The sequence below is a fragment of the Rhineura floridana genome, chromosome 2, assembly GCF_030035675.1.
Source record: "Rhineura floridana isolate rRhiFlo1 chromosome 2, rRhiFlo1.hap2, whole genome shotgun sequence".
NCBI lineage: Eukaryota > Metazoa > Chordata > Lepidosauria > Squamata > Rhineuridae > Rhineura > Rhineura floridana.
The window spans coordinates 101,906,002-101,978,090 of record NC_084481.1 but is presented as its reverse complement, the minus strand read 5'-3'; the positions used below and the strand labels follow the sequence as shown (position 1 = coordinate 101,978,090).

Sequence of the window (72,089 nt, the reverse complement as noted above, 5' to 3'; positions counted from 1 at the left end):
CTATGGGCATATGCAAGATAATTAACTCTAATAATTAGTAATAAGAGCAAGAATTTGAGCTGTGCGTATGATATTGTAATTCAAAGGTGTAATTTTAATTTTGCTAGTTGTTTATGTCACTACTATTGCCATTACATTCAGTGATATATGGGAATTACGATTTACGAGTAACATTAGTACAAAAAACATTACTAAGGATTCTGTATGGTCTGATACGGGAGGAGGTCCATGGGGGTGACACCATGAGTTACCGCACCAGGTGACACCAACCCTAGTGACACCACTGCCAGGATTCTCTTGGGGAAGCCATGACTGTCTCATATGAAATAAAAGTCTGGTGTGGGTGTGGCCACCTGATTAGGCAAGCCAAGCAGCTGCGAGTCTGGCTTTTAGAACACAGACAGTTGGTTCTTACTGAGCATGCCTCACATTACCATTGAGTTCAATGCAAAATTTCTTAAATTAATTAAAAATCAGCCAGGCTGATTTTAACTTTTAAACTGCAGAAGATGGTCAGAATATGGGACAAGGTCAGTAATAGGATTACAGGTACTCTGTGAACATGGCTGATTTTTAATTAATTTCAATAGATTAGGAGAACTCTGACAGAAAAAAGTCCAGAAGGGGTCTGGTTTCTCTCTCTCTCTCTCTCTCTTTACATTTTGAACTCTCAGTTCTCTCTGACTCTTTTGTGTATCACCATGAACGTTTAGAGGGTTGTTAAGCAAGCATTTCTGAGTTCACGACTATAAGTTTTGTAAGGTTTTGTTTTGAGATGATCTTATGGGAAAGATCAGAATGGCATGGGTTTTTTCCTCAATTTAACATTGCAGAATGTGAAAAATCCACGCTGGCTATAGTATACAGCCATTCTCATGGCTGTATAAAAACAAAGGCAACCTTCAATGAAAAAAATAAAATTGGGTGGGCAGGGGCCTTGGCGGGTACTAAGGGGGCTTTGAGAGTGCCATGGTACCCCTGAGCACCACAATGGAGACCCCAGACATATAGGATTGCAGCCTAAATGCTGAAGATGTATTTATCACACAAGAACCTTAATGTCAGACAAGTAAGGAGTATCTGTGAGCTAAGTAAAGAGCTGGAGGTTTTAATTGGTTTCTCCAACAGCTGACAGAGTGTAAAATCTTATGTAATGCTTGCCATCTATTACTTTTTTAATCCATCTTTAACTCTCATAATGGCTGAACAACTGGCATCCCTGCAGAAGAACAAAAACTTTAGAGGAATCCTACTAAGAAATGTAATATCTGAACAAAATGATTCTTTGCGTTATTTCCAAAAAGTTTCCTGAAGCATCCATATGTCAATAGACATTCTGGGTCAACACTCTCTTCCACCATTCATTGACTGACTGGGAGAGAATGGGGAAATAATGGGAAGACATAGGGTTGCTTGTCTGCATGAGGAATCTCTGGCAACAGCAAAAGAGGTGCAGTTGCTGGAACATCTGCAGAGCAAACATCTTGCCACTCACCAGTGCTCTGCATTTTGCTATTGCCCTTTCTGAAAGGAGAGGAGAGCTGTCAGAATAACACGCCTGACCTTGGGCTGGGGAGGCTATCTATGTTTGTTTTTGATTTTTTGATTTTATTTATCTGCTGGAGGGTGGGTGAGGATTTGTTTTTTGCTGTGGCAGACAAGACAAGACTTATGGAGACCCTTTCATGGTAAGCGGTATTCAGAGGTGGTTTTACCATTGCCTTCCTCTGAGGCTGAGAGGCAGTAACTGGCCCAGAGTCACCCAGTGAGCTTCATGGCTGAGTGGGGATTCGAACCCTAGTCTCCCAGGTCATAATCCAACACCTTAACCACTACACTGCACTGGCTCTCAACATTTATATAACCCCAGGCTAAAAACCAAACACCAAATTTGCTTATAGTTACTCGGAAAAGACAGAGAACATGATGCTGCTCAGAAAAAAAGGAAACACTATTTTTTAAAATCATTGCAGAGAATAGTTTCCTGGGTGTTCCTGGGATCCCATTTCAGAGACAAGCAAAGGCATGCTTATTCCACCAGGCATTTGGGAATTACTTGGGAGATTTTCAATGGCTGCTTTTATGGAGTTTTAAATTATTCTATACCCCTTCAATTGGATTTATTTTATATATATATGTACATATATGTTAGAGTCAGGATTGGAAGAGAAATTTGATATTTTCTTTACATTTTAATGAGTTTGTCTAATTTGCACTTCTCAGAAATGAATGCATGAGTGAAAATAACATTTAAAATGTATTATATGACAATGCACTTTAATAAGAATCTAATTTGCACTTCTCAAACCAATATACAAACTGAAATACAGCCATTCTTCGTAATTTGCACGTCTCCAAATTTTGTGAGCAGTTATATAACCAAACAATATATACAATATATATATATATATTAGGGTGAAACATGCATAAAAATGAATACATGAGTGAAAATCACATACAAAAGTGCATTATAAGATGAATAATAGAATCATAGAATAATAGAGTTGGAAGGGGCCTACAAGGCCATCAAGTCCAACCCCCTGCTCAATGCAGGAATCCAAATCAAAGCATTCCCGACAGATGGCTGTCCAGCTGCCTCTTGAATGCCTCCAGTGTAAGAGAGAAATTGCTTGCAAAAATGCGTATCTTAGTCAAAACTGCCTACAAAAATGTGTTTATTAGGAGAAATTTGCACTAAAATGCTGGAGAATTTTCATGAAGTTTTTTTTATAAAAAGGCAAAAATCACTGCAAGAATGTGAAGAAATGAATTTAAGACGGGAGAGAAAAGTACAGAACCAAAATTGATAAGATTCATCCATCCCTAGTTAGGTGTAATGTAAGTTGTGTGGTTAATGTGCATAACAACAGGCCATTGTTCACATTGACCACGCCTCATAAAGAATGTGCACGTAATCTGTCTATGAAGAAGGAATTGAGTACATTTCCTGGTCAATATAGGCTGTGGGCCAAAAGCAGCCCATGGGATGCACATTGCACACTCCTGAATTAGAGATAGAAAAAATGAAAAAAGGCATGTTTCTTGGAGACTATGCATACCGATTGGAGAATGTGCATATTGCTTGGACAATGTACAAAGTGCAGTCAAGATACTGCACATTCCCCAAGGCCTGTTGAAAGTACGGATATGGACCAGGGGGCTGGAAGGGACAGAAGTGGAAAATTTCTCCTAATAAACATACAAAAGTCCATTGCACCAGCACAGTTGCAGCAATGGATATGATCCTATATATCTTGACAGCGCCGGTGCTAAAGGGCAGCCAGGTCGGGCCCTGGCCGAGGGCCCCTGGGCCATAGTGGCCCCTGAAGGGCCCCTCGATAGGGTGGGGGAGGAGGAGTACTCCCCTTCTGTGATCTGCAGTAGAGTACTGCTGCAAAAGACAGGAGAGACAGGTAGGTGGGGCGCTCGCATGTGTGTGTGTGCACACACATGCGCCAGGCCCAAGGCAAGCTGGTGCCCAAGGGCCCCGGCATGCCTGGCACCAGCCCTGTATCTTAGAAGAATGAAAGCATCCCACACGTCTCAATACTATTTGCTAATGCGCTGCTGGTAGGCTGTGCAAAGTCTGTTTCACCATCTCAGTAAAAAAAGACCCACAATAAAGGCTTTGAGCTACAAGTTCTTACAAACCAAAAGAACAAATCAAATCTTGTTTCTCTGTATATCAATCAACATGGCACCTTGCATGTAAAAAGAGTAGTTGAAGAACACTTCAGTTGGGTAAGCAAGATACTACGTGGAACTAATCCATGATAATGTTGTCAAAGTGATTATGTGCCAGGTTGTCGAAATCATAAATCACCTGCTAGTATTTCACAATACGGATTGCTCAAAAGCTCTTCCATACAAAAGCCCATGTCATAATACACCAGTTGTCTAAGATTACACAGCAGGCTTTGTTTGCTTTCATGTGAATTCTTTTGTCATGTATATATATACATACACATACATACACACACACACACACACACACACAAAGATAATGTTTGATTGGCATTTTAACCCAAGGGGAAAGAGCCATTGTTAAACTGCATGTGCTAATTATTTCAAATTTATGATAAATTAAAATTGCCCAACACTGAGTAGTAATCTTTTGAGAACTACAGAGCTATTGAGACAAGGCAGAAAATACATATCCAATTTGGTCAATAACAAGGGGATGTGAGATGTGGGTGAACAATATTTAGACTGTCAAGTTGAGTAAAGTGAACACCTGTTCCATATTACCTTGAAATAAAATCTGGTGGGGATTTCTAAGCTCTGTGAAACATTGGAGACAATACAGTACTGGAGCAAGATATACTCTCCTGATCTGATGAGATCAGTGGGGATAGGAGAAAATTCTACTTTCGGCAAACTCAAGCATGGATTCTGCTGCAGTTTGCACATTCATCAGGTATGAGGACCAGATGCCTTTTATTTTATTTATTTATTTTATTTTATTCGATTTCTATACCGCCCACAGCCAAAAGGCTCTCAGGGCGGTGCACAACAGAGCATAAAATACAATAGAATCACAAGAAACAGTAAAAGCATACATATTAAACAATTAAACAACCTGGTATACAATAAGAGCTAAAAATAGATTAAAATAATAGATTAAAATGCCTGGGAGAATAAAAAGGTTTTAACCTGGCGCCGAAAGGATAGAAGTGTAGGCGCCAGGCACACCTCATCGGGGAGACTGTTCCATAATTCGGGGGCAGCCACTGAAAAGGCCCTAGATCTTGTAACGACCCTCCGAGCTTCTCTGTGGGTCAGAACTCGGAGGAGGGCCTTTGATGTTGAACGTAGTGACCGGGTAGGTTCATATCGGGAGAGGCGTTCCGCTAGGTATTGTGGTCCCGCGCCTTTCATACACATGCCAGCAGCTTTCACTGATAATCTTTTTTTTTTTAAAGTTGGTGAACTTTATGATTTTGTTTTGAACTCTGATGTCTGAAACAAAACATGTGAGCACACTGAGTGAGGTGGTGGGGGCTACTTGATGGGCAATTAGCTGGCTCATTGATTTGTGAATAGAAACAATTAGGAAATATGGAGATCATCCGCAGTACTGGAAGTTACAGCATTGTCTATGTAAGAGACCATTAAACTATTGTTAGACAAGATGTCAGTAGTAACTCCACCAGTGTAACTTCATCATCAGGATGGAAATGATGTAGCTTTGAGGACTGCAAACAGATGTGAATCGGGAAATATAAACAATTCTTCAGATAGCATGTAGGATAAAAACATATGGTGAACTACATCCCTAGTTATCAGATTTCTGGTGAGACTTTATAGGTATCAGATTTTTGGAGTGAAGAAGTGCTTAGATATAAGATCACACATATATACTGTAATGTGCTAAAGGATGTTATGGCAGCAGTGACAACACCTCTAGCACCAAACGGCTGGAGTTGATGTGATATCTTGAAATGTTCACTTGTATTAAATCTCCTGAAGAAAGTTGTTGGGTGTAGAAAGAAACAATAAATCCTGATGAAATTAAAGATCTATTTGGCTAAAGAAAATCATCACACAGGCTGAGAGAAGATGGGTAGGGAGTGGAAGGTAGTCCCAGGAGGTACAGACTTTTTGTGAGGACTTCTGAATAAAGTGCAAACACCCAAACTGAGGCAGAAATGTGGAGAACTGAAGTTTGGAAATATGAGAAACCAAAAATTTTATCAGTCCCCACAGCCAGTCTCCCCCAACTCAAGTCCTTCCCATACTTTCCAAAATTTACTAAGTAGAGAAAGGGAGGAAGAAAAATTGCAGCTGAGAAGGCAATAAGATGTACACCAGCAGCGGGAGCTTCCAGGAGGCTCGGCAAGAGGACTCACCAAATTTCCCATCCCAGCATTTCCCTTGTGATGCTGTTAGTCTTCTCTGCAGGAGAGAAGAGGGATCCAGCTTAAGTCATCTAGTATGGTGATAAAACCTCTCCCACTCTGGACTATTTCAGCCAGGCCACTGAGGCTCCTAGGAGGACAATAAGACCTGCACCAACAGCTGGACCTTTATGGTCTGTTAATTGTCTTTTTGCTTTGTACTTACATATTTAAGTCTAGATTATTTCTTTTTCAGTCTTGAATTTATTCTGTTTGCTAAATCATAGATTTTTGTCTTATTGTGTCTTATTTACCTGACATCAAGGGTGGGTAAAGGTGGGGTTTCAAAAGTACAATTGGGAGCTTAAAGTGGGCTCCTGATTGTTCCTGTGCTGGTGGAGCAAGGGATGCTCCCACCCATCCATCAGCTGACAGGTGGTGGGAGCACACCTTGCTCAAACCAAGGGAAGCAGTTTTCTAAGTGAAGTGGGTTTTTTGTGTGGATAATTATTCAGCCATACAAGCTCCTACCCTCCCCATCTAGAATGGTACAGGCCAGATACAGCTTTGTAACCCTCTCTGTGAGAAATACAAACTAGACTGGAGATTTTGAGAGGTTCAGAGGTGTAGTTATTGGTACTGAGCTAGTTTGTTGCCTGATCCTGGCAGACCACTCCACTTCACAGAAAGGTTTCACCCGGGCATTAACTCCAGCTGTACAATCCACATGATTGACTTCTCTGTTTGGGGACAGTAATGAGAGAAAGGTCCCTTCCTATAGACTTCCTTACCTTTTGGCTAAGTGCAACAGCACTAAGCATCACAGCAAATAAATTAATTTGGCCAGATGATGTACTTATGAACAGGCTCTTGCTTCCCACGGCATTTCTCCATCTTTTCTTTTGCAGATTCTGGTGGGAGAATGAAAGGGTGTTCATCCCACTCCAGAACGAAGAGCTAGCAAAGGTGACCTTGTTCCGAATCCTCTGCAACAACACCCACCTCCACCACCTCCCTGCAGATGTCTTCTCAAGCAGTCATTTCCCAGATGACTTTGTATCCTGAAAAAGCCCTGAAGTTTCAAGTGTGGACCTGTCTGCATGGAAGGAGGATCCAACAGGTGGAACCAGGAGTGCCCACTTCATGAACGAAAAGGGAAAGCCAATTCTCTGCAACATTCAAGCACTTGAAGGAGGAAGTCTCAGGGGTGGGAAGGGGATATGCAACATTATTATAATTTATAATTTTAGCGTTTTTGTGTTTTCCTTCATGTAAAGGGGCCTGGGAATTTTAGGGGGAAGCATAAATATTTGTAATAAATAGATAATACTGTATATTATTTATTGTTATTACCATAATCATGTTTTTGTAAGCAGTGACAAGGAAAAACTGGTTTTTAAAAAAATTGTAACCCTTCACAGAGAGGCAAATATAGTATGCTGTGCTTCGTATATTCAGCTACACACACACGCAAACACCCCTATCCAGAAGTCCTTGTGGCCTGTATTCATTTTTTAATGGATCCGTTCATTCCCCTTTTGGAACATACAGCTTAAGAATCCTGCATCTGTGAATTAGTTCCAACACAGGGCGCCTTTCAAAGTGGTGCATTTCCTAGGCAGTCCCCTTGCTGTGTGCTTCTATCTTCGAAGACACACCCTTGGGGCCCATCCCCCTGGTTGAAGAAGCCCACTTTGTCCAATGTAAACCTTCAGCGTTCTTTGAGTGTTGGCCTGGCTACATGCTGGAGGGTCCTTCCACTATAATCTGCAATGATGAGGACAAAAAGTGGAGCACCGTGTTGCCTGTCTGCCGAGGTGAGGTCTACTACAGTAAGAGTCACAAGAAGAGCCTTGGGGTGATCCATAAAGTATGCCACACAATTGTAACTCTCCACCCTCACTCCTTGACACATTTTACCTCATGTTCCCTTCCAGCTTTTATTTATAGCTTTGCTGTCCCCTTCCCACTTGATGTGTGACATACTTTGGGGGCAGTTTTCTTGTTGACATTCTGTAATGTGGAGAAGGATACTTGTAAGGCTGTTGATGCTTGGCTTGTGCTTTCTACACTTGTGTGCTGCGGAGAGGTTCTGTTGATGCAGCTTCTGCACTCAGTGCAGCCTCTATTCAACTCCTCCATGTCACACAGCCATTCAGAGACAGATTAAGGTATGCTGAGGCCCTAAACTATGTCACATTTAAGAGGCCTCATAGCATTACTAAAAAAAAGTGAATTCTGCTATTTTTTACCCAGTTATGTAAAACATAAATTAAGTTATGTAAAACGTTAAGGACAGAACATGGAGAAACCGACTGGTTCCCAATCAGAAAGCGTGTGAGACAAAGGTGTATTTTATCACCCTATTTGTTTAATCTGTACGCAGAACATATCATACGGAAAGCAGGATTGGACCAAGATGAAGGAGGTGTGAAAAGTGGAGGGAGAAATATCAATAATTTAAGATATGCAGATGATACCATAGTACTAGCAAAAACCAGTAATGATTTGAAACAAATGCTGATGAAAGTTAAAGAGGAAAGCACAAAAGCAGGACTACAGCTGAACATTAAAAAGACTAAAGTAATGACAACAGAAGATTTATGTAACTTTAAAGTTGACACTGAGGACACTGAACTTGTCAAGGATTATCAATACCTCGGCACAGTCATTAACCAAAGGGGAGACAATAGTCAAGAAATAAGAAGAAGGCTAGGATTGGGGAGGACAGCTATGAGAGAACTAGAAAAGGTCCTCAAATGCAAAGATGTATCACTGAACACTAAATCCAGGATCATTCAGACCATCCCATTCCTGATCTCTATGTATGGATGTGAAAGTTAGAGTGAAAAAAGCAGATAAGAGAAAAATCAACTCATTTGAAACGTGGTGTTGGAGGAGAGCTTTGCACAAACCATGGACCGCGAAAAAGACAAATAATTGGGTGTTAGAACAAATTAAACCAGAACCGTCACTAGAAGCTAAAATGATGAAACTGAGGTTATCATACTTTGGACACATCATGAGAAGACATGATTCACTAGAAAAGACAATAATGCTGGGAAAAACAGCAGGGAGTAGAAAAAGAGGAAGGCCAAACAAGAGATGGATTGATTCCATAAAGGAAGCCACAGACCTGAACTTACAAGATCTGAACAGGGTGGTTCATGACAGATGCTCTTGGAGGTCACTGATTCATAGGGTCACCATAAGTCGTAATCAATTTGAAGGCACATAACAACAACAATGTAAAACATAAATTTTAGTAATTGTTTTGTGTTTAGAGGCGCTTCGTAATCTGAGGCCCTAAACTGCATCTTACGTAGCTTATGCGTATATCCAGCACTGCAGCTATTAAAAGCACAGGAGACCATCTTTTATGATGGTCCCAAGTAAGAAGGCTCTGAGATGCTAGTCCCAAGTTAGGAACGTTGGAGCTTTTCTTCATTTGAGCAGCCTTTTATGCTGCAGGGATTGCTCTAAGCATTTTCTTCCTTTCTCTCTGCCACGCATTCTGTCATTTCAGACATTGATGAATGTGAGCACAGCAGGGAGAATCCGTGCCTCTCTTCACAGATTTGTGTGAACATACCTGGGAGCTTTAAATGTGCCTTTGGAGGTTCTCTTATCCTGTCTCAGGATGGCACCACCTGCATTGGTAAGTTGGGTCAAGGGGCCAGGCTGTGGGGAAGCCGGAAGTTTTTGTAAATGGAACACTCTAGCATAACCATTGACCTCATTTCCTCATCCAAGGATACCAGTTGGAAGGACTGGGCATCCTCATCCAAGCTCCACTTCTTTCCATTTCTCTCCTATCTCATTGTTATTATTGCTCAGAACAGTCATACTTGGGTCCATACGACTCTCAGGTGGATGCACAAAACTGCCTTTAGACGCACCATAAAGAACCAATTGTTTAGTTAGGAGCCGCTTCAGGACCAGGTGTAAACACCCAGTATAGCACTCTGGATATATCTTCTTTTTAAAACTGCATTGATTGCAAGGGGGGGGGGAGCCAAAATAAGGTAATATTTTTAGTAGGGCCAATTTTGTGATAATTTAAGTTGGTCCTAATGAACATAAGAAAAGCCTGCATTTCTTCTCTGTTCCTGTAACTATGTGTTCCTCCTAATACGTAGCTTGAATTAAAGAGAGGGAGGGAGGAGGAGGGGTTGCTGACCTGATACAGGGATGGCTCTATTTCTAACACAATGGACCTTTTGTAATACTGCAAGTGGAGAAGACCATGCATGAAACAAATATTAAGACACATCACAGTTCATTCTTCCTTCATTTAAGTGTGAAAGGCGGAGTGTCTCAAGGCAGTGGCTCTCTATACATCTACATCTATGTTTGTCTGTCTGTCCATCTCCCAGCAGACATCATCCACCAGGGCAACCAAGTCATTGTGGCTAGTAGCTTTTAATACTGTTACACTTCCCACCACTCAGTGATACCAACACATTTCTGTAGAGCTGCATTGTTTTTTATCTTGAGACCATGTGTCAATAGTACATTTTTCCATGTAGTGAGTCTGCGTGTGTGTTTGGGTTGCCAGGTTCAGGGCCTGAGACTGATCCTGTATCTTTAGGAGAAGAGAAAGTCAGCCAAGTGCAGGTGTTCTTGCAACCCTGTAATGGGAAAAACCACAAGGTGGAATTCTTCCTTCCCCCTGCACAAATGTTAACGATACAGAAGACCGCTTGGTTGCGAGGCCCGGCCTCCAAGAGGTATTCTGTATCTTTAAAAGTTGTGGAGGGGGGAGGAAGAATTCCACCCTGTGGTTTTTCCCATTACAGAGTTGCAAGAACACCTGCACTTGGCTGACTTTCTCTTCTCCTAAAGATACAGGATCAGTCTCAGGCCCTGAACCTGGCAACCCTAGTGTGTGTGTACATACTTGCTCCCTGGGGAAAAACACTATTGCTGTTTATTTGCTTTTTCACCATTTATAAAGAGCTTTAACAATATAAAATGTTTTAGAATTCTGTACATGATTCCTCAGAAATAAGTTCCACTGAGTTCAGTGGGCCTTAATTCCAGGGTAATCCAAGATATAGAGTTGCAGCTATAGACTTGTTTGCCCCTGGTCAGGGGTGAGCACCTGTGGCAACTCCCATCGTCCCTGACCATTAGCCATGCTGGCAGGGCTGATGTGTGCTGGGAGTACAACGGCATCTGGAGGGCCACAGGTTCCATGCCTTGCCCTAGTCCAATGGCTCTCACTTTCCCCTGTGAAGCATTAATGGCCAAGCTCCACAGCTGCTTGGCACGTGATAGTCATAGGAAAAATAGCCTGTGCCATCTTCAGCCCATGGTGAGTTGTCATATGAAGTCAAGCTTGAATGCCCTGAACTCAATGGGTTTTGTGCCTGGGGAATCTTCTCTCTCCTCCCCCCCCTATAGTTTCTATGCCAGCCCTTACCACAGGAGTGGGGAATCTGTGGCCCTCCAGATGTTCTTAGACTCCAACTCTCATCAGCCCCAACCAGCATAGCCAGTGGCCAGGACTGACGGGAGCAGAAGTCCAGCAACATCCAAAGGACCACAGTTTCTACACCTCTGACTCAAGAGTCTTCACTATCATTCATTTTCTCCTTTGGGAAGGATCTGTGTCTTGCAGTAGCCTCTGACAAAGACTGACCTGCCCCCAAGCTGTAGTTGAGTCAAGAATTGAAGCAAGATAGTTCTCTGATCTCCAACTCCGCACTTCTTGAAGAGCCATCCCTTCCCTGCCCCTTCAGCACTCATGACCACTTGCTTTGCAATTTGTTTCCTAGGTGCTTCCAGAGCAAGAAGAAGGTGTCCCTTTCTAGAGCTCATCACTGTCCTCAAAATTGTCCCAAGAAAGCCCAGAATCCTGACTCAAGCTAGCTTGCAGCATGTTCCCTTCCAGCCCCAGCATCTCAGGAATCCCAACTACTGTACCTCTGAATAGTCATATATATATATATATTTAAATTAAAAGAATCCTCAAATCATTCTTGCCAAAAAATCCTAGAGAATGGATGCCTTGCTTCAACAGAGTTGCAAAGATCAGGATGTTGCCACTGAAGTTCGGACAAACTCAGGGGCCTTGCTAGGAACTCTGAGTCCAGATTTATGATACATATCTGCATATGCTAACTCATATGTATTGATGCCTCTGAGCAAATTAAGTTGGGGGATATCTGGGCTCTCACCAGCACTGCACTTTGTAGTGTGCCCTGCCACCCTGCAAGCAATTTTTTAAAAATAAGTTTTAAAAAGGAAAAGAACAGAAGATCCAAGACCTGACATAAAAAGACCCTGGGGCTCAGATCCCTCAGCTTTCCCCTATCCTTGGACAAGCCCATTATCTGTTGCTTATCAGAGAGGATCAGATGTGATGCAAGAGCTCTCATAATATGACACTGGAACTGTCTAAGCCAGCCTTTCCCAACCAGTGTGTCTCCAGATCAGGGGCGTCACTAGGGCGGTGCTGCGGGTGCGGGCCACATCGGGTGACACCATGGGACGGGGGTGACACCCAGAGCTGCCCCCCGCCCTAGGCACCGCTGCAGGGAAGCGGCAGGTGGAGAGCTGCCCTGCCCGCATTAACAACATGTGGAAGGTGGAGGCGCAGCGCGTGGGGGAAGAGCACAGAGATCCACCTTAAGGAAATCCACCTCCTCCCACCACCCTGGAGTGGGCAGCGTCACTGGGGGTAGCAGAGATCAAATAAATGTGCCGTTGGAGGCACAAGGAGGCACCACACAAATTCCCCAGAGGATCTGCAAAACTGCTCCGAGGTAGACACGGCCGGCTAGTCTCTAGCTCCTTCACTGTCGTCTGTCTAGCTCCATTAATTCTCTTTCATTCTACTTTTGCTGAGCTCATACTGACTGCATGTTAAATTAATGGATGCTGCTGCTGCCGCCGCTTCTTCTCTCCGAGAGTTACCCCTCGCTTTTCCTTTCCCAACAGAGGCGCACTCGTTTTATTTACTGAGGCTGCTGTCATGCATTGCTGTCTGCATTTCTTGCTTGTGCCTGTTGGGATATTATATTTATCAGGCCAATGTGCAGATTTGCTGCAGGCCATTTGTTCACTAATCGCACCAGATCAGCTTTTTATTCCCCCCTCCCTCCACTCCACCTCACCCTTTTGGTTTGCAAGCCGCAGTGATCGCCTGCTATCCAGCCAATGCTGTTTATAGCCCATAGTTCACTCCTTTACTCCGACTGCTGGACTTCCATATCTAAAGCTATGTTCTATATTTATCTGTCTTTTCCTGCCCTCCCCTTTCCCCCTCAAATAAGTTGCTGGTTGAAAGACATGAACCGAAAGGCTCAGGTCAATCCGTTGGTGTTTGCCAAACCACTAGTTACCTTAAAAAAAAAAAAGCCCCGGCCCTGTTTAGATTCAAATTAGTATTAAAGTACACTAAAACTATTGGTGACTCAGTATTACCTTTGTGACTGGACAATTAGATGGCCCATGTACAGCCTGATCCTGGGCATATTTGCTCAGTGATCTGGCCTGCCTATGGGGCTTATTCCCAAGTAAGTGTGCACAGAACTGCAGTTTTAAAAGTTCAAACAGATAATTTGTTTTTTCAAAACCAAGTCTCTATTTTCTGATCTTCCCGCCAATGTCAGGGTGATACAAGCTTTCACTTACACACTCCATCTTTCAAAGTTCAAACAATTCACTTTAATAGACATCTTAACAGAATTGATTCTCAAACTGAGAAGTAGGATATTGTCAGTAGCTCTTCAGGTTTACTTCTAGTTTTTATTTTATTTTAAACAACTTTATTGTTTCATAAAAAGAAGTACATAAAAATCGCAAACATACTTCTAATTTTGAAAGTCGTGATCACCACCAGCTGACAGTTCTGATTCCCAAAATAATTTCCTCTTGCCCTTAATGAGTTTCAATCAAAGTATATAAAAAACTTTGCCCCAAGTTTCACTCATAAGGAGAATACATATTTTCAAGTTAGGTATTCCACACTTCATTACAAGTCTTTTCTGGATGTTTGAATGTAACATTTTATTTTATTTATTGTATTGACTATTGTATATAAAAGGCAGAAACACACTCACTGTTCTGCCATCTGTCTCTTCTGAAAACGGGCACACAACGCTAACCAAACCTTGCCCCTTTTTACTGTAATATCTGGTGGGATCAGCTCAAGTGTTTGTTTTTTAATTCAGCTTCAAAGAGCTTTTGCAACCATTGGCAGATCAACCTGTTCCCCCTCCAGAAATGCTTTGATGATCTAGTGACTAGTGATTACAGCCATCATGTATACTCAACTTTCTAATATATATGTGTTATGGAAGGCAGCTTACATCCATAATTTGATGGTCACAAATTAAAAATATAACAACAATAACAGCAAACTTTACAAGAACAGGCACATCAAATAAGACAGTTTTCCAAAGAAATCAGCTCAGCCTGACAAATTAAAAGCCAGCTGGTATTAAAAAAAGTCTTTACAAGCTGGCAAAAGGTGGAGCTATCTGAACTTGATAGGGCAAGATATTTCACAGCACTGTTGCAGCCACTAAGAAGGCCCTATTTCTTGTCCCAGTCAACAGCAAAATGACTCCCTGCTAGATCTTCATGAGTATGACAGTGTCTCTGGCATCTTGGACCCAAGTCATTTAGGGCTTTAAAGGTAAGAACCACCACTCCAAATTATGCCTGGAAACAAACTGGTAAACAGTGCAGGCACTGTGAGTCAGATGTAATATGATCCCATCGGCAAGTGCCCATGAACCTCTTGCTGTTGCATTCTGGAGTTTTTGATCAGCCCTAAACTATGATTTTGCAGAGGTGGTTTCTGTTTTGCTCTCTGGCAACTGAGAGACATTGGCACGCCTCGTTCCATCTCCGCCAACCCATGCAGACAGGCGCAGACTCTTTCCACCATTCTGTGCATCTGCTGAAGCAGACTGTTGCCTCCCCACAAACCTTGTGCAAACAAATAAGGATGCATGCTCAGTAAAACAGGTTGTCTGGAAGCGACTTCAGAAGCGGTGCAATGATGGACTGGAACAAAAGGAAGAGTAGACTGGGCAGATGCCTGTGCACTCCCAGACTGACTTGCACCCGTGTTTGGCGACCGGCCACAGCAGAAGCTGTGTGAGCATAAAAGTGGCTCTGCGCAACTTTGGGGGCCCGTCCCAAGCATTCTCCGCAGGTGGCCTCAAGCGGTTTGTCAGGGATGTGGCTTTATTGTCTCTTGAGACAAGTCAAGCAACTCTCCCTCCTGCCCAGGGGAAGGAGCCCCCTGCCCTCCCCCACCCTTGCAGGCTGAAGGGGGAAGATCCCACAGAGGCAGGAGCCGCATGGCAGGGGCAGGACCAGAGGTTATGTTTTTCAAATGCTTTTGTCTTTAAGATACCATCGGTACATTTTGTTCTGGCAATGGAGGGTTGTGGCATAGTTTGCATTGGCCTCACAAGTCCAAAAAGGTACACCTTGTACTTCACTAGCAAAGCAAAGATGTGTGTTTTGGAATCTTTCTATCCTGAGGTGGAATTTCAAAATGAGAGAAAGAAAAGACAAACCCAGCAGGTCTGTTGAGTCCAGGTGTGGGGAGCCTTTAGCCCTCCAGATGTTGCTGCACTACAACTCCCGTCGTTATCCCTGGCCGTTGGGCACGCTTGCTGGGGCTGATGGGAGCTGTAGTTCAGCATGGTCTGGTACGGGAGAAGGTCCATGAGGGTGACACCATGAGTTACCGCACTGGGTGACACCAACCCTAGTGATGCCACTGCCAAAGGCTTTTCCAGTCTTTCTGGCAGATGTGCTTATTTCAACCTCTCACACACACATCCTTTACTGTTTTTCAGAGACTGCCTCTTAAAGCTGAGTTAACCTAAAGCCAAACTTTTTCCGAATGTATCCTCTCCTATAGCCAATCGCCTGAGCCATAGCAGAACATATGACCTCTTTTCCAGCTATACCGAGAGTGGAATCTGGATTAGAATTAGTAATGTGGCTGAATAACTAAGGCTGTAGAACTGGGTTCAATTTTTTCTACATTCTGTTTAGCATACTGTCAACACTAAATACAAATTTAGGAGTAGGAATGGCAGTTGTGATTCCCTATTATAGCATCTTTTTACAAGGGGTGTGAACCGACCACAAGATTTGGTTCAGATGCCACTTTGAAAAGAACAAGATTTGGTGTGAAGCACTTCAAAGACTGACAATATGGCTTGGGGTCCAAATCTGAATCCCAATTGAGAAAAACAAAGCTTTGTGCCACTCCATTCACTATTATGGGGATTTTTTTAAAAAAAGGCTGTATTTTTCCTTTTGGCAGAATTGGATAAAATTTACAGGAATATTAACCCTTCTGGAGGTGATAATGCCTGACAAATTACAGATAATATGTCCAGGGTTTTGCTGGACACCTTTAAAATTTAATACCTCCCAAAGGAAGTACTTCTTTACACAGCACGTAGTTAAACTATGGAATTTGCTCCCACAAGACGCAGTAATGGCCACCAGCTTGGATGGCTTTAAAAGAAGATCAGACAAATTCATGGAGGACAGGGCTATCAATGGCTACTAGCCGTGATGGCTGTGCTGTGCCACCCTAGTCAGAGGCAGCATGCTTCTGAAAACCAGTTGCCAGAAGCCTCAGGAGCGGAGAGTGTTCTTGAACTCGGGTCCTGCTTGCAGGCTTCCCCCAGGCACCTGGTTGGCCACTGTGAGAACAGGATGCTGGACTAGATGGGCCACTGGCCTGATCCAGCAGGCTCTTCTTATGTTCTTATGAACCATCTATATATTTTTAATTTTTTTGCAGAATTAGATGAAATTTGCAGATGTAGTAGTCTCTTCCAAAGGGATGAATACTGCCTAATTTCAGAAGCATAGCTGCAGCAATCTTTCTTCAAAGGCAAGCTTACAATTTAGGGATCAGCAAAAAAGAATCCATGTATTATTTTATGGGCAATTTTTATGAAAATAGCATGCATGACAGAGGTGCCCCTAGGGTAGGTGCCGCTACACTAAAGGTCCATTTCCTATGTTGTGCAGAACGGACCTCCTGATAAGATGGTATCTGCAGGAGGCCCTCACCTGCAGAGCGCAGTGATCAACTGGGTATATAAGGGGTAAGATGGTCTTTCAGGTATCCTGGACCCAAGCTGTATAGGGCTTTGTACACCAAAACTAGAAACTTGAACTTGGCCCGGTAGCAAATGGGCAGCCAGTGCAATTCATTCCAGAGCTTGAAAAAGTTACTTTTTTAAACTACAACTCCCATCAGCCCCAGCCAGCATGGCCACTGGATTGGACTGATGGGAGTTGTAGTTCAAAAAAGTAACTTTTCCAAGCTCTGTTCATTCCGCAGCAGGGTGACATGTTGGCGATACTCTGCCCCAGTGAACAGTCTCGCCACCGCAGTTTGCACCAGCTGCAACTTCCGGACCAACCTCAAGGGCAGCCCCACATAGAGCACATTACAGTAATCCAGCCTGGAGGTTACCAGTGCGTGGACATCAGTGGTCAGGCTATCCCAGTCCAGAAACAGCTGCAGCTGTCTTATTAGCCAAAGCTGATAAAAGGCACTCCTTGCCACTGAGGTCACCTGGGCCTCTGGCGACAAAGATGAACCCAGGAGCACCCCCAGACTACGAACCTGCTCTTTCAGAGGGAGTACAATCCCATCCAAAGCAGGCAACTGACCAGTTATCTAAACTCGTGAACCACCAGCCCACAGTGCCTCCGTCTTGCTAGGATTAAGACTCAGTTTATTGGCCCTCATCCAGCTCACCACCGAGTCCAGGCACCGGTCCAGGGCTTGCACGGCCTCTCCTGATTCAGATGTTATGGAGAAATGGAGCTGGGTATCATCAGCATACTGCTGACATCTCACCCCAAATGTCCTGAGGACCAATCCCATATCATCATATAGATGTTAAACAGCATGGAGGACAAGATGGTACCCTGCGGCACCCCACAGCACAACCGCCAGGGGCTGAAAGACAGTCACCCAATGCTATTCTCTGAGAGCGACCTTGGAGATAGGATTGGAACCACTGTAAAACAGTGCCTCCAATACCCAGCTCACCAAGTTGGCCCAGAAGAATACCATGGTCAATGGTATCAAAAGCTGCTGAGAGATCAAGTAAGAATAACAGCGTCACACTTCCCCTGTCTTTCTCCTGATAAAGGTCATCCATCAGGGCAACCAAGGCCGTGGTTTTTGGAAATATTCCATATACACACACTGGAGATAAAAAAAAATACATACATCCCATATAATAGTTTATTGTCAGAACCAGTTGGCCATTGCTGAATATTTTCTTTAAAAAAAAATTAGTATTAATTTCCTGCCAAATAAAAGCAGTGGGATCAAAGTAAGCCCTGCCTTAACTGCTTAAAAAAAAAGGATTGGAGGGCAAGAGAAAGATTTACAACACAATCCATTTCTATGTTTACTCACATGTCAAGGCTACATTTTAGTTTCCAAGCCACAAGAAAGCAAATCTAAAAAAAAATCTTGCAGCTTTCAAGTGCACAGACTCCATAATTATTAGTTCAAAGCAGCCGCTTGAAGCTAGCTTGCAGTTAAAACGCGCACACACAGTGAAAACCCATGCTCCTCAAACCATTTCCCCCCTGCAACTCTGTATAATTAAAAGTTTTATAACCAGCAGCAAAAGCCCTGTAAGATGTTAAAATGAACAGCCCCAACCCACAAAGTTAAAATAAATAGCCCCCACTTATTTATTTATTTATTTATTTATTTATTTATTTATTTATTTATTTATTAGACTTTTATACTGCCCGACTAGCAATAGCTCTCTTGGCGGTGAACACAAGAAATACAATAAAATACGCAGTATAATACAACAAAGACATATAAAAATAAAACAATCTAAAATCAATTACAACAGATTTAAAATTAAGTTAGTTTAAATTAAAATTAAAATTAAAATGCCTCGGAAAAGAGGAAGGTTTTAACTTGGCGCCGAAAGGATAACAATGTCGGCGACAAGCGCACCTCCTCGGGGAGACTGTTCCAGAGTTCAGGGGCCACCACTGAGAAGGCCCTAGATCTTGCCATCACCCTCCGGGCCTCTCTATGAGTCGGAACCCGGAGGAGGGCCTTCGTAGTAGAACATAGTGTACGGGCCGGTTCGTATCAGGAGAGGCGTTCCGACAGGTATCGTGGTCCCGCGCCGTATAAGGCTTTATAGGTTAATACCAACACATTGAATCTGGCCCGGAAGCATATTGGTAGCCAGTGCAGGCGAGCCAGAACAGGTGTTATGTGCTCGGACCACTTGGTCCTTGTTAACAATCTGGCCGCCGCATTTTGCACTAGCTGTAGCTTCCGAACTGTCTTCAAAGGCAGCCCTATGTAGAGCGCGTTGCAGTAATCCAAACGCAAGGTTACCAGAGCATGTACAACTGATGTAAGGTCCTCCTTGCTCAAATAGGGGCGTAGCTGGGCTACCAACCGAAGTTGGTAGAACGCATTCCGTGCCACCGAGGCTACTTGAGCCTCAAGTGAAAGGGAAGAGTCTAAGAAGACTCCCAGACTACAAATCTGCTCCTTTAGGGGGAGTGTAACCCCATCCAGGACAGGGTATATATCCACCATCCGATCAGAGAAACCATCCACCAACAGCATCTCAGTCTTGTCAGGATTGAGCCTCAGTTTGTTAGCTCTCATCCAGTCCATTGTCGCGGCCAGGCAACGGTTCAGCACATCGACAGCCTCACCTGAAGAGGATGAAAAGGAGAAGTAGAGCTGCGTGTCATCAGCATACTGATGACAACGCACTCCAAAACTCCTGATGACCGCACCCAACGGCTTCATATAGATGTTGAAAAGCATGGGAGACAAAACCGACCCCTGCGGGACCCCACATTGGAGAGCCCACGGTGTCGAACAATGTTCCCCAAGCACTACCTTCTGGAGACGGCCCACGAAGTAGGAGCGGAACCACTGCCAAGCAGTACCTCCAACTCCCAACTCTGCAAGCCTCTCCAGAAGGATACCATGGTCGATGGTATCAAAAGCCGCTGAGAGATCAAGGAGAATCAACAGAGTTACACTCCCTCTGTCCCTCTCCCGACATAGGTCATCAAACTGGGCGACCAAGGCCGTCTCAGTGCCAAAACCGGGCCTAAAACCCGATTGAAATGGATCTAGATAATCGGTTTCATCCAATAGCGCCTGGAGCTGGCCAGCAACCACTCGTTCCAAGATCTTGCCCAGGAATGGAACATTCGCTACCGGTCTGTAGCTGTTGAGATTTTCTGGGTCCAAGGAAGGTTTTTTCAGAAGTGGTCTCACCACTGCCTCTTTCAGACAGCCAGGGACCGCTCCCTCTCATAAAGAGGCGTTAATCACTTCCTTGGACCAGCCAGCTGTTCCATCCCTGCTAGTTTTTATTAGCCAGGAGGGGCAAGGATCCAGTACCGAAGTGGTTGCACGTACCTGTCCAAGCACCTTGTCCATGTCCTCGAGCTGAACCAACTGGAACTCATCCAATAAGACATGACAAGACTGTGCTCCAGACACCTCATTAGGATCAACCGCTATAAATTGGGAGTCTAAGTCCCAGCGGATGCATGAGATCTTACGCTGGAAGTGCTCAGCAAACTCATTACAGAGGGCCACCGATGATTCTACCGTGTCCTGAAGGCCAGAATGGAGTAGCCCTTGGACAACTCTAAAAAGCTCTGCTGGGCGGCAAAGAGATGACTTAATAGTGGCAGCAAAATGTTGTTTTTTCGCCACCCTCACCATTCCTACATACAGCTTGGTAAAAGCACTAACCAGCGCATGATTGCATCCGTCGGGAGTTCGTCTCCATCTCCGCTCAAGCCGCCTCCTATTTTGTTTCATCGCTCTCAGCTCTGGCGTGTACCAAGGAGCTGTATGAGCTCTACATAGGAGAGGGTGCACAGGAGCGATCGTGTCAACAGCCCGGGTCATCTCCGCATTCCACAGATCAGCCAGGGCTTCAACAGGAGCACCAGTCCTATCAGCCGGAAAATCCCCCAGAGCCCTTTGAAAACCTTCAGGATTCATTAGTCTCCGGGGGTGGACCAATTTAATAGGTCCCCCACCCTTGCAGAGAGGAAAGGCTACTGAAAGTCTAAACTTCAACAAGCAGTGATCTGTCCATGACAAAGGGAAAGATGTAAGATTCCCCACATCCAGATCACTATCCCCATGTCCAGTAGCAAAGATAAGGTCTAGAGTATGCCCCGACATATGTGTTGGGCCACTAACATATTGAGACAGCCCCATGGTTGTCATGGAAGCCATGAAGTCCTGAGCTGCCCCAGACAAAGTAGCCTCGGCATGGATGTTGACATCCCCCAATACTAATAGTCTGGGGGATCTCAGCAATACCTCCGAGACCACTTCCGTCAGCTCAGTTAGGGAAGCCATTGGGCAGCAAGGTGGGCGGTACACCAGAAGGATTCCCAGCCTGTTGCTCTGGCCCAGCACAAGGTACAAACACTCCAGGCCAGTAACTGCATGGACATGGTGCTTGGTGAATGAGATGGAACTCTTATAGACCACAGCAACCCCACCTCCCCGACCCTCAGATCTACCATGATGCTGGACCAAGTACCCTGGTGGGCAGAGCTGGGAGAGACTAACTCCTCCCTGCTCACCCACCCAGGTCTCGGTTATACATGCCAGATCGGCTGCCTCGTCCACAATCAGATCGTGGACGAGGGAGGTTTTATTATGTACCGATCTGGCATTTAGGAGCAGCAACTGGAGATCTGAGAGTTGGCTGAGAAGACAACCAACATCCCTGCGGGTGTGAGAAGGACCGGAACAAGGCACAGCCACTACATGTCTGGGCCGCGTTCCCCTTACCTGGCATGTCCTTCTCACAATGCCATACCTCCCTCTGCCCATCACTACGGTAATTGGGGCCCTCTCAAGTCCCTCCGCTTGATGGAAAAACCTCTTTCTGAGGCACATAATAAGTTCATATATACAAACACTTATATATGCAAACAACTTATATATACAAACATACACACTCACTCACAACACACACTCATATACACAGCCACTCATCCGATTCAGACCAACACGCCAAACATAATCCCGCACTCTGTGCACGCAGACGCCAGCTCCAAAATCCCTCTTCTTCCCACGAAAAATGCCACCCTCGAAAGGTCCAGATGATGGTGGTGGCGAAGAGCTTGCAGCATTCTTGTAGATTAAAACTGCTGGGCTGTTGGAAGCAAATTGTATCCATTTCCTTGTAATGTAATGTATTAGTTTTTCCACAATCTGGTAAACTCTTTTTCTGTCTTGCCAAACTTTTGTCTTAACCCCCAATGCTGCTCTGCCCCTGTTGTAAAATGGTATTTTAGCTGTCTCTGTTTTTTTAAGCTTTTTAAAACATGTTATTGCTTTGATTATGTAATGTTCTTAACTGATGATGTGAGCCACCTTGACTTTCAGAGCCAAATGGCGGGTAAATGATAAATTCATTTATAAAATAAATAAATCAATAATTCAAAAGTACAAGAGTTTAGGGTGCAGAAGCTGATGCCTGCTGATTACATTTTAGCCATGAACACTGAATCAAACACAATCAATAAGCATAATCTTTTAGGCATGGCTGAGTGCAGTCTCACTTGCAAAGCAAGAGGAACCATCCAAATGGAGCTCCTTCTCCAGCTGTGCTCCTCCAGTGGCACTTCTGGTGTGAGTCAGGAAGAAGGAAGTATGCATTGCAGTGGCCAGGCAGCCTTAGTAACAACTTTAGCAATGGTACCCCTTTAAAATGGGAATAGAAGAAAAAAGCCTGGAGGAAAGATGCGGCTGCAAAGAAAGAGGTGATTGAACCGGTAATTGACAGTGACATGTCACAGTGAGGCATGACAAGGCACAAAGCACCTAGTTTGGTGGTGGGTGGCTGGTGTGATTGACAGGTGGTATCACCTGAGAGAGAGGTGGGCATGTTTTGTTGGAAATAGCCTCGTGAGCCCAAGCTATCAATTATTTTGCAGTTATAACTTCATGCTTTCAATTATAAAAACATGCACTGAAATCCTTTGAAAAACAGTGAAATTGGCCAGGGAAAGACAGGGAAAAGAATTCTGGTTGAGACTGGCTCATACAAAAAAAAAAGATTTCAAAAAAAGGAGCCTTAAGGGCCCAGCATGTCACCAGAAAAAAACCCTGCGTGCGTGCGTGCGCGCGTTTGTGTGTGTGTGTGAGAGAGAGACAGAGAATGAAAGAGAGAGAGAGAGAGATGCCATTTGGCAATTTTGATAAATGAAGGAAGTTTCAGTATGGACGAGCTTAAAGCAGCTAGCAGTGCGAGTTATTTAAAAGTAGGGATGCGTGTGAATTCCGATTCAGTTCACATTTCAAGCCGAATCTATCAAACGTGCAGTTTCTGAAACAATATGAGAACAGAAACATAGCCATCCTTCAAAATCCACACTTACTTGAATTTAGCAATGCTGTTTGCCAACCAACCAATGTTTACAAAAATGGTTATGTTGGGGAAAGTGTGCATAAAAATGAATATATGCGTGAAAACAACATATAAAATGCATAATATGATGAGAAGTGGCTTGCAAAACTTTGTACGTTAGTCAAAACTGCCTCCCAAAGTGTCTTTATTAGGAGAAATTCACACTAAAATGCTGAAGAATTTTCGTGAGGATTTTAAAAAAATAATTGCAAATTGCTGCAGAAATGTGGAGAACTGAATTTAAGATTGCAAAAATGAGAAATTGAGAGAACCAAAATTGGCAGATTTTTCCATCCCTGTTTAAAAAACAGAAAGATAAAGAAATAGGTAGTGTGTGTATGTGTATTAAATGGAGAGGCTTAAAGTGGCATGTTAGCACACAGAAGTTAGTAAAGGGGGACTCTGAGGATGTGCTGGACAAAGCTTTGGGAAGAAATGAAAAGAGGGAAAGGAGATTAAATTTGGATTGAGAGTGGAAGAAGAGGTATGGGTGGGTCAGAAACTTGGAGAAGGGGAAAGCTCTGTTAGCAGTTTTGTGCAGAATCCAGAGGTTCTGAGTAGCTGGCAATGGGGTTCTGCAACATCTCACTGAAGCCATCCTGGAACAGCAAGAGTCATAGCAGCTGCAGGGCAAGGGTAGTTCCAGAGAAGGGCCACCTAGAAGAAGAGTCGATTTAGAGTAGGAAGGGGAGGCAACCTCATCTGTGAAGAGGAAACCTAAAATCCTGAGCCAACTGGTTCCAGCTTGTATGCCCAAATCTGAGCTTAATAATTAAAAGAATCACAGAAGCTGCGTTCCTGCTTCCTGAATGCTATTGGCTGCTAAAGGTTTTTTAAATGGTGCCAGCCAGGATGAATTTGTTCTAAACCTTGGAGAAAAGGCTTCTAAAATGTTAAATCTTCCAGCTATCGATGTGGGTGGGCCGATGGGGAGAGATACTAGCATAATCTTTGGGCCTCTTCTGGCAGGAGTCTAAGGCCATTCAAACATCTTGGCTAATTGCTTTGGGAAGGGGGAGGGAAGGAAGGGACATATTTTCATTAACATTTTATCTGATACTCTCCTGGCTTAACACTTCCAGCAGGAGTCATCTGTCTCATGCTCTTGTCTTAAACTTTAAATTTAGCAATAGGGGAAGGGTGGCACAGATTTACACAAAGGAGACAGCAATCAATGGCTCTTGCCAGAACATGTAGCAAATGGTCATGCACATAGTGTTTGCCTGAACATGCCCTGCCTGAGCTCATGGGGGCTCTTTCTTTGCCTCCCCATGTGCGGCCCATGCAGGCAAGCCTTGTTACAGCAGAAGGGCTGTAACATCCAGCCAACAGGATTGATGATGGGGCACAGGCCTAGCACCCCATTTTAAAGCAATTGCACCCCATCACCTGCCATGTCTTTCCTTAAAATAGCAACATAACAGGTGTGCAGTGTGGTGCAGTTCTCCATCCAGATGTGTCATGTGCCATGCAGGCTGTCTTTGTTTCCCAGAGTCCTATACCGCTGGGCCCACATGAAACTCTGGGAAGCAAAGATGGTGTGCCCAGTGGCCTGGATGGAATCTTGCTCCACGGTGCACTTGCTGTTTGAAAAGAAGGGGAAAGAAAGGCATTCCAGTGACTGCCCCCATTACTGTCCCCACCTGGTAAGGGAGAGGAGGGGGGAAGATCAGCCAGGAGGTGTGTGGGTGGGAAGGAAGGAGCCACGTTGCCTCCAGAGTATCAGTGTCTCCTAGGAGGGATTTGATAACATGCTGGGAATGTTGGTTTGCTCAATGAAAGTGGATTAAAGCGCTCTGCCACAACAAACCTACTTTTTGAAAGAAAGAAAGAAAGAAAGAAAGAAAGAAAGAAAGAAAGAAAGAAAGAAAGAAAGAAAGAAAGAAAGAAAAAGAAAGAAACTGTGGTTAGAAAAGTGGCAGAAAATGCACTAAAAGTGTGGGATAAATGACTAATCAACAGAAAGATGTATAAACATCCCACAAGCAAATAAGGATGAAGGAAGGATGAATGCTCATCACAGAATCTCCCTGCAAACAAATTAGAATGAATGCTCAATAAAAAAAGGAATGAAAGTGTTTCCAGACTGTCTCTATTTTCGGGTGGGATTCTATGACTTTTTTGACAAATTCAGGCTGCACAAATAATAATAATAATAATAATAATAATAATAATAATAACAACAACAACAATTTGTTGTTGTTGTTATTATTATTATTATTATTATTTATTGCCTGCCCTTCACCCAAATGCCCCAGGGCGGGTCACAACAGTTTTAAAACACATCATTAAAAGCAGTTAAAAAACAAACTAAAATCACATCACCAATCTGCTTTTTCAAAAGATCAGACTTTTTGCAATCAGGACAGTGACAGGGAAATGCATGGGAAAATGTGGGATACACTTGCTTTAACACAATGCTATCTAGTCTTCCCGTGAACAATTCAGAATGAATGCTAATTAAATAGCAAACCTCATCCAATCCCCCTGCAAACAAATCAGGAAGAATGCTCAATAAACAGGCCATCTGGAGAAGACCCTGGTCCCTGTTGCTTTCTTCAAAAGTTTTTTTTTTTTTTAAAAACCAGAGGTTGTTGGGCTTGAGAATCTCTGTAAAAGTTTCAAAGAAAACAAAAGGCACTTCCTGCTTCCTGCCTGGTCAGGCGGGTGGGCACTTACCAATGCTTTTTTGCAAAGTAAAGAAAAAGGGACTCATTCTCTCCCTTCCCTGCTTATCAGAGGGCGGGCAGGCAGGTGCTAGGAATAAGCTCTTCTCAGAAGAGCAAGCGCTGGTGTGCAGGAGAATCCAAACAACCCAGGAGATGGGGTGGAGCTCTGGAGGCATCTTGCCCAGGGCCCCCTCAAGCCTTGCTGCAGCCAGCCTTATGAAGTACTCTGAAGCCCCTGAAAGCTTGCTTTCGCATTTTGTGCCTTGGGCAACAGTAAGCCACTTCTGAAGACCGCTTACCATGAAAATCCTATTCATATGGTCGCCATAAATCAGGGTCGACTTGAAGGCAGCCCATTTCCATTTCAATAAAGGTACTGCCCAGCGGTGGATTTTGGAATTTTCGTTCCAAGTAAGCATACATAAAATTGGGCTGCATGAGATTTAACAGATAAGCTATATTTCTATACATTCCTATCAGTTTCAAATAATTCATTTTCCATTCCCCCCTCCCCTCTCATCTGTATGTTGTCTCCCCCACTACACACTGAAATAGCAACATAGGAATTTTCTGTGAACTCTTGATTTTGTGGATAATGAATGATTGGGTGATTGATGGACAACCATCCATGGTTGGATTTCCTAGATATTCTCAAGGGAAATGATTTTGGAGCAATAATCTTCACCAAAACTGGAAGCATCCATTGCATGTTGGTGCTTGCAGAATGTGATGTCCCATTAATTGTTTTAATAGCTGTGCACATTTGCACAGCAAAGCCGTTTCTGCTGTTGGGTTCAACTAATTAGGAAAATCAAAGCAAAAGTGCTACTGAGTTATATGATGAAACAGCAGTCAATGTTATACAGTGGATCTAATTAACACCATGTTCAACTTCAAAGGCGGAAACTGTCTTTAATGTAATACTGGAGGGAGGGTACATTTTAGCTTGTTTTAGAACTTAGTGTGGGCTTGCACAGTTGTAACACATCAGTTGCATTTCTCTGTATGCCTGTAGGGGCAACTTCCTTATTGGTATCCAACCCTTCCTCCCATATAGGTATCTCACAATCATTGTTAATAATAATCGGTGCCGGATTTAGACTTGGTGAGGCCCTAAGCTATATAAAGCTTGGAGGCCCTTTGTTAAAAAAATATTTTGAGAGATTGAGGAAAATGGCTGCCGTGGGGAGAACGTCTCGCCTCTGTCTCCCTGGGTACTTTTAACAAATTAACAAATTAGTCTGACTCATAGGTTTACAACTCTTTCAAACTGCTGTTATACACCTCCAAGTACTACATGGTTGCTTCAAGAGCCGTATATTGTAGCTGCTTTTTTCTTCGCCCAGTAGCCCTTTGATTTACCATTTGAGGCCTTGATAAGAGAGAGGTAAGGAGCCTTCGTCGAACATCCATATCTGTCTCCCACAGATTCCTCCCGAGCAATGAGATATTGTAAATCTACTCAAGACAAGTCCACCAGAAACTAACACAGCAGTTTTTTAACTGTGTGTTTAACATGTCAGATGACGTTTTATATGTATTTTCCCATTTAGACGTTGTTGCCTTCCTGGCACACTTTCCTTTTAACAAGCTGCGTCTGCTATCCGCCTCCTCCTCTTAAAGACACAATCCTTCATAAAAATGGTCTGTACTAGAAAGATGTACAGAGATCAAGGAATCTCACCGGATGGGGGATTAGTAGAGATTCCTGACAGGGTAAAGCAATTAAAAATCACTCATTTTTTCCCCTCCAAAACAAAAAGGGATTGTGAAGAGCTCCAAAAAGACCTCTCCAAACTGAGTGAATGGGTGGAAAAATGGCAAATGCAATTCAATATAAACAAGTGTAAAATTATGCATATTGGAGCAAAAAACCTTAATTTCACATATACGGTCATGGGGTCTGAACTGGCGGTGACCGACCAGGAGAGAGACCTCGGGGTTGTAGTGGACAGCATGATGAAAATGTCAACCCAGTGTGCAGCAGCTGTGAAAAAGGCAAATTCCATGCTAGGGATAATTAGGAAAGGTATTGAAAATAAAACAGCCGATATCATAATGCCGTTGTATAAATCTATGGTGCGGCCGCATTTGGAATACTGTGTACAGTTCTGGTTGCCTCATCTCAAAAAGGATATTATAGAGTTGGAAAAGGTTCAGAAGAGGGCAACCAGAATGATCAAGGGGATGGAGCGACTCCCTTATGAGGAAAGGTTGTGTCATGGCCCCGTCAGAGGACTCCTCAGATGAGGATGACTCGGGAGTAACAGCAGCAGACCCAGGAGCAGCAGACTCAGAAGGAGACACGGAGGAGCCTCCTGAGAATCCAGCTCCTTCTCCCCCTCAGCTGCAGAGCACCCCAGATACAGCAGAGTCCCTGCAGCCAGACACAGACAGTGAACAGGATACTTCCCCCTCACCTGCAGAACGTAGACAGCAGAAGGTCAGGCAGAAGAGAGGCAGGCCTGTCTCCTTAAGGCCCAAACACTGAGGACTCACACCTGCTGTCAACCTTGCTCTTTATAAGGCACACCTTGGCTGCAGCTTGTTGCTGACTGCAACGTCAGGCGTGGCTTGTGTGTTCCTAGTTTCCTGGCACCCTCTTTCGGACTGACCCCTTGGCACTTGATCCCGGACCTCTACTGACCTCGCTTCTGGACTCCTGACTCGGCAAGTACACTTCGGACAAGCCTGGCCCTTATCAGATTCCCTCCTCCTAAGACCTGGCAGATTTATGGCCAGACTGCCGGCTAAGGACTTTGCTTCCCTGCCAACCACCCAGGAATTTCCAGCCCCCACCGGCACTGCTGGCGCAGTGTAGAGCTGACAGGTTGCAGCATTTGGGGCTTTTTAGTTTAGAGAAAAGGCGGGTCAGAGGAGACATGATAGAAGTGTATAAAATTATGCATGGCATTGAGAAAGCAGATAGAGAAAAGTTCTTCTCCCTCTCATAATACTAGAACTCATGGACATTCAAAGAAGCTGAATGTTGGAAGATTCAGGACAGACAAAAGGAAGTACTTCTTTACTCAGCGCATAGTTAAACTATGGAATTTGCTCCCACAAGATGCAGTAATGGCCACCAGCTTGGATGGCTTTAAAAGAAGATTAGACAAATTCATGGAGGACAGGGCTATCAATGGCTACTAGCCGTGATGGCTGTGCTGTGCCACCCTAGTCAGAGGCAGCATGCTTCTGAAAACCAGTTGCCGGAAGCCTCAGGAGGGGAGAGTGTTCTTGCACTCGGGTCCTGCTTGCGGGCTTCCCCCAGGCACCTGGTTGGCCACTGTGAGAACAGGATGCTGGACTAGATGGGCCACTGGCCTGATCCAGCAGGCTCTTCTTATGTTCTTATGTTCTCCTTTCCACTCAGGAATTCCAGAGACTCAGTCATAAATTCAGCGGGTCTCTCCTTCTTTGCCCTCATTTATAAATATCAACTTTTTATATGCAATGGATCACACAGAAATTCATCATCGGACTTATATATGTACATTGGCCCTAGAGGAAAGAGTGGCATTGACTTCATGATACTTTCCCCGTCCTTTATACCCTACCTTGAGTCTTTTCCTGTTCTGGCCAGACCTGAGAGCGATCATATGCCCATTCATTCTCTCTTTGCCATCACAATGGCCTCCTCTTCCAGTGCATCTATACCACCTGAGAATCTTGCCCCCCATGATGGCAATAGGATCCACTGGAATGGGAAGACACAAGATGACATAACTTCACATTTAAATTCGACCAGGATACTAACATTAAGAGATCAACTCCTGTTTTCATCAGACCCACTGGCATTTTACAATACCATAATCAGGGAAATAGGTCCCATGCTGTTTTGTTCTAGATCACCCTCTCAGATGAAATGTGGCTGGTTTGACAATCAATGTGTTGCATACAAATGCAACCTATCAAGAGCTATAAGGAATTTAAGGAAGATAGACTCTTTAGAAAATTACAACATCTACATACATCTCCGTAAATCATATAAAAATTTATTGCATTTTAAAAAAGCCATGTATATCCGCCAACAGTGGTTGGAACTTGGCCTCGCTTCTTTGGAAAATAATTCTGTTAAATTTTGGGAGATGGTAACAAAACGTATAAATGGGGAATTTTCCTCTATGGATAACCAAATAACGTCAGCCCAATGGTGCTCACACTTCTCCGCCCTTTTTAGTTATTCAACGCCCACCCCTTTGACAGATACCTATTTTAGTACACAATCTCTGTTATTTCATTCCTGCCTGGAATGGAAACCGGTTACGCCGCAAGAAATACTTATTTTGGTCAACTCTCTGCCAAAAAAAAAAGCTCCTGGAGAGGATATGCACCCGACAGAACTGTTTAAAACCAATCCTGATTGGTGGGCCCCAGTCCTCGCCAAAATGTTTACCTTCATCAACTGTCAGGGAAAAGTCCCAAAGGGCTGGGGGGTCAGCATAGTGGTACTACTCCATAAAAGGGGCTCTAAGGCTGACCCAAAAAATTTAGGCCGATTAGTCTTCTTGATGTTGTTGCCAAAATTTACGCCAAATATTTGTTAGGTAAATTGGAATCTTGGGCCTCTAAGAACTCGGTTCTTGCGGAGGAACAGGCAGGTTTTGTTAAGGGAAAGTCTACCATAGATCAATGTTTTATTCTGTTACATCTAATCCAAAAATATTCACTCCAAAATAGAAAAGAACTATTCGTCACTTTCATTGATTTCACATCTGCATTCAATCTTATCGATAGAGATCGACTATGGCAAAAGCTATCTTCCATGAATATAGATAGACGGTTGCTCTATCTAGTACAAATGCTCCATTCAAATACCTTTCTTCGGGTCAGGCTAGGCGCCAACAGGCTCCTCTCAGAAGCTATTCCAACTAATAGAGGGGTACGTCAGGGCTGTCTTTTGGCCCCATTTCTTTTCAATTTCTATATAAACAACATTGTTCAGGAACTGTCTGGCCCAGATTTCTTCCCATCCACAATTTTAGACACCAAGCTCTTGGTGCTGTTATACACCAATGACTTAGCCCTGGTCTCAATTACCCAGATCGGGATGAGGAAACTACTAAGAAGTTTGGGAAGGTTTTGTTCTAAGGAGCACTTACAAATTAACCATACTAAAACAAATGTGGTAGTGTTTGGGAAGAAAAGAAAAATTCATGCCTGGAAACTAAATGATAAGCCCATTAAACAGCTATGTAACTTTAGATATCTTGGACTTAGCTTTAATACCAACCTCATATGGAAACCTCATTTCGACTCAATTAAGCTGAAGGTCTCACATTCCATCCATTTGCTACTCCGCTTCTTTAGATTTAAAGGGGGGAGCTTGGTTTCTCCTGCGGTAGAGGTGTTTCGAAGGAAAATAATTCCCCAGCTCCTGTATGGTGCTGAGATTTGGGGGCTTGCCAACATTTCCCCTTTAGAGAAAGTCCAGAACTCCTTCTATCCTGGCCATTCCGCGGGGTACCCCTGTCTCCTTTTTGAGGACAGAGACAGGCCTCTACTCTGTTGAATCTTCCGTACATGCGGCCTTAGCCGTTTACTGGCTTAAACTCGCATGTATGAGCGATTCACGCCTTCCCAAGAAATGCCTCCTAGAACAGCTTCAGAACCCATCTCACAGCAGCTGGTTAAATAGGGGCAAACTTATTTTGCCCATATATGGGATAAATAAAGAAATTTTACCTTCCCACCTTTCTATGTGTGCGACACAGATACTTAAGGAAAGAATCTTTCTGTATGCTAAAAGATGGGACCTTCATGCCTCAACCCAATCGTCCTTTTCTTTGTGGTACCCTTTGTTTAAAACAACTTTCACCACGGAACAATATTTTACCTTTTTAACCGCCCCGCTACTGAGAAAATCCTTTATGGCATTACGCTTTCAATCTATGCCCACGGCTTTGCTTGACGGGAGTTACTCAAAAGTCCCAACTCATCTTAGCCTTTCCATTTGTAAATCCGGCGAAGTCGAGGACTTTGTGCATTACCTTTTAAGATGTCCCCTTTACAATGCGCCTAGGTTCAAATTCCTCGCTTCCACTATTCACTCCCTGTCAAATAGACCCCTCCTGGAGCAAATAGGTATTCTTCTTGCCGGTAGTGATATTTTCTTAACATCACAAGTGGCAAACTTTGCTCTGGCTGCTGGAAAAATCAGAGCTAGACATTACAAACAATTTACGGCTGACTAGGAGCTTCCCTAATCCTAATCCAGTTCCCTGAAGTGTCTAAAATTTTTACACTTAATCTATGGAACTGATGGCAATGGAGTCTTAGCCAGGAATATAAATTCAAATATGTAATTATGTCATGTATGTCGTTTTAATATGTACATATTGCCTAACCGGTTTCATATCTTACATTTTAATATTTTGAGTTAGCCCTTGCTGTTTTATCTTTTGTAATTAGTACTTGTCTTTGTATTTGCTGCTGCTGCTTCTTTTTGTGGTGGCCGATGGCTATGAGCAATAAAGACTATTCATTCAAAATTACACCATATATATATATATATATTCAGTACACATAAAATTTTAAAAGCCCCCCCAAACAATTCTGAAATTTTTTGAGGCCCCTGCGGATTGTGAGGCCCTAAACTGTAGCTTGTTTAGCTTATGCCTAAATCCGGCACTGATAACAATACAACTCCATTAACACACCATCCAGTGCCCCTTCTTGGCTTTTTTTAAGAGTGGCATTGTTACAGTAATGGCACTTAACCATTACTGACAGCTGCAAACAATCCATTAGGAGGGGTTCAAACACATACACACTGGTCCCGGCAACTCTGTTGGATTCAGATTCAGACTCATTGGTGTATTTTTCTGCATTGTGAAATCTCATCTTAGAGCAGTTTACAGTTTACAGATTACACAGAACTCTGTATCTTTACACAGCATAACTAGGCATGACTACTCAAGCTACGGCTTGGGGTGGGCTCTCTTTATTTGCGTGGGGAAAGTTTCACTGAACAGGACTGAGTGAGTAAGTGAGCATGCCTACAGACAAGGGGGAAAGCTGGTGCCGTCTGTGAGCAGCTATGCATCTGCCTGCATGCTGATGGTGATGGTGGCGGCGGCACTTCATTGAGATCCTCCTTGGACATTTCTTCTGGTTGGGCCTCCCATTCCTTCGCCTCGAGAGGAGGGGCTGGCTCATGGTCAGGCAGCATTTCTTCAGTTGTAACTAGAACTACAGGGGTGGAAATGTCAGTACCTAAACTGCTGTAGCCTTCTCCTGTTTCAGCCCCCTCCTGCTGCAACCGACTGGGTCCCTCCTCAGGAACCCAGACTTCTTCCTCCTCCTCCTGAGCACTCCAGGAACTCTCCACAGGGCCCATGACACTGCCCCCAAAGTGAAAGAACATATGAAGGGGGTTGTGAGTCTCCACACAAGATATTATTTTTAAGGGGGTAAGATTACCTGCACTGTCATAAGACCACCCACACTGGGGTAAGACCACCTAGACTCAAAGAGCTGTCACTGCTCATCTTGCCTTTACAACTGCTCCCCCCTCCTCAATCCCCCCTGCCCCTAACATCCATATACTGTATTACAAAGAACAGTAACCTAACACTATTTGATAGTCAATTGTGTATCCTAGCGTGTTTATCAGGGTTGCACTTGCAGATCACAATCGCTCTTGCACCAGTGAGCAACTTAAAGAACTCTGCTTACCATTAGGCAGAGTGCGGTCACCTGTCTGAGGAGGCATATTTGGGGATACTATTAAAGGACAACAAAATGATCCATTATTTTATCATAATGTTTTTATAACAAGATAATAGGAGAGAGAGAGGTCATTTGACATTTGCACCTCTGGGCTACACATTCTGTTCCTTCGGATGTTGTTGTTGGTTCCGAGAATGTTATTGTTGCTGTTGTGAAACAATTTATAACCCACAAACCTATTTATAATCTACCTTTGTACAAACCTATTCCAGGCTGCTTACAGTCCAAAACCAATTTAAAAAACACTACTATGACGACGACGACATAGGGGCATATTGAAATGTGAATGAGTGCATATAGACTTTCCCCAACCAAAGTTTAGCTGCATATCTCTTGTCTCCTTCACTGCCTTTCCCCCCCTCGACCTTGTTGCAGTATTTGTGGTTTGCATGTGGGACAAAATTGATCTCTGCAAAAACTACAGGGTGGAGGAGACATCTCAAAGCACCACCTTCTAGGGAAAGGACCATAAAATAATGCCTCCCACTCATATTCTGGCACAGAGATATCCAGGAGAATTAACAAGATGGGGCACAGGTTCTTCCACAGCCTGAGAGGTGGCCGTGAATAGATGCAAATTATCAGTTTCTTTCAGTATTACCTGGGCATTCAGGAATACCTTTCAGAAATACCCCAAAGCTTCAATACCTTGCACAGAAAAGGTAGATTTCACTGTGGACTATTGAGGTCACATCACTACTTCCTTTAACCCGACAGCAAACCATGGTTTGGTCATTACAACAAACCAGCTCTGTGTCTTCTGCTCTGATAACTTTACTGTTTAGTTGTGTGTTGTTTATTTATTTATTTTAAAGCTGTCTTTCATCAATGATTTCAAGGAGGGTTACGGCAACTAAAACAACAAGAAAAACAACACAAAGTGTAGAGAAATGCTCCATATACTGGCCTTCATGTGTTACTCATTTGACTTCATAGGCACTTAACAGTGAAAAGGTGAAATGTACATCGCTGCTTGACAGTCCCAAATGTGTAGCTGGCTTTTTCTTTGTTCATACATTTGCAAGAGGGAATTGCTCACAGTCACACACCTACTAGGCAAAATTCTCTGTATGTTTTCTTTTCTTAACTTTCTCCTTACTTTTTCAAGCACTTTCCCTCCATTCTCATTATATCAGATTTTCACAATAGTCCCCTCTCCTTTTACGTCCCTGTCTTTCCCCTCATCACATCCACACTATGACTTCCCCCAAAGAATCTTGGAAACCATAGTTCATCCCTCACAGAGCTACAAGTGCCAGCACCCTTAACAAACCACAGTTCCCAATTTTCCCCTTTCAAACTTCAGGGTGTATCTTCTTCCTTTCACCAATTGGTCACTCATTCCACCTTTTCTCTTTTGATGCCAACTCCAGCTGTCCAACTAACTTTGCAATTCCAAAATCATACACTTGTCTGCATCACTGAGACTATTATGCCATCATTGGTCTCAGCCCACCAAGAAGGAAGCCATGCTTTAGATGTCACCTTCTATCATTTGTTGTTGAGCTAAAAACAAACTTCCCTAACTGTCAGATCCATCACACTGCATAGTGGCCTTCTCCATTTCACACCCCATTTGTGTGTGTGTGTTTCTTAGGATGCCTTTGCAGCTTTCCACAAGGATGAGGACCTAGTGAAGAAATACTTGAGCTCGCTGCAAATTGGGGAGTTGGCACCTGATTAACCCGGCTGTGAGCCCACCAAAAATGTGAGTTTCCCCCATAACTTTCTTTTAAAGAGATATGACATAGTCAGGGTCTATCCAAGCCATTTGGCTACCTGAGGCAACAGACAAGATGGCACCCCCTCCATTCCCCTCCAGAAGCTGGCTGATCAGGAAGTTGATTTTTATTTCAATGCTAATGACAGGGCAGTGTCCACCATCACACCTGAAAGCAGCAGGCTAACTTAAAGGGCTGCACGGCACACAAAGCTCAGTCCTCCAATAATGGGAAATCGTTAGGGGACTCAGGAGGAATGATAGGGGTCACCATCTCCAACATCACCCATCTGAAACAGCCACTTCTCTCTGCCTAATGGTAGGGCTGGCCCCAGATATAAGTAGGGAAAATACACTACCTTGCAAACACAATCCTGTAACATAATTAGTACATATTCCAGTTGAGCCACTGTACTTGTCTGGTCTTGAAGAACCTTTTTCCTTCATTGGGTTCCTTTTAGAAGGAAGGGTGGAATATTAATTTAATAACAACAATAAATAAACCTGGGTGCAGGACTCCCTTTGTGGCCATTTCATGCTATTCTCAACATTTTAAGTAATTAGGTCCTATAGATCACTAAACTGAAGAACAAACACTGTGGTCATGTGATTTTCATGATAGTCCGGAACCTCAGTATTTTAAGTGATTAAATTGCTGCGGACCGAAATAAGACATGGACACCAAGAGCTGGGTTAAACTAAGGGACACTTTATTAAACTTTAAACTAAACTTTAAACTAAACCTGCAGAGGGAAAAACCTGCTGGGGAAAGGGCAAGCCATTCTGCCTACCCCTTCCCAAGCCACACCCTGAAGGTGAGTAGGGAGGCCTTTCCACATCACCACCCTTCAGGGGCCCAGAACTCCAAGTGGATGAGGTGGCCCGTATCCTGCTCCTGGGCCCTGTAGCCCTGAACTGCAGGCTTCCAAAGCCACCACTGTCAAAGATTCCCCCTTAGGGACCCTCAACCTCAGAACCCCAAGGGGGGGATGTCTTTGCTTCCAAGAACAGCCCCAACTCCCTGGACAGCTGCTCCCAGGAACTCACCTTCCCAGGGCTGAGTCACAACCAACACCAGCCCTGCAAGGTAGATTGCCACCACCCCTTTAGCTAGCTACCCACTCTGAGTAAGGGGAACTCAGAGCACTACTTTAAACCCCAGGGCAGAGCTATTGTTAGACTCCTTGCCTTGGTCTATTAACTTGGAACAACAGACAGTAGTCAGTAGTGTCGTGGTCAAGGACTGAATTTAGAGCCAAAGCCCCAAGTAACACACACCAAGAAAGAAAGGCAGTTTATTTAAAAACCTAAGGGAGCATATAAAGAGAGAGCAGCATATAATAACCTTTAAAGTCAAACACACACAACAGGGTTAGGCATAGACACATTTACATAACACAGTGAGAGATTCAAACAGACAAAAGAATATAACAAAGCCTACTAGCCTAGCTAATACTCACTTCGAAGGTTAAAGCACCCAGTTCCCTGAGACTCCACAAGAATCCATAGACGAGTCAAGGTAGATGGAAAGGGAAACAAGTACTTGAACAATCACCCTTCTTTTTATGGGGGTTAGCTGGCAACAAGGAGGGGGCCAGTTAGCCAATCCAGCACCTCTTCAATGATCCACCCCAGGTACGTTCTTTGAAGATGAAATAGGCTAGAAAATTCACACCATGCAGTCTAATGCCTAGACCTCCTTACTCGGATAGCAGGAAGCAGATAAGGCTCCCCTGTCTCCCCCTACGAACAACAAACTGCAGCTGGCTGGCTGGCACTAACCGCCTGAGCTTCCCCAGCACAGAATATCCCAGAGATACTTGCAACAAATCCCCATAATGTCCTCTTGTTGAGCCATCTTAGTTGGCCTCCTTTAGCCCAAACTTAGCTATTCTTGACAACCACATCACCCCCAAAAGTGCCTAAGGGGTCACCTAGCTGTCCTTATCTGTTTCCCTTCCTACACCTTCATGCCAAATTGACCAAAGTAGTCTATAACCAAATGTCAGATACCCGAATTAACCTGGTTCCATCCTGCTACCACAGCATGGAGTAGGTAAACCCCCGCCAGCCAAATTAGGCAAGCTGGCTAAAAATTCCTACTTGGCCCCACAGCGACCAAGATGATCACACCATGGCAAGGGGGAGGGGTTTGCAGGACGAAGAAGGAGGAGCATGGGCAGCATGGGCTTAAATAAGCTTCGCTGCCCTGCCCCTATGCAGCCATGTATTGTGCGCATTATGTGTCATGTGACCTCACTTGCCCTCTCCAAAGATGGCAGCCAAGGCTTTGACCCCAGTCCGCAAAGCCCGCCCCACTCCCTGATAATGCACACAGGAGTGCAGAGCAGGAAATATGGCAGAGCTTGCAATAGGGATGGGCAAGAAATTCAATTCAGTTCACATTTCAAACTGAATCTATCAAATCCACACTTTCTGAAACAATATGAAAATTGAAACACAGCTATCCGTCACATTTTGCCCTCGTTTGAATTTTGTGATGTAGGTCACCAACCAAACAATGTTTATAAATATGCATATATTCGGGGAAATTGTGCATAAAAATGAATATATGAGCAAAAATAACATTCAAAAATGCATTATATGATGAAAAACGGCTTGCAAAAATGTTTACATTAGTATACAACTGCCTACTAAAATGTGTTTATTGGGAGAAATTTGCACTAAAATGCTGAAGAATTTTCATGAGGATTTTTTTTTAGAAATGTGGAGAAGTGAATTTAAGATTGGAAGAATGAAAAACTGAGATAACCGAAATTGACAGATCTTTTCATCCCTAGCTTGGAATGAACTAGTTTGGTTTAACAAAGTTCACTGAATTAGTTAAAAAATCTATGATTTACATCTGAAAGTAGTTCCCATAATTGCTGAGTGAACTGAACATGAATTAAGTTCATTATGGGGTAAAACTTGGAGTGATTTCTAGTTTATCTTCTAGTTTGTTCTCTTACATGTGGTGTTTACTTTTCAGACTCTTTGGGCCTTTAAATTTAGAGATCACAATTGTTGGGAAAAATAAACCAAACCATTCACATTCCACATTGTATGTGTTTTTTAGTCTTCTGAAATATATTTTATACCTCAGCACAGCAACATGTAATATTCTGAATGCTGGAAAAAATTGGTGAGGATAACTGGGATGAATTTGAATGGAACTATGAACTGAACTTCAACTGAACTAGTTCATTTTGTAAAGTGACAAACATAAATAATTAGTTCATTTTTAGACATGTTGAACTTTAACTAGAAATTGTTCCTTTTAAAAATGAGCTTTCCAAGCTCTGGAATGTAGCCAGCTGTTATCTCACATACAATCCATATTACAAAGAGTCCTGCTTCTATGGAGAAATCATTCACCATGACTTCCCCTATGTCCTTCATCGAATTTAAGATGGGGAGGCAGCGGGGAAAACTTTTCACATGTGCCTGGTTGAGCTAAAGGAGATCCCCTGTTCTCCAAGCCTCCCACCTGGCTGGGTATCTCCATTGTCGTTGTAACCTCTCCAGCATTATTCTAGATGCAGTTTAATCACATATACCAAAGAAGTGAGATCTTAACTGTTGTCATTTCTCACAGGAAATGCTGGTACATGATTTTCATGAGCTGCATGCCACAGTGAAGAAGATGGGACTCCTGAAGTCCAGTTATCCCTTTTTTGCCTTCATGTTTCTGCATGCTTTCCTACTAGACATTGCATCCTGGCTCACAGTCTGGTATTTTGGAAAATGCTGGGTGCCCTTCCTTATCGGTGTAGCACTGTTCACCACTGCTCAGGTAATGTAGTTGTGTCAGGTAGGTCTGCAGGGTGTTCTTCAGCACCTCCAGGGCCAGTGAACTCTTTTATGTTTCACAATCTTCCCCTTAGCCACGATGCTGGAATTCCATGATGCCAGTGCAATTCCAGTCTCCTTGTTGGAGTCTTGGGCAATACGTTATAATGCTGATACTACTTTGCTGGCAACCACCATTTCTCAAATGTATAGTATTGTACTGCAGAGACCGCTCAAACATGTGGCTAATGTGGAAGGAGAATGCAAATCAGTTCTAGTGACAGTGTGCATTGTCATGGAGGCATGGAGAATAGGCACCATTTGATTGTTTCCACTGAGAATTTTGTACACTGCCTGGTCAGTATGCATATTCTCCACTAGGGATGAGGGACGTATTTGATTTAATTCGCATTTAAAGGTGCATCTACCAAATGCCAAATTGTTTCACCTTTTCTGAAACAATATGTGACCCAAAACACATATGTGGTCTCCAAAAGTCTCCAAATTCTGTAATGCTGTTCTCCAGCCAAGTAGCATGTACAAGACTATGCATAAAATGCATATATTAGTGAAAATAACATACAAAAGTGCATTATACATTTTGCCAAAAAATGTGTCTATTAGGAGAAATTTGTACTGAAAGGCTGATGAATTTTCATGAGGACTTTTTAAAAAAAAGAAAATCACAAACTGACGTGGAAATGTGGAAAACTGAAGATTGGAAAAATAAGAAAGTGAAAGAAACAGAAATTGATAAACTCACCCATCCCTAGTCTCAACTTTAACACTATGTGTAGAGAGGGCCAGACGATGTAGCAAGTCCTGTAGACAAATCCACATTCTCTGACATCCTTTAAAGCCCATATTGAAGGGATAATGGACCCCCAGTCAGGTCAGCCTCTTCTTCATTTGACTGTGAGTTAAGCATAGATAAGGAAGCCAAAAGTGAACAGAGAAATATTTTATTAATAGAAAACTCATTTTCCAGGTGCTGATATTTATGTAGCCAAAATGTTACCATCTATGCACAATAGGGAGATATAGGTGAGCTCAGGGCCCCCCAAGGCTTTCAGAAGTACAAAAAAAGTTAGCGAGGAAAAACCAAGTGTGGGGGACCCCCCCCGCCAACAATCCAATGATGGCTGAGCATGTTCAAAAGTCACAGAAACTTTTTTGGGGGTAAGGGTAGTCCTATGGGTAGGGTAGTCTTGATTGGGGGTTGGGTCTGGAATGGAGAACACTGAAAGCAAGTAGTCTAACCTGCTGGTTGCTAAAGAATGGATATCTCTGTCCACATTGAATCACAGTTTGGACCTCAGCCCTTCACAGTACCAAGGGCTTCTTAGAAATGATGAAGTTTGAGGAAGTATTTGAGGGAAGTAAGAGAGAGAGCATCACGTAGGTGTTCAGGAGGCACTTCCAAGCATTCAGGGCAGTAAGGGAGAAAGGGTAGAGTTTTTCAAGGCAGCAGGGTCCCTTCCGACAGTGGAAGGTAGTGGAGTTGGAGGAGCAAATGTCACCGGCAGGAATGTATTGGGATATAAGGTGAGGAACAATTCCATGGAGAGCTTCGAAGGCAAGGAAAAAGTGCTGGATCTGGGAGCAAACAGGAAGGTAGTGCAGGGATTTTAGGAGAGGCCCACATGATCAGCACAAAGAGAGGGGTGAACAGTTTTGGCACAGAGTGTTGGATAGACTTGGAAGAACCAAAGTGAGACAATGGAAAGCCAGAGAGGAGAACAAAACACTGGTCAGTGTGGTGGTGGTGTTTTTGTCATTTCGTTTTATTATTTATATCCAGCTTTTTCATTACAACAACAATGAATGCAAAGTATAATGGTAAAAAGATCAAAGACAACAAGGCAAAACCATTTTATGCAATACATCCAATTGACACAGTAAAAGAGAAAGAATTCCAAACAACAAGGCAGCAGGACTTAAACCTACACCAAATGTCAGGATTAAAATTGAAAAGCTGCAGATCAAAGATTAAAAGCCAGCTGGAATTGCATAAGTTCCTTACTAGCCATCTAAAGATGAAAAGAGAGGGAGTCCAGCACATCTCCACAAGGAGGGAGTTCCACAGTTATGGTGCCACTACTGAAAAGGCCAAGACTCTTCTGCTTTTTTGAGTAACGAGTGGGTAATTCCTTTACATTTTGATTGTAATAGAACTAGGAGTAATTACTACTTTTGTGGAGTAATTGTAACGTTTCCAGCATTACTTTTGGGCATTACTTTTGGGCATTACTTTGGGGAGGGATTTGTGGATGAGAATCATGTGCCTCAAACTGGGCTTCTGTGCAGCATCGCTCTTCCCTCATGCTCTGTGGATGGGTAGGAGGTGACGAGGGAGGAGGCGGAGAGTGAAATGGGGTGGAGTGGAGAAAACAATTGTTTAAAAAATGGATAGTGGTGGTGAAGAATGGAGTGGAGGGAAAAAGGAGCCGGAGGTCAAAAACATGGATAAAGGAGGAGAAGGAGGCAGCAGCGCAATGGAGATAAAGAACTGTGGAGGTGAAAGATAACAAAGCTTGTGTGTGTGTGTGTGTGTGTGTGTACTGTGTTTGCACTTAGCACACAAAGTGGCCTCCACCACCCTCTCTGGCTACTATGCTGCATTTGCAGTATTTTAATTTTTTTGCATCTCAGGGGAAAATGTTTGCTTGAGTGAGTGTCCCTTAGTTGGTGGCAGGGCAGGGTCTGGGAGGTGGTTAAGTGAGAGAGATTATGCCAGCTGGCTGAGTGGGGGGGATTGCACTTGGTTTAACGTGCAAAGATCTGAGTAGTGGCCTCAGCCTCCCTCCCCACCACCCTTACCAGCGGAGAGACCACCATTGCTATCTTATGAATAAAAATAATTATTCTACTACCTCTGTATATGTTTATTTATTTTTAATGTTGTTTTAGGCTACTTAGATGTGCAGCAGCAAAGGCCAGCACCTTGTAGGTGTTTTTTTTAAGTAACTGAAATGTAATTGTAGTGATTACTTTGGAGGAAAAGCAAAGTAATCAGTTACTTTCAGAGCAATTGTAATTGTAACGGTAATTGCTACTTTTTTGGGCCATGTAACTGTAACTGTAATTTATTACTTTTTAAAAGTAATCTTCCAAGCTCTGCTCACTACAGATGAGGGCTACTGAATGAAGAGAAGAATGACTGCTTAAGGCTGCCTTGGTAACTTCATGGTTGTGGTAAAATTTGAACAGCTCACTCTCTTAGCCACCCCACCTAGTAGGCCTAACAGATGAAGGACTATAAGAACGCTTTGGCCTCACTTTGTCGATAAGGGGGATGTTTAGAAAATCTCAGTTTACTAAGGGTCATTATTAGAAAATAATTTGAGTGCAACTGAGGCTGGTACACTAAGACATATAGGGCACTGTCCCACCAACCTCAATCTGCCCTCAGCCATCCCCCATCTGCCTGCCTTCTTACTTATAACCAGCCCAGGGGGTGATACAGTTGTCAGCAGCAAGAGAATGGGCTTTGTTGGCTTTGCCAGTCATTGGCTCTGGCTACACATCTCATTGGCTCTGACACCACCTACTGTTGGCCCTCCTGGCTTCCACCCTACCACTCCAATGGCCACCAACCACCACTGCTACCTAAGCAGTGATAGCAGCTCACAAAGAGCCAGTAGTACAATTATGCATTGTCTTAGAAACATTTGGATAAGCTCCCTTTCGGACCTCTTCAACAATTATGTTTTGCCTTATGCACAGGCTGTTTTGTGTATGACAGTATTCACTGGTACAGAGTACTGGCATCTCGATTTTTGCTGCCCGTGCAAGTCATTTTGTGCTGGCACCCATCGTACTTTTTATCAGGTATGAGTCCCAGCACCTCATTTTTGACCCCAAAATGCACTGCTTATGGACATGCACTTTCTAAAGTCCTTCCCATTATTTGGTTTTTAAACAGTGTAGCTGCATTTCTAAACTTTGTGGGGCTGTGCCCCTTTATTTTATTTTACTTTTAAGGCTAGGAAGAAGGCTGGGGAGAGCAGCTATGAGAGAACTAGAAAAGGTCCTCAAATGCAAAGATGTATCACTGAACACTAAAGTCAGGATCATTCAGACCATGATATTCCCGATCTCTATGTATGGATGTGAAAGTTGGACAGTGAAAAAAGTGGATAAGAGAAAAATCAACTCCTTTGAAATGTGGTGTTGGAGGAGAGCTTTGCGTGTACCATGGACTGCAAAAAAGACAAATAATTGGCTGTTAGACCAAATTAAACCAGAACTATCACTAGAAGCTAAAATGATGAAACTGAGGTTATCATACTTTGGACACATCATGAGAAGACATGATTCACTAGAAAAGACAATAATGCTGGAAAAAACAGAAGGGAGTAGAAAAAGAGGAAGACCAAACAAGAGATGGATTGATTCCATAAAGGAGGCCACAGACCTGAACCTACAAGATCTGAACAGGGTGGTTCATGACAGATGCTCTTGGAGGTCACTGATTCATAGGGTCGCCATAAGTCGTAATCGACTTGAAGGCACATAGCAACAACAAACAACAACAGTAAGTCAACACTGCAGGAGATAAACCCACCTACAATGGTATGGAAAGGAGCCAGCAGGGTGGTAATGGGGTTCATAGTGCTAGAGCTGTGTTGTTGGCCCCATCACTTTTTTTAAACTCAGCTGTAGTTTTGCAAACCTATATGCCTAGATTTATTTATTTCCTAGATTCTGCATTCTCTATGCAATGGAAATGTCTATAGGATGTAGCTCTACCCATGAACAAGTGGTGTGCTTATGTGTGTGTTTTCATTATACATGAAGGGTGGACCAGCAAGCCAGTGGAACCACCTGCACAATCAGCATCATGCCAAACCCAACTGCTTCCGCAAGGACCCTGATCTCAACATGCACCCGCTCTGTTCAGCCTGGGGAAGACACTCTCTGTGAAGGTGAGCAGGCAGGACATCTAGGAGTAGCTCAAGTCATAGAACACATTAGGTGAACAGAATCTATACCCGCTATGAGCAACCTAGGAAAGATGGAAGAAAAGCAGCATGCTATCTCTATGGCACAGCTTTTGCACACACATACACCCCATATTGCAGCTCATGCTGTTGATGGACTTCTTATATCATTAGATTTGTTCCTTATTTTCCTTATTTCCTAGATGGCATCTTTTCTGCTCGTGACTCACTAGACCAGGAGTGGAGAGATAGATCTGGCCACTTTGACAGGTGGGGCTGTCAATCATCTGATGTCATGTGACTTCAGAAGGTAGAAAGTTCAGGATGTAATTGAAAGCTTAAACTGAACAGCTTGAATTTGAGACTTTTAAAATCCAAGCTTATGCAAAGGCATAAGGCATAGGATATCAGGCATGGAAAAAGTGGATGTAGTTTGCCCCAAATGACCTAGCAGGCCAACCTCTGAGGCCTGCTTGTCCTAATTAGGCCTACAGGTTGGAGGTTCACCACCACTGAGCTAGACTCTCATCTCCAAGTCAAGCATCCAGGTGTTTGCATGCCAGGTATACCAGAGATGCTACCTTCTTTTACTCTGAAAATTTGAGCTGGCAATAGAGAAGAGCTCTGACTAAAAAAAAAGCTGACCCTTTGCCTCCTCTACAATAAATAATATTTCTGGTGTTTGGTATTGACTCTGTAGCCTGTTACTAACTCACAACCAGGGATGGAAGGATCTGTCAATTTCTGTTCTCTCGCTTTCTCATTTTTCCAGTCTTAAATTTGGTTCACATTTCTGCAGCAATTTTTTAAAAACTCCTCATGAAAATTCTTCAGCATTTTAGTGTGACTTTCTCCTAATGTACACATTTTTGTATGCAGTTTTAATTAATATACAAATTTTTGCTAGCAATGTATCCTAATATAAAGCATTTTTGTATGTTATTTTCATTAATATATTCATTTTTATGCCCACTTCACCCTAATTTATTCATCTATGTAAACATTGCTTGCTGGGAGAACTGCGTCACAAAATTTGGATAAGTGTGAATTTTGAAGGATGGCTGTGTTTTGGTTTTCATATTAGTGTGGAAAGTGTAAATTTTGTAAACTTGGCTTTAAATGTGAACTGAATCAAATTTCTCCCTCATCTCATGACACAGGTTATTCCCCTGCTCTGCATAATACCATGACAAAAAGACTGTGTAAATTATCAAAAAAGACAACAAACCTACTATTGTTAAATTTTGACTGATTCTCCTTTGGCTTTCTACTATTAGCTACATCTTCCTTAACGGCAGTCTTTCCCAATCATCAACCATGATATGTCAAGAACTTTTTGAGATATTTTTGTCCTGAATTGCAAAGAGGGGATGGGCAAATCTATTGCCAGCCCATGTTACTTTTGCATGTGTTTACACATAATTCGGTTCCATTTCCGCATTAATCGAGTTGCATGTGTATTTTCACTCAAAATACATATTTGAATCTATATTTCCCCCTAAAAACAGTAATTAAATGCATAATCATACATCCAATACATTTAAACTGCTGAGAAGCCATTTCAGCATATAAGCAGTATATAAATTAAATAATAAATAATAACATAAATAAATAATAAATAAAACTGTGTCACAACATTTGCAGAAGTTTGAAATATTTATTTTTTTATTTTTTATTTTATTTATTTATTTCATTTTTAAACCGCCCATAGCGAATAGCTCTCTGGGCGGTGAACAAAACAAGATTAAAATACAATATTACAATAAAATTACAATAAAATCAGCAACAAGTTAAACGAAAAAAAATTAAATGAAACACATTGAACATTAATAGCTACGTTCTGATCCACACATTAGACTGAGAGGTGTAGATCAGGTGATTTTGTACAGGAATTTGTAAATATCAAATAATATTATTATTGTGGTTTTATTGGGGTTTTTTCTTGTATTCCACTCTCATACAAAGCCCAGAGTAACTAACATTTATAAAATAAAGAAAATTAAAATCACAGCTTGCCATAAATACAATAATAATAACATATGACAATCAGTGATATAGGTAGACAAACAGGGGCACTCACACTATGCTCTGAAGGCATGCAAAAATAAATGAGTCTTAAGCAGATGTCTGAATGAATATAACACGGGGGACAATTGGATCTGTATTGCGAGGGAGCTCCATAAATGGGGTGCCACCACCAAGAAGACCCTACTTCATATAGCGTCGCCCACAAAATCATACTCATCAGGGGTACCACGAACACTCTTATTGTAAAGAATGGAAGTTGAGATGTGTGGGTGGGCAGGTGTTATATAGTTTTCAGCTTTACCACTCTGCTTCTGCTCTCCATTTACAGCTTGGGAAGAAGAAAAAGAAATATATGCCTTACCAGCACCAGCACAAATACTTCATCTGTAAGTGTTTCTGCTATTTTGCGCAGGAGCATAAATCTGGAAAGTACAGCCTTTAGTAAACCCATGCCTTTTGGTGCATTAGTACAATAGCTTATATGAGGTTATTGGTTGGCATTATTAATATGACTATTATTTTGAAAGAGCTTGGGATGACTAGTTTGATGGAAAGGTAGAATTCTATAGCGAGTGACTGGTAGATATAAGTAACAACAACATTACATTGGCTGCCTGCTAGATTGTCTTATTGCTCTTTTGTTGTCTATTGGTTTTAACTATTGTTTTATGTTGTTATATGTGTTTGATCATTTGTAGCTGCTCTGGGCTCATTTTGGAAGAAGGGTGGGACATTATTATCATTATTTGTAGTAGTAGTGGTAGTAGTAGTAGTAGTAATTCATTTGTCAATGTGACCCAGGGTGGGATGTGGTTCTCTCAGACATACTCTAACTTTATTGAGTTTGGGTGATTTATAAATGAAGGAAAGTCCTCCTCTTTATAATGTTCTCCCTTTCTTATTTGTCACCATAGTCTTAACCCTGTTGGTATTCATTATTTACGTCCAGCTGGTTACATTCCATTACACAATTTCAAGAAAAAAATGGATGGTAAGTAATCTGCAGGTTTGCAATGGTTCCTCCTTGGGATAAGCATGTTAACGGGACTGGAATATGTCAAAGTGGAACCAGATATACTGGATCACTCTTTCTCCCAAGTAGCTACTGGAGAGGCATTAGAAAAGTGTATCATTTCTCACCCTACTCTTAGTAACACAAAATGGAGATTCCTCAAACACAGAAAAACTTGTGCTGTATTACTGGGGCACCATCCCTAGTGTTGACAGACACTAAGCAAAGGTGTCTGGCTGGAGAAAAGGGATAAGGTTAATTTTAAAATCTATTTAACATTTCGTTTGGTCCAGATTTTCTTGGAATTTCTGGAGTCAAACAGTGTGACTGAAACCTGGATGCCAGTTCAGAACATTTTCAGTAGTCAGGGGTTTACCTGCATAGGATTTGATGGAGAGTTTCCTTTTTTTGTTGTTGCTGAACAAAAAATAATGGTTTGTCACCTTCTAATCTGGCAGCAGAACCCCAATCAATGGTTCATTGGCCACTTCTGTCCAATAGTGGGGACAGCCATCCCTTTATCTTTTCTTCCAACATCTGTGGGAAAGTAGTGGGAGGCTTTTAGCCCAACTCTGATTTCTAACTTGCCCTATCACTTACCACCTTAGCCACAGATGCCTCAAAATCTATACTTGCAAAATATGCTAACAAGGCATGTTTGGCAAGTCTCTTGAAGATGGAGTTCCACAGTTGTGCTCAAGATACCAGCAGTGCCCAGGTTTGTCCCACAGGGTATCTCCACCTTCTTAGAGATTGTGGCATGGGAGGAGGCAAGCTCTTAATAGGGCCCAAAATGCAGCAAATGCTCCCAGAATTCCAAACTTGTGTAGAAGTAGCTACCACATTCTTCTCCCAACCTGGCACCCTTCAGATGCTTTGGACTTCAACTGCCATCAGCCCCAGCCAACATGGGCACTGGCTGATGGGAACTGTAGTCCAAAACATCAGGAGGGTACCACATTGGGGGAAGCCTGTCCTACAACAGTTTTTTAAAATGTTTTAAAGATGTTTTAAGATTTTTTAAAAGATTTTTTATTTTTAAGAAGTTTTAAAATGGTTTTAGTGTTTTATTGCTTGTTGTTTGCTGCCCTACGCTCTTTCTGGGATGAAGGGTGGGGTATCAGTTTCATAAATGAATAAATAAATAACAGTTGAATCTTCCCAAAGGTCACCAAGGAGAAGTTTTTCACTGCTGTCATCTCAATGGCAATAGGATGGTTGTATTTAATCAGTACTTGTAGTTGCTTTGAACAGCTGGTATAGCACAGTGGGGAGGAGAGCCTGGCTGGGAGCCCAGAGTCTGCAAGTTCAAATCCCTGCTCATGTCTCCTGGGTGTCAAGGGCCAGCTAAAGATCACCCCCACAGTGAGTGGCTCAGGGGTTACGTACCCTATCACCTGTGCAGCCATGGGCAAGCTGCATAGTCCCAAGGAGCCCAGTTGCCCCCCAGCTGGCAATGTGGACAAGGAAGGGGCTGGCTTCTGCAGCTGTGGCAAGCTGAAGCAGGCCCTAGCCAGCTGGGGAGGACTAGCCTCAGAGGGAGGCAATGGTAAACCCCTCTGAAAACTGCTTACCATGAAAGCCCTATTCATAGGGTAGCCATAAGTTGGAATCGGCTTGAAGGCAGTCCATTTCCATTTGTAGTTGCTTTGAAAGTAGTCATCTGTGCATTCTGGTTTATTTCTGTAATGTGCTTCTGCTTTGGGGAAATTGCCCACTGGCACCTTGAAAGACTTTCAGCCATTTTGTGTTGAGTTTTCAGTTGTAAAATTTCAGTTGTAAAGTGGCTGTTTTAGTTTTAGAGACCCTTCTGCACAGGAGGGTGACAAGCTCACAGGAAATTTAAAAGTACAAAGGGAGGTTTTGCTCAGGAACTTCCAGACGAGGGCTTGTTGTGCACAGCAAAGTCAAAGGTTCAACCTAGGAAACTGACCATTAAGGGGGGGAAAACTTAACCAAGATTTGACTTTCCTCCTGATACTATTTACATTTTAAAAAAACAGGCCCATGTCTGTCTAGTTTGGCCATAAGTAAAGCCCAAAATTCTGGTCATCTCTTTTTCCATTCAATTCACTTCTGTTTCTCGGGGATATCTTTTGCCAAAGTAGTTGGAGAGAACATGAATGGGTGTAGCAGCGTTGATGATCAGTGTCGGTACCACAGTTGCAGTTTATTGACAGATCACCTATTAAACCCAGTAGTGTTTCTTCCAGAGAGAAACACAGGTAACTCTGGGGCCCTTCTGTGCCTTGAAAAGGCAATAAACCATACATAAATAAAACAATGTACCTTGGCAGGTACACTGATGTTAGCAATTAGCAGAATTGCCCCCATTCACGTCAGATTGGTTCAACCTCAGAAACAAGCTGATTCATTTCCAGAACTTTGAAAATAACTTGGCTTGTTTTTCAAGCCAGTCTGTAGCTCAGAAAATAAGCCCACTCACTCATCCCTTCCCAGTTTGAGGCACTCCCCTGCTAGCATTCCTTTTTCCATTCATGGCTTACTAGTCTGAGGGAGTGGGAGCAGTGACAGCTTGCGGGGTGACGGGTGGGGAGAGAAAGAGAGATCTAACCTTTCCCTTTCCCTTTCCCCCTATGGTGGACTTGCATGTCTCTGTGCAGTGAACTACGACAAATGGGAAGTTGTAGTTCTCTGTAAACCTTGGAAGAACTGCATTTTCCATCAGCCACCTTTGGACCTGTTGACTATGCAGTGCACCAGGGCATCAGAGAAACAGGGAAAGGGCAGATTTCTCCCACTCCACCCCATGCATGCCGTTTCCGCTCCTGCTGCCACTGGATGGTTAATTTTTGAGGGAGGTGTGGGGGCAGGGGTTAGATTTGGAGGCTGGTGAGGAGGGTGGGTGAGAAGCTGGGGATTCTGCTCTGGCTCTGAGTTTTAACCGAGCTTGAGAAGTACTTCTAAAGATCTTTTTGATGAACCCCCCTATTTTATATCTGAGCCCAAGATCAATGAGCTTTACTAGCATTTCTAAACTGAAGACCCTCCTAACAAAAAGTTGGGGTGACATCAGCACTTGTGATGGATGAAATTCCCTAAAGGCATTCTTCCAGGAATTCCTTTTCTGCAGAAAACCTACTTGGACCATCAGATTCAGTCTTGTCCCATATTCGTTGCCTTTGGTCCCCTTCATGCCCTTTCTTTCTATCGTGGCACAATCCCTCTGTGTTTCCATGCAAACATTGCTTTTGAGTCATATCTCGTCATGACCTTTGCACTCTCTATAATTGCTGCATACAGTTAGTAGATCTGAAGCAAAGAAACTTGTGACAGTTTTGCTTAACACTGTTTTCTTTGGCAGGAGTTTGCTTTTATGCTGATCTCCGATCTCCGTATCTGTCTCCTGTATGTTCCTTTAATGGGATTTAAGAATTTCATGGGATATTACTGGCTGGCCAGGTAATAATTGTTGTGGAAAAGTCTCTTCAGAGCTGCTGCTTTTGCTGCTACACAGATCTCATAGACTTGTACACATGATCACCTGCATGTATAACTTGACTTTTTCATAGCTAAAGAATCATACTAGCCTGAACAAGTTAATGATATAAAGGCCACCCAAGAAGAAGGTATCTCATGCATCACAGGAGAGACAGTGCCTTTTCTGGTGGTTAACTCTAAACTGCTTTTGATCTGTTGTGGGGTGGGGGAACTTGTGGGCCTCTGGATGTTGCTGGACTCCATATCTCTACAAGTTGTGGCTGATGGGAGGTGGAATCCAACAACAACAGGAGAACCACAGGTTCACCATACCTGATCTAGTTATTTCCAAGACCCCCTAAAAAAAACCTCAAATTATGGCCCCTTTGTGTTTAGAAACCTTTAGCCAAAATCGGCCATAGAAGGTAACCAGTTTCCACTGGTTGCTGCCTTAACGAGCAATCATTTGTATATCTGATGTGGCCCTTTTCATGTTTCTGCATCAGAGTAACTGCCAGTCTCTGGATGTAGCCATTCTGCCTCTCAGTCTTATAGATTTTAGAATTACGATAATAGAAGCCTTTTCTCTAAGCTCCTGTCTCACAAGGCCTATCTCCTGACAACAAAGGATATACCGCCCTTCCTCGAATTGATAATTAAATAATAAATAAATAAACAGCCACTGCCACATCAATCATTAATTACAAAAAATGCCGTGGCAAATACGTGTAGTCTGTATTCAATAGCAGAATGTGTGCAAAATGTGTAGCAAGTGCCAGGCACAATGCCCCTGCCACTGATTGAGCTGTTGCCAAGGATCACATCTTTCTCTCCCCAATACCTCCACTGTTGCCAATGATGGCACTCCCATGCTACCACCACCACCACCAATTACATCTCTCCAGCTCTGCTGGTGCCCTTACTAATGATTCTGGCTTTCCAGCTTACTGGCATATCTGGCCAAGGCAGTGGCAGTCTTCCCATTTGGAGAACGGCCATGAATCTGTGGTAGAGCATACAAAAGATCCCAGCGTCAATCCCTGGCATCTCCAGGTAGGGCTGGGAGAGTCTCCTGTCTGAAATCCTGGAGAGCTGTTGCATCAGTGGACACGTTGCTGAGCTAGATGGACGGAAGGTCTATCTCAGTATAAAGCAGCTTCTTTTGTAACATTGGAACTGCACTGCCATTTGACATTTCCCAGAGCATCACATTCTGATTCATTGATGGCTGCCTGGCACGAATGAAGTAATTACTTGTCTCCATTTATTGCTAGCTGCGGGAAGGGCATGATCACTGGTGGCATCAGGAGCAGGCCCAGACCCAATCTGTTGAAGGCCAGAGAGGGGAGGCTCTGTCCTGGTGGGCCCTTCTCGAATACTTAGATGTAGGCCCCAGTTAAATGCTAAGGCCAGCATTGATGCCAGGTGGGGGTCATCACAGCCAAAAGCACTCCTTGCTTCTGACAATGGGGGCACCCAGAAGAGGGCATCAGTAGAAGACCTCAGCATAACAGCAGGTTAACATGGAAGTAAGAATTCCTCTACTGTAGGGACCTGTGCACCCAAGTTGTTAAGGGCTGCTGCTTTATAAGCGAGTGTCAGCACTAGGGCTGGGGTTTGCTGCATGGTTCTGAAAAGCTTGCATTCTGATAGTCCATCATTTAACCCACATCTGCCATTTTTTTGTTCCCGCTTGCTCTCGCACTTGCCGATTCGATCTGCTGTGCACATTTTTGGGTGATTTGATCTGCGGCTTTTTTGTTTTTTTTGGTGGCCACAATGTCATAGTTATCAATGTAGATACTTATGTAAATGATGACAGTATTTGACCTGGTTTTTTAGCGGTGGGAAAAACATTGTGTAATTTTTACATGAATGATCACAGTATTCCCCTTGTTTCTTTGGCAGCAGGAAAAATGTGTAAGTTTTAGGTAGCTTACGTGAATGATCACAGTGTTCTATGTGGTTTCTTGGTGGCAGGAAAGCATTGCATAATAGGTAGTTTATGTGAATGTGATCCCAGTGTTCCACATGGTTTTTCTGGCGGCAGGAAAAACATTGCATACTTTTTAGCAGAGCTTGGAAAAGTTACTTTTTTGAACTACAACTCCCATCATCCCCAGCCAGCATGGCCACTGGAATGGGCTGATGGGAATTGTAGTCCAAAAAGTAACTTTTCCAAGCTCTGCTTTTTAGATAGCTTATGTGAATGTATATAATGCAAAAAATATTGGCTGTATATATGTCTTCAATGCTAATTGTCAAATCATCCTGCAACGTGACGGTCATGTTTTTCAAACAAGACATCTCAGAGCATTCTGAATCTTCTCCATCCTCTTGCACGGGAAACATAACGCAACACCCCGTAAATGATGCATTTCCATTAAGAAGCCAGTGTTTCATGCACTTGTGACCTCCGTCACTTGTTGTCAGTCAACCGCTTGCCAAGACCTGGGTGTTGCTAACAAGGAAAAGCAGCTTCAGTTAACCAAATTAAAACTGCATTTCATCGTACTTGCATATACCCGTGCTGCAAAGCCTCCTGGGCTCGTTCTTTAGCCCCATTTTTCTCTGCTCTCACATCCCCTCACTTCCCCAAATTTTAGGAACCTTAGTATTTTACAGAAATGTTCCCAATGAAGCCAAGTCAGATCTAGATTGTCCTAAGGGTAAAGGGTAACCCGCTCATAAGCCTGACACCATTTGGCTCCAAACGGGTAACCTCCAAGGCTTTTGCCTTGGAATCCCGAAAGCACTTGTTGCAATTACCGGAGCCCTTTAGACGTAACTGACTAGATTGAACAGTATGAATTCAGTCTGTCCAACTGTAGTCAGGATGGCACCAGCTGTCCAGCACTACCTCAAGTGGATCCATTTTGCTTTGCTTGTTTGCTTGGAGCGTGCTCCTATTGGCCAATGCAGGACTCTTTATTATCAAAATGGAGAGCACAATGATTGGAGTTTTCACAAGGCTGATGTATGCAAAGATGCTTCTGCAGTGTAACAAGTGTTTTCAGGGTTTTCTGGCTTGCTTTTTGTATAGGTTGCTAACGGTGACCTATGCATGAGAGGAATGGGAAACTGTTCCCCTCTTCCCAGAGGGTCCTTTGGGATCAGCCCTTCTTTAGTAAAGAATAGATGAACAAACAACACATATTCAGACATTTAACATACATTATAATACCTTGAGACATCCATGCTCCTGACCATGCACAGAATTCTTACATGAAAAGTAGCCCATACAGGTTCTCAAGACAAGACATATCTATATATAAATATAATCCTCATTATGCACTGTTTTACCCACTCCCAAAAAACCACATGGAACACTGTGCTCATTCATGGAAGCTACCCAAAAATAATTCATAATATATAATGGACAAATGACAGTCATAACTGCAATGCAGTCACGAATGCAGCGGCTGTGATTATGAAAATAACTCAATGTAAAATAGGGGGGAGTTCAAAAGAATAAATTCTTGCTGATTTGCAGCCTGCAAAATCCATGCCGATTACAGCTACAGCCTGCAGCAAGAAATAGGTGCTGATCCGAAAGGATGGTAAACTATCGAATTCAGCTGGAATCCGGTGCCAGGTCCGATTTAGTGGATATTCTCCCCCCATACCTAGTGAGCACTTGGAATTGGATTCAGATCTGGCCTATCCATTCATGCTCTGATAGCCTACATCTCTCCAAAACAGCATTTATGCATGGTGCAAGGGTGGTTCCCTCTAGATATTATGGACTCCAACTCTCATCAACCCCAGCCAGCATGGCCGATGGTCAGGGACAATGGCAGATGTAATCCAAAACATCTGGAGGGCATCACGTTGGCTATCCCTGACTTATTGTAATTATTTGAGGAACAGACAAGGAAATCAAACCTACGTAGTTAAGAGCTAAGTTGAAATGAGCATATAAAACAGAGAAAAGAACCAACTATTTCAGCAGTCTCTGGAGCTCTTATTCAGTCCCCAGGAGGCAAACTCTCTGTTCTTCTTGCTCAATGTACTATCTGAGCAGCTCAATGTACTATTGACAGATCTGGTGTTTGTGTGGCCACAATTGTGCAAATTCCACATGTTGCAGCTTTCGAATGGGGTTCTTTTAGATCTGGAGCTTCTAGCTGTAATTAGAGGATTCATTGTTTATGTGAAGGACCACTAGGTCAATATAACCACTTTTATCTGGATGGCAATTGTCAATGGGTTTTTCCCCCCTTCCTTCTACATAGGTTACTAGAAAGCACTTGGTTTATCTGGGTCTCACAGATGAATCACATTCCAATGAACATCAATTATGATCAAAATTTAGACTGGGTGTCTACCCAGGTAAGCTAACTACTATTGTTTATCTTTATCTTTCTTTCATATAGCAAGCTCATTCATGAATGCATTTGGACAAGTATTTTTATAATATGGGGCCAGACTGCATTGCAAGTTCTTCCATGTCATTGTCTACTTGGGCACATAATATATAGAGGTAGAGATCATAAGTTCATAGTGACATTAATGCCAGACTAACTTTGTATAAGCATTCTGACCTGACCCAAGCAGAGAAAGAGGGGGCAAGAGGGAAGGATAGCTTATTCTGCTAATCTGTTTCTTAGATGGTTAACCAGTGAATCCAGTGATATTACAGTGATATTACAGCTAATTGTTTATCATCTTGCTTGCCCCTTAAAGCTAAGCAAATACCAAATCTTTATGTTGTGGTTTCCCCATACAATTTATATTCTGAAAGAAAATGATCGGATTAATGGAATCAATCTTTGCACTCTGAGAATCCAGTTCTGGGATTCTGGAACCCCTGGAATTCTAGGGGTGGGGGAGAAATATAATTCAAGTTTGCATTTAAAGGTAAACTTATCTAAGCTGAACTTTCTAAAACAATATGGGAACTGAAACACAGCCATCCTCTGAAATTTACACTTCTCCAAATGTTGAAATACAGTTCTTCACCCAAGTAATGTGTACAAAATACATATACTGGGGCAAAGTGTCCATAAAATGAACACATTTGTGAAAATAACATAAAAAATGCATCATATTAGGGAAATTGCTTTTGCAAAAAATGTGTATATTAAGCAAAATTGTATTCAGACATACGTATATCAGAAGAAATTCTTATAAAAATGCTGTTGAATTTTCATGAGGACTTTTAAAAATGATTCACAAACTGATATGGAAATGTGGAGAATTGAACTTTAAGAGTGGAAAAATGAGAACTGAAAAGACTGGCAGATTCACCGACTCCTAGTACCCAATGCAGTTCATTCACTCTAAGAGTCATTTACCTTCTTGCAGAAGAAAAGAAAGTGTGTGGTTATAATAAATTACAATCCATGGCTCCTAATAGTGCTTAAAGAGACCCCTTGGTGCACTCCGAGGAAACCACCAATAGCAAAAGGGAAACTACAGAGGAAATAAGAAAGAGTCCAAAGTTTCCTTGATGCTTCTACAACATGCTGAAGAGAGAACCCACTGTCCAGCTGAAGCAACTGAATTGGGAACTTCACCAAAGTTCCACTATGTACATAGTTCTCCACTAGGGATGTCAGAGAATTCCAACGAAGACAGAAATGGGCGTAGAAAATGCCAATGTTTGCTTATTTGTCCCATGTCTGGAATGAAAACCAATCCAGCAAGTACTACTGATATATTTGCTGTTATTTTTGCTTTTCAGTCTGCAAACTAAAATTATGTTTCCCCCCCAATTTGCATTGTGTTTCCTTTGCATTGAAATGGATGGGGTGGCAAAACATAATGATAACACAAATTATGTAAGTTATATCATTTCACTACAGTAGATGGTGAGATAAATAATGTAGTTTTTGGCGGAAGACAAACTGCAGGGAAACGGGAACAGTCCTGCATGTGATGAATGCAAGGCAGAACAGAAAATGATGTCTGCTTACATCCCTGTTCTCCACTCATATATATAATTTAATTTAATCATAGTCACATGATACAAATGCAGTGGCTCAGCTTTGATTCAGAAGCCTTTTTAGTGTCCTTTCATATGGTGGTCATAGGGCAGGGAAACCCACAAAGAACAATGACAGATAAACAGTGGTCTGTAATGCAGCAAAGGAAATATGGCATGTTGGAAATGAAAGAAGTAAAATTCAGCACATTCCTCTTTCTCACTTAGCTTGCAGCAACATGTAATGTGGATCAGTCCCTGTTCAATGACTGGTATACAGGGCACCTGAACTTCCAGATTGAGCATCAGTGAGTATACACTTGTATGACTGTATCTCGCAGAGGCCTTAATGGAAATGATGGACCATCCCCCTATTCTGCACCCTGCTTTGCTTCTGGAAAGACAAGTGGTAGCCAGGAGTGCTTTCTGCATAGTTTAAGAAGCTAAACCATCCTTTGCTAACCATGCTGTCTGGGGTTGATGGAAGTTATAATCCAAAACATCTGGAGGGCACCACATTGGGGAGGAAGGCTTAACTAAACTAATTAAAAGGTGTAAAATGTGCATTTTATGGCACTATTCTGGTGGCTGTTTGGGTTTTTCATACAGTCCCTGCTGTCTTTGTTGTTGTTCATGGTTTATTATTACACGGTTTTATAATATGGTTTGTAAGGTATTTTAGGTGCCCTATTTGGGTGGAAACACTGTACATGGGACTTGGATGCTTTTGGATTACTTAGGGCTCTGTGACAGCTGCCTGACACCATTCCTCACTCTCTCATCACAGCCTTTTCCCAACAATGCCTCGACACAATTATTGGAAGGTGGCTCCTCTGGTGAGATCCCTCTGTGCCAAGCATGATATTGAGTACCAATGCAAGCCCCTGCTCACAGCCTTTGCAGACATACTGCAGTAAGTGTCAAATAACTGGAGGAGGGTCAGTGAGGTAGGGTCAGTTGATGAGAATATCAACAGTGGAGAATATCCTGTTCTACTGGGCTTGGAGCCCACAGGCAAAGTGGAAACAATAAGCAGAGCTTATTCCAGTGAGGACAAGGCCCTGGACAGCTCTCACTGGCTACAACATGAGAGATGTTGTCTCGGCAAAGGATCAGAGTCATATGAAGGCTTAAGAAGACTAGCAGAGACTTCCTTCCCAGTGACTCTGCCCCCCTGAGAGACCTATCAGAAATCCTTAAAGGACCCATAGCTGACTCTGCGGTCACATGTTCCTGCATGGATGCAAAGCAGGAGATGCTACAGGGGAGTTATCCTTGGAGTCTGAAGATGATGGGAGAGCCACACCCTTAGGCGAGGAGGGTTGCCAAGGACTGCCTCCCCCTCCAGTGGCATGAATCTATATCCTCGCAGAGCTTGGAAAAGTTACTGTTTTGAACTACAACTCCCATCAGCCCCAGCCAGCATGGCCACTGGATTGGGCTGATGGGAGCTGTAGTTCAAAAAAGTAACTTTTCCAAGCTCTGCTCCTCAGTCAGGGCAATGCTGTGACCCAGATGCAGGAGACATGACAGACAGCAGCACTTGATGGGGAGTGGAAGAGAGAACCACCATTATGAAAAGTTGCTGTCTATGATTAATGAGGCGTTCCCCCTTTCCCTCCGCAGCTCTCTGAAGGAGTCAGGGGAGCACTGGCTGGATGCTTATCTCCATGGATAAGAAGAGGAGGTTCTTCAGGAAGGAGTCTCCCCCTGCTCCTCCCTCTGCCCTCCAACCCCACAAGGCAACCGGAAAGGAAGCTACTGGGAAGCATAACTTTGGGTGTGCAAATAGGTGAAACCTAATGAAACTGTGAACAGCTGTTTTTTCTCCTTCTCCTGCACAGACATCTTGGTGTGTTAATCTCTGGAGTATTAGGACTGCAAGGCAGGGAGCTGGGACCTTCAGTGCTAAAAAGAGCAGCTTCTCTGTTGACACAACATTTCCTGTTTGTAAGGGACAGAAAGCAAAGCAGATGCATTTCTACTTTAAGACCTTCCAAAGAGACAGGGAAAGGAAAATGACATGCAGAGTCCCTAGCTTTCCGTGTATTCGTCTGTCTCTATCACACCAGTTACAGAAGTGTGTGGGCACCCTGGCACAGGAGCTGCTCAGTGCCTCAAGCCATTCTGTCTGCTTACACACTGTCACTTTCCTAAAGCTGCCATTCCTTGAGAAGCCTTTGCAGGCAAAATCCTTTCAGTACCTCAGGCTCCAGACGGATGTATTCTGCTGGCACTGATCCACCTCATTCCAGGGAGCTTAGTGCCACCACTGTGTTTTGCAAATCAGACAGCTCAAGAACATGGTGGTTTGTGTTTACTGAGTTCACACAGGATTATCCCTGTTATTAGCCAGAGTGAAACCGCAGGGCAAGGTGGCTTCTTTAGGGCTCCATTAAAGGGCACCAAGTTGCTGATTATATCATTTTTTTTATTACAGGTGATAGGGTGGGGCCTCACTAGATTTTCCAGCTCAAATGTCAAGATCTTTTGCTTCGCCATGAAGTTAATATATTACATTAATTTTAATATACAAGAAATGGACAATAGTTTCTTATTAATCTGCCTTTGATTAACACTAGTTCTTTTTTGTGTATATTCGTGGCACAGGTGGTACCAAAGTAGCTGCGATGTTAATTGTGTGAATGCACTTAATGCACACATGTTTTGTTACGTAAATAGCAGCCATAGGGAAGCCTGAGCAGCCTCAGGCCATGTTGGTGGAACAGAGAAGTTGAATTCTTTCCTTCCCTGCCATGATCCTGGAAAAAAAATGCCTCTTTCCACAGCTGCTATTTGCATTTCAAGGGAAGCTCCTGTTGGCTCTAATTACATTCTCCCTCCTAGGGCAATTAGCAACTTGGAGGGGGACTTACGTTGGCACTGTTCCATGGGGAGAAGGGGTTAAATCCTTTCCCCTCCCCACAGCTGCTCTTTAAAAAACAGGGGAAGTGAAATGCAATTATGTATTTCACATATTGTCTAGTTTGACCCTGACCTGCAACTACTCTGAGCTAGGATTTGGGTATCAATTGCACATAACTGCATTTGATCTTATTTCAATTTACTTTTAGCTTTTGCCCCCACACCCCCAGAGAATACTCGGGGACAGGCGATTGGAAGAATGCTATCTTTATTAAAATATAACAAGATTTTGAGACCTGCAGACCAAAATGAACCAAATTAAACCAAATTAGCCAAACTTCCAGCTAAAGGGTCAGGTGAGAATACAACCTCTATCTGGTAGCGAAGTATCCCTCCAGGCCCCTGGGCATGCGGTTCAGTCAAAGGCTGTATCTCTGCAGCAAAGCATGGGAAAGAAATTCCTCCCTCCTTGCTAAGTGAGCCAAGGGTATATGCCAACCTGCACACCAGGGCCCTGCCGTACTGACGTTCACCCTAATGCGCAGGTCAGATCATGAGGGCACCCCCCCCAGTTTCCACCAGACATAAAGCACTGGCAGTTCCCTAAAGGGTGCCCCTTAACCCCATCATGCCTCAGTATAACTCCTGTCTCCCCCAATTTCCTCATCTGCCTGAACTCCATGCCACAAGGCAAGCACCCACCTCCTCCAAAAGCCAAATGAATTTGAACCCTCACTGTATGTAGCAGGCAAAACAAGAAGGATCCTTAAAAGCAGAATCCAACAAAAAAATTCTTACTCAGCCCTGCTGTGGTAACTGGCAAAGCCCATATTACATATAGGGAGGGAGTTTGGGTACAACGAAAGCACAAAGGAGGAGAGGTAGGGAGCTGGCCTATAAACCAAGCTCCGCACAGGCCCTTTAGCCTGAAAGCAATGGGTGGCCTGGGGAAAACTTCCTTCCTTCAGGAGAAATCCTCCAGAGCTTCTTTTGCTGAAGGCGGGAACAGCATTGCCACAACTCCCTTAGATGACAGGAGATACTATTACTATTATTATAATTTCCCAGGTGCAACACCTATTAACTTTGTATCTCCAACTGTGGTCTACCTTGTTGTTCCTTCAGTCATTACTTCTCTGCAGTCTACAGATTTGCCTTCTTTTGGGACCCATTCTTACTTTCTCTTTTGTAACTTCTGTCCCTTCATACATTTCCCATCTTCAAACATTTTAATGAGAGATACTGTAAAAAGAACAAGATTTATTCATTCCCCTTTGACCAGAAAAAACTTACATTTTTATATGGCCCCATGCTGTATTTCAACTTATTTGCCATTGTCTTCCATATTTGTGCCTCTAACATTTTCCCCCAGAAAAACCCTGCAATGGTTATCAGTTGCTTAACAGTTCTCTCTTTGTACAAGTAGACCAGGTGTGGGAAATTGGATCTTTATGTCCACATGCCTCCCCACACTAAACTTGGGTGGGGCTACCTACCTGTCAAGGAGACCCATTTTTGTCTGTGTGGCTTGAAATCAAACCACAACAGGCAAAAAAAAAATGTGTGTGGTGGTTCCCAAGTGAGGGCAGTGAGCGAGGGGGAAGCCATGAGTGTGACTGATTCTCAGCGCTTAAGAATCCTTGCCAACACCACTTCCCAATTACTGACAGTCAGCTGGTGCTTGGGAAGCACTGCACAAGGGACACTGGCAATTAGCTCTTCAGGACTGAGCAGCACCCGTTCTGATATTTCCTTTGTGCCATGTAGGCTTTTGGAATGATTTTTCTTCCCACACAACTCAGATAACCTCAGAAGTCCCTTGTCTTGTGGCAGGACTATGAACTATGGCTACGTACCAGGCTGCCCTGTCTAGGAGGTTGTGTAATCTTGGCATAGTCAGTAGCCATGTTGTGGATTCTTCCCGTGTGATGTGGGGTTCTGATATGAATGGGACATCACAAGAAGGACACATACTTTGGTGGTTTCCAAATCATTAAGACAGGGTCTGAAAGACAGCCAAGGGATTGACTTCAAATATAATTGCTTCAGAGGGGTTTTTTTGCATTTCTGTACAGGGCACCTTGATGTCCCATTCAGCGTTGGATGTGATAAGAGAATGATGTGGTGCTTGATGTGAAAGGGTGCAAGAGTTGTTGATGTATGGAATTTTAGGAGTATATTCACTAATGGCAAAACAACAACAACACCATCCTTGCAGTTTAAGAACGCACGTATAGCCCACAGATATTTCTATCAAATTTTAAAAAGCAGGGAAATTGGGCAGCTATAGCGAATGCACCAGAGGAGCAGGAGATCTGACCTCCTCTCTGAGATATTGGACTGCCCTACAAGTTTATAAAAATGCAAACACAATTTGGGTTTGTCTTTCACACTCCAATCCACTTCCTGTGTAGCTTGGAAGAATTTAGTAACGTGCCTCTGAGCAAACAGTGAGTGGTGACAACACCTGCCATCTCCAAAGATGGAGAATTACATTTGTTGTATGTTTGTTGGTATTCTTCTTACTTTGCTTCTTTCCTGTGTTACTACTGTTGCTACAGAGAATCTAACCTAGAAAATTATATTTCTATTATTATTAATCCTAGAAATCTGTGTCAAATTGATTTTTATTAATTTCAGAGCCTTTTTATTGGTCAGTGTCATATGATGGTGAAGATAGCCTTTTGTGTTTCAAACTGGAAACTATTTCTAATTTGGGTGCATTAGCAGTTGAATCTGAAACTGCAGTTTGATGTAAAATCAGACTGATTACTTAAGCAATGAATCTAGCTGTTGGAAAAAACAAACGACCTGCCTAACATGTATGTTTTCAGTTGCTGTACTTAATCCACGCCACATAAGGAAGCATGGGCATGGTCAATTAAAAACACAGAACACACCTAGAAATTTGCTAGAATATATTTCACCTCCCACTGTTTTATCTTGTGCAAACTGAGACACTCCTCATGTCCACTGGAGGCTATTCTGCAAAATAGCCAGTGCCATTATTCCACAATTGTTTTTTGAGATTTTTTAGTGTAAATTATGCAATGTGTTGCTGTACTTCACATATTCACAGGAACAGGAGCAAAAGAAAATGATTTACTATAGGAAACGTCACTAAAATTGCAAAGTAAATAAAATGAATTTAACATGACTATCAGAACTATATCAACTCTCTTAATATTGTTCCTTCCTGCTAAAACAAGATCAGCACAGCACATGTCTTCATTCTGTTATTTAGGCTTATTGCAGATGTTGCCACCACTGACCATATGCTCAGAGACAAATGTTACCAAATTCTTCCAACCCACACAGGAAGTGAATTGGACTGTGCAAGACCAACCCAAATTGTGTTTGCATTTTGACAAATTTGTCGAGCAGTACAATATCTCAGAGAGGAGGTCAGGTCTCTTGCTCGCCTAGTGCATTCACTACAGCTGCCCAATTTCCTGCTTTTTAAGGTTTGGTAGAAATATCTGTGGGCTATAGGTATGTTCTGAAACTGCAAGGTTTTTTTGTGTGTGTGGTTTTTTTTGCCTATTAGTGAATTTCTCTGCTTTTTAATCCGGGAGGTAAGGAATGGGATCCTGTGCAAGTTTGCTGAGAATGGATTGACCTTTTGCATGCTTATTGAGTTCAATGGGATTTACTCCCCTGCAATCATGCTTAAGATAGGTAAAACTGACCATGGGGAGGGAGGGCTGGAGTGGGCAGGGGAAAAGGAAGAGGGGAGGAAAGGAAGAAGGGAGGTGAAAGGGAGAGGAGAGGGGAAGGAGGAGAAAGGCAGGTCTGATCATTTGCATGTTTATTGAGTTTAGTGGGATTTACTCCCATGCAATCATGGCTAGGATAGGTAAAACTGACAATGGGGGAGGGAGGAGGAGGGGGAAGGGAGAGTAGAGGGAAGAGGGAAGAGGAGAGCAGAAGGAGGAGGAGGGGAAGGAAGGGATTGGAAGGGGGGAGGTGTGAAAGAAGGGGGAGGGAAGGGTAAAAAGGTGATGGGAAGGAGGAGGAGGGGAGGGCAAGTTTGATCATTTGCATGCTTGTTGAGTTCAATGGAATTTACTCCTGTATAATTGGGATAGGTGAAACAGACCTGCAGGAGGGAGGGGGAGGAGAGGAAATTGGGTGGGTGGGCATTGGGCAGAGGGAAATTCCCTTTCCTTTCCAAAAGGAAAACATTGTGTACAGTATCATTGTTTTCCAGGGTTTTCTCCAGCTTTTTATTCTACAGCAGACACATGTAGTCTCCCACCCAAATTTAAACCAAAGCTGTCCCTGGCCACATCCATGCCAGACCTTTATTTCACTTTAGACAGTCATGCTTCCCCCAAAAAGTCCTAGGAAGTACAGTTTGTGAAGGGTGCTGAGAGTTGCTAGGAGATGCCCTGTTCCCCTCACAGAGCTACAATCCCCAGAAGAGGGTCTGACTGTTAAACCACTCTGGCCATTGGAGCTCTGTCAGGGGAAAAGGTGTCTCCTAACAACTCTCAGCACCCTTCACAAACTACACTTCACAGGATTCTTTAGGGGAAGCCACGAGAGTCTAAACTGAAATAAATGTCTGGCGTGGGTTTGACCACCTGATTAGCCAACCCAAACAGCTGTGGGTCTGGCTTTTACAACACTGACAGTTGGTTCTTATTGAGTATGCCCGTGCTTATCATTGACTCTAATGTTAAATTTCTTAAATTAATTAAAAATCAGCCAAGCATTTTTTTTTAACTTTTAAACTGCAGAAGATGAAGGTCAGAGTATGGGGCAAGGTCACTAATAGGATTACAGGTACTCTGTGAACATGGCTGATTTTTAATTAATTTCAACAAATTATGAGACCACTGACAGAAAAAAGTCCAACAGGGGTCTGGATTTTATTTCGCTTGTTTTAAGAACATAAGAACATAAGAAGAGCCTGCTGGATCACATATGTGAAATTCAGATTTTTGCTCCAATATGCATAATTTTACACTTGTTTATATTGAATTGCATTTGCCATTTTTCCGCCCATTCACTCAGTTTGGAGAGGTCTTTTTGGAGCTCTTCGCAATCCCTTTTTGTTTTAACAACCCTGAACAATTTAGTGTTGTCAGCAAACTTGGCCACTTCACTGCTCACTCCTAATTCTAGGTCATTAATGAACAAGTTGAAAAGTACAGGTCCCAATACCGATCCTTGAGGGACTCCACTTTCTACAGCCCTCCATTGGGAGAAATGCCCGTTTATTCCTACTCTCTGCTTTCTGCTTCTTAACCAATTCCTTATCCACAAGAGGACCTCTCCTCTTATTCCATGACTGCTAAGCTTCCTCAGAAGCCTTTGGTGAGGTACCTTGTCAAACGCTTTTTGAAAGTCTAAGTACACTATGTCCACTGGATCACCTCTATCTATATGCTTGTTGACACTCTCAAAGAATTCTAATAGGTTACTGAGACAGGACTTTCCCTTGCAGAAGCCATGCTGGCTCTGCTTCAGCAAGGCTTGTTCTTCTATGTGCTTAGTTAATCTAGCTTTAATAATACTTTCTACCAGTTTTCCAGGGACAGAAGTTAAGCTAACTGGCCTGTAATTTCCGGGATCCCCTCTGGATTCCTTTTTGAAGATTGGCGTTACATTTGCCACTTTCCAGTCCTCAGGCACGGAGGAGGACCCAAGGGACAAGTTACATATTTTAGTTAGCAGATCAGCAATTTCACATTTGAGTTCTTTGAGAACTCTCGGGTGGATGCCATCCGGGCCCGGTGATTTGTCAGTTTTTATATTGTCCATTAAGCTTAGAACTTCCTCTCTCGTTACCACTATTTGTCTCAGTTCCTCAGAATCCCTTCCTGCAAATGTTAGTTCAGGTTCAGGGATCTGCCCTATATCTTCCACTGTGAAGACAGATGCAAAGAATTCATTTAGCTTCTCTGCAATCTCCTTATCGTTCTTTAGTACACCTTTGACTCCCTTATCATCCAAGGGTCCAATCGTCTCCCTAGATGGTCTCCTGCTTTGAATGTATTTATAGAATTTTTTGTTGTTGGTTTTCATGTTCTTAGCAATGTGCTCCTCAAATTCTTTTTTAGCATCCCTTATTGTCTTCTTGCATTTCTTTTGCCAGAGTTTGTGTTCTTTTTTATTTTCTTCATTCGGACAAGACTTCCATTTTCTGAAGGAAGACTTTTTGCCTCTAAGAGCTTCCTTGACTTTGCTCGTTAACCATGCTGGCATCTTCTTGGCCCTGGCGGTACCTTTTCTGATCTGCAGTATGCACTCCAGTTGAGCTTCTAATATAGTGTTTTTAAACAACTTCCAAGCATTTTCGAGTGATGTGACCCTCTGGACTTTGTTTTTCAGCTTTCTTTTTACCAATCCCCTCATTTTTGTGAAGTTTCCTCTTTTGAAGTCAAATGTGACCGTGTTGGATTTTCTTGGCAATTGGCCAGTTACATTTAATAGCACTGTGGTCACTGCTCCCAATTGGTTCAACAACACTTACATCTCGCACCAGGTCCCGGTCCCCACTGAGGATTAAGTCCAGGGTTGCCGTCCCTCTGGTTGGTTCCATGACCAACTGATCTAGGGAATAGTCATTTAGAATACCTAGAAACTTTGCTTCTTTGTCATGACTGGAACACATATGCAGCCAGTCTATGTCCGGGTAGTTGAAGTCACCCATTACTACCACATTTCCTAGTTTGGATGCTTCCTCAATTTCATATCTCATCTCAAGGTCTCCCTGAGCATTTTGATCAGGGGGACGATAGATCGTTCCCAGTATTAAGTTCCTCCTGGGGCACGGTATCACCACCCACAACGATTCTGTGGAGGAGTCCACCTCTTTTGGGGTTTCGAGCTTGCTGGATTCAATGCCTTCTTTCACGTATAGAGCGACTCCGCCACCAATACGTCCTTCCCTGTCCTTCCGATATAGTTTATATCCAGGGATAACCGTATCCCACTGGTTTTCTCCATTCCACCAGGTCTCGGTTATGCTCACTATATCAATGCTCTTCTCTAAGACCAAGCACTCCAGTTCTCCCATCTTGGTTCGGAGGCTCCTAGCATTAGCGTACAGGCACTTGTAAGCAGTGTCTCTCTTCAAGTGTCTTTGGCACTTGTGGTTACACTTTGAACTCTCGGTTCTCTCTGATTGTTTTGTGTATTGCCATGAAAACATAGATGGCTGTTAGGCAAGCTTTTCTGAGTTCAGGACTATAAGTTGTGTAAGGTTTTGTTTTGAAATCAGCTTATGGGGGACTTCCGGGAAGGGTGACTTAGCCTGTGCCTGCTTTTGAGACGGGCTCCTGCCTCAAAAGAAGCTTATTCAGATATATCAGTCAGTTTTTTCTTTTTTTTTTGGCTGATTAAACTTCTCCCGGGTAGGGAGAAACGAAGAGATTAACCTCAAAGCCTATTTTTGTTGGGACGACCAGATCTCATTAATTTATGGGACGAGGTCCAGCCGACGAAGGTGGGACGGATTTTCAACAGCAAGCTCTATCTGTTAAAGCGAACGTTCATCTTATCTTCTAAGAGAGAACGCACTAACAGGCAAGCACCCTTCTTTCTATATTTTTCTTTTACTTGACTTAAATTGTTGCTGTTTAAAAGAGATTTGCCAGATTGATCGGTTTTTGACATCTCACTGGGGAGCCGTAACTTCTCTCTGCTACGCACTAATTAATAGCTTATCTCTGTTTTTGTTGCAAAAAGCTGTCCTGGATTTGCATTCTAAAGATACACACAGAAGAGGGATTTCTATTCCAGATTTTTATTTTGAAAAATATTATACTGTTTTGAGACTACTCTCTTTTTGGTCTATTTTATTTTGACGAATCTGTTTCTTGACGATTGCCATTAATTGCTTCGATCCTGGGAACTGCATTTTGTTTACTTAACTATTGGAGAGATAAGGCTGTCTGCTCTGTTTATACTGTGATGTCACCAAGTTTGGAGTATTAACCCAATTGTTGCTGAAATAAGAAGTGGTTTTCCTATATTTTTCTTTTAAAATGGCAATTAAGAAAGTGGCTGAGAATCTGGAAATAACTATGTTTCAGAGAATAATGAATGAGATTGAGATAACGAAAATTGAATTGAGTAAAATGAAGCAGGAGATTAAAGATATAAGGGTCCCTGTGAGAGAGGTGACCCTGGAAGGGGTCCCTGTGAGAGAGGAGACCCCGGAGATTGGAATAGGGGTCCCTGTGAGAGAGGAGACCCTGGAGACTGGAATAGGGGTCCCTGTGAGAGAGGAGATCCCGGAGATTGGAACAAACGTGGAACAGGAACAAGATTTGGAGTCTATGGACTTTAGAAATAAAATCTATTGTTTGGAACTCAATGTTATCTCTGAAGAAATTAATGAAGATTCTAGAGATAAAGTTATCAATGGCATGGATTATCTTCTGGACTGGAATGATGTGATGGAGCCCAATATAGAGAAAATCTATGGAATTAACTGCAGCCATGTGACAATGGAAAAACTTTTAAGAGATGACCCAGTGTATTTTGAAAAAAAGAACAGAGATATGATTTTACAGCAGTATTTCAGCAACTTATTCAGAATGGATGGCAAGAAAATATTTGGGATAGAGGTAATTCTCATCAGACTCTTATTATATGACTATGGCTTTGACAGCAAGATTATTATGGAATACTGATAATGGAAGATTGGATATTGAAATTACTGGACTTAACAAGACTACTGAAGATGGAAGATGGAAAATGGAACTAATAGAGATAATAGAACAATGGCTACTGAAATTACTGAACCTAACAGATTCTGATGTGATGGATTAATTGAAATGTTTATTTTGACTATGGTTATGACAATAAGATTATCATAATTAGTAATGAGATGGATTAATCGATATGCTTATCTGGAAAAAAAAATTGATAGATATATTTCTTAAAGAATTGAAACCTCTCTTTGACTTTTTGTGGAAAGAATAAAGTAATGTTTATGAGATTTGATGATTAAGTAAGATAACTACTGGAGGAAAGTGATTTTATAATATGACTTAAGAGACAGGATTGCTATATATTATAGACTTATAACTGATTTGATCTTTGACAAATGGGAAGTCAATATTTTACTCTTTATTTTTTATTTTTGTTTTTTTTTTTTTCTTCTTTTCTTTTTTTCTTTTTGTTTAACTATTTTTGATTTTGTTTTTTGTCTTTGAATGTTTTATGATTTTGTCTTGTATGTTTTATGAAAATCTGAATAAAAATTATTGAAAAAAAAAAAAATGAAATCAGCTTATGGGAAGCATCAGAATGGCATGGGGGTATTTCAATTTAACATTGCAGAATGCGAAAAATCCATGCTGGCTATATTATACAGCCACATTTGTAGCTGTATAATAATGAATGCAAAAAGCACATTTGTTTATATTTCCTGATATCTATCTTTCCAATTAAAAACATGCTATAGAAATACAAAATGTCATGAAATTGTCTTTTTCTTCTACTCTCTTTTCTTCTAGCGTTGCAGTTGCATAAGACAACTCACTGCACAATGCTCAAGGGTAATCCCTATGCTAACAAGGACGATTTGCACATGGGCATCCCCATTCACACCAGGATGCTCATCTGAGCCTTATTTTAACTCCCAGGATGATACATTTGGGGTTGAGCACCACCTGGTGTTACCACTTGTTATGCATCACTACAACTGAATCCACATGCTTAATGAAATCGAGGCAATTTTTTTAGAAAACTGTTGTCTTTTACCTTAAGACTCCAAATTATAGGTCAACTCTCCTCCCCTGCAAAATGTAATCCTTTGAAACAAATACATACAGGGAATTCCAGCTACACAGAATCCCCTTCCTCTGCTTCATCTCATGGAATTCCTTCAGTGGTGGTTGTGCTCACTGATAAGTTACTCTCAAATTCTGGGACACTGTTGTGGACTTTCTACTGGAAGTCAATGGAAGGAGGAGCAAAGGAAGATGCTCTGTATCACTGAGTCAGTCTACTGACACATGTAGCTTAGTATTGTCTACAGTGATTGGAAGCAACTGTCCAGGATTTCAGATGCAGGTCTTTCCTAGACCTACCTGGGGATAGCAGGGATCATTAAAAATGACAGTCTTTGCCCTTTCCTTAGTAAGATGTATATTGCTTCTTAAGCAGGCAGATAGGTCTGACAGGAAGGTGGGGATTGGACTACTGAATGCTGGTTGGCCAAAGGCATTCATATTTTCCTAAAGCAGTACTATTCCTCAGTGCAGTTCCTGAAGAGAAAGGGCATTGGAATGTGTGTGTGTGTGGGGGGAGTTTTCTCCCAAGTGAAAGATTGCAAATCTAGCCTGTTATCTTGCCCTACGCCTCAGCTTCCTGTTAGTACCACTTCTGTCTACACTTGAATTAGTTCAGGAGATAGTGCACATGGGCAGATAGGCCAACAAAGGTGCAGGGCATTGTTATAGAGCAGATTGGGTGTTATGTGTTAAAGCACTTAGCATATTTGAAGTGCTATGGAAGTTGTTTCTATTATTTCTGGGATACAAATGGTATCTCCAACATCTTACAAATGTTCTCAACGGGCAAATCAAACAATCACTCCATTGTATGATTTCCATGGTTATCAATAAATGAATTCATATGATTTGACTATGACTGCCACAACCACTGTTAAAAGAGGATTCCATCTTCATCACACCCAGTAATAAATCAGGATCTGTGGATGAAGCAATGCATTATAGAGCTTAGTTAATCTGTAATCATGAAAAAATTACCTATTTCTATACAATAGAATAATCATGAGCAGTGGTGCATGTGTATGTTTGTGGGTGAATTTTTAACTTAATTTGGGTCATGTTTATTGTAATTATGCTTCATGAGGTAATTTTCTTAAGAACGTATGAAGCACTATTAATGCTGAATCAGACTGGATGTGTTCAATATACATCTCAATTCCAAAGAAAGGGGATCCCAGGGAATGCAGTGATTATCGAACTATTGCCTTAATATCCCATGCAAGTAAAGTAATGCTCAAGATTCTACAACAAAGGCTCTTGCCATATATGGAGCGAGAAATGCCAGACGTCCAAGCTGGATTTAGAAAGGGAAGAGGCACCAAAGATCATATCGCAAACATACATTGGATAATGGAATGAACAAGGAATTTCAGAAGGAAATCATCCTGTGCTTTATAGATTACAGCAAAGCCTTTGACTGTGTAGATCATTAAAAACTATGGAATGCTTTAAAAGAAATGGGAGTGCCACAGCATCTGATTGTCCTGATGCACAACCTATACTCTGGACAAGGGACTACTGTAAGGACAGAATATGGAGAAACCGATTGGTTCCCAATTGGAAAGGGTGTGAGACAGGGATGTATTTTATCTCCCTGCTTGTTTAATCTATATGCAGAACATATCATACGGAAAGCGGGATTGGACCAAGGTGAAGGAGGTGTGAAAATTGGAGGGAGAAATATCAATAATTTGAGATATGCAGACGATACCATACTCCTAGCAGAAACCAATAATGATTTGAAACAAATGCTGTTGAAAGTTAAGAACATAAGAACATAAGAAGAGCCTGCTGGATCAGGCCAGTGGCCCATCTAGTCCAGCATTCTGTTCTCACAGTGGCCAACCAGGTGCCTGGGGAAAGCCCGCAAGCAGGACCCGAGTGCAAGAACACTCTCCCCTCCTGAGGCTTCCGGCAACTGGTTTTCAGAAGCATGCTGCCTCTGACTAGGGTGGCAGAGCACAGCCATCATGGCTAGTAGCCATTGATAGCCCTGTCCTCCATGAATTGGTCTAATCTTCTTTTAAAGCCATCCAAGCTGGTGGCCATTACTGCATCTTGTGGGAGCAAATTCCATAGTTTAACTATGCGCTGAGTAAAGAAGTACTTCCTTTTGTCTGTCCTGAATCTTCCAACATTCAGCTTCTTTGAATGTCCACGAGTTCTAGTATTATGAGAGAGGGAGAAGAACTTTTCTCTATCCACTTTCTCAATGCCATGCATAATTTTATACACTTCTATCATGTCTCCTCTGACCCGCCTTTTCTCTAAACTAAAAAGCCCCAAATGCTGCAACCTTTCCTCGTAAGGGAGTCGCTCCATCCCCTTGATCATTCTGGTTGCCCTCTTCTGAACCTTTTCCAACTCTATAATATCCTTTTTGAGATGAGGCGACCAGAGCTGTACACAGTATTCCAAATGCGGCCACACCATAGATTTATACAACGGCATTATGATATCGGCTGTTTTATTTTCAATACCTTTCCTAATTATTGCGAGCATGGAATTTGCCTTTTTCACAGCTGCCGCACACTGGGTCGACATTTTCATCGTGCTGTCCACTACAACCCCGAGGTCTCTCTCCTGGTCGGTCACCGCCAGTTCAGACCCTGTGAGCGTATATGTGAAATTCAGATTTTTTGCTCCAATATGCATAATTTTACACTTGTTTATATTGAATTGCATTTGCCATTTTTCCGCCAATTCACTCAGTTTGGATAGGCCTGTTGGAGCTCTTCGCAATCCCTTTTTGTTTTAACAACCCTGAACAATTTAGTGTCGTCAGCAAACTTGGCCACTTCACTGCTCACTCCTAATTCTAGGTCATTAATGAACAAGTTGAAAAGTACAGGTCCCAATACCGATCCTTGAGGGACTCCACTTTTTACAGCCCTCCATT

The 72,089-nt window shown here is 42.7% G+C and overlaps 1 pseudogene; it reads left to right on the top strand.

The window, feature by feature from the left end:
* The first annotated feature begins 27,168 nt into the window (after positions 1–27,168).
* LOC133378260 (acyl-CoA (8-3)-desaturase-like) lies at positions 27,169–59,458 on the top strand (annotated as a pseudogene).
* Positions 59,459–72,089: the final 12,631 nt, after the last annotated feature.